Consider the following 62184-nt stretch of genomic DNA (forward strand, 5'->3'; position numbering starts at 1 on the left):
ACAATTCCACCGACAGGCCTCGTCAACCCAAATATGCCTCCCATTGTGTGGGCGACTATGAGGGAGAGCTGTGGCCCTGGACTGACTGTCAGTCAACTGTAGTAACGTGGGCAACTGAGAAGCAGGAGTTTACCATCTCCCCAGATATATGAGGCTTGGTGGCCAGTAAAGGTGCTCGAAGGCGAGTTTCGTCAGCAGCTGAGCATGAACCCCTTCCATAAATGGATGCTGTGTGGAGTCAATGGCTTGTGTAACGACCTCTCCCCCTTTTCCGCCCTCCAGGGTGGGGGAATCGGTGTAAAAAATATCACCTTTTGGTGCGAGAATAACCACATGCGCGCACACTGGAACATGATCATGACCCATAACAACGAGAACTACACGTGTTCAGCAAAATCAGGTCCAGAGTCACCTAATTCCCTTTTTCCACCTTCTAGTATGTATACCCCCCATTTCTGTTTATCTTATCCAATAGTACCCTTTGTACTCCATGTAAACCTGCTTCTGCTCAGTGTTGAAACCTGCTTTCTGTCTCAGTGTTGGGATGTGCCGTAACTTTACCAATGCTTTGGTAGTCCGCATCCCCCGTTGGGTCCCTGTTCCCGTAGACGCCCCTAACACCATGACTCTGTTTCGAGAAAGGCACGATTTCGGTGTTACAGCCGCCATAGTGCTCCTGATCTCCGCGACCGCGGTCGCAGCCACCGCCGCTGGTATAGCTTTAGACACCTCAAATGGTAAGTCTATTTTGAGCATTTTGAGGAACCTCCATACTGCTTACCACAATGGTTGAACTGATTTACTTTCCCACGAGCAGTGTAGGAGGGTTCCCCTTTCTCCGCAACCTCGCCAACATTTGTTGTTGTTTGTCTTTTGGATGGTAGCCATCCTTACTGGTGTGAGGTGATATCTCATTGTGGTTTTAATTTGCATTTCTCTGATAACTACCTATGTGGAGCATCTTTTCATGTGTCTGTTGGCCATCTGAATTCCTCCTTTGGAGAACTGTCTGTTCAGCTCCTCTGACCATTTTTTAATTGGATTGTTTGTTTTTTGTTTGTTGAGGTGCGTGAGCTCTTTATGTATTTTGGATGTCAAGCCTTTATCGGATCTGTCATTTACGAATGTATTCTCCCATACTGTAGGGTACCTTTTTGTTCTATTGGTGGTGTCCTTTGCTGTACAGAAGCTTTTCAGCTTCATATGGTCCCACTTGTTCATTTTTGCTTTTGTTTTTCTTGCCCGGGGAGATATGTTCATGAAGAAGTTGCTCATGTTTATGTCCAAAAGATTTTTGCCTATGTTTTTTTCTAAGAGTTTTATGGTTTCATGACTTACATTCAGGTCTTTGATCCATTTTGAATTTACTTTTGTGTATGGGGTTAGACAGTGATCTAGTTTCATTCTCTTACATGTTGACTTTCCTTTTGTTAAATGTATATTTAAATATATGTTTGCTATGTTTTATTTTATTTAAATAATTTTATTTCTAGCTTTGAGATATAAATGTGTAAGTTTAACATGATGACCTGATAATGCACATGTTGGGAAATAATTACCCGAATAGGGTTAGATAACTCTTCCATCACCTTACATAATTACAATATTTTGTGGTGAGAACCTTTAAGATCCATTCTCTTAGCAACTTTTATGTATGTAATGCAGTATTGTTAACTATAGTCACCATGCTGTATATTAGATCTTCAGAATTTTTTTTTGAGAGGGCATCTCTCATATTTATTGATCAAATGGTTGTTAACAACAATAAAATTCTTTATAGGAGGGTCAATGCTCAATGCACAGTCATTAATCGATCTCAAGCCTAGTTCTCTTCAGTCTCCAATCTTCTGAAGCATAACGAACAAGTTCTTACATGGTGAACGAATTCTTACATAGTGAATAAGTTCTTACATGGTGAACAGTACAAGGGCATTCATCACAGAAACTTTTGGTTTTGATCACGCATTATGAACTATAAACAATCAGGTCAAATATGAATGTTTGTTTGATTTTTATACTTGATTTATATGTGTATCCCACATTTCTCCGTTTATTATTATTTTTATTTTTAATAAACTGCTGAAGTGGTAGGTAGATGCAAGATAAAGGTAGAAAACATAGTTTAGTGTTGTAAGAGAGCAATTGTAGATGATCAGGTGTGTGCCTGTAGACTATGTGCTAATCCGAGGTAGACAAGGGCAATAAAACATCCATGGATGCAGAAGCTTTCTCTCAACACAGGGGAGGGGGGTGTGGGGTTCTAAGCTTCACCACTGTTGTTCCCCAATTTCTCACCTGATGGCCCCCCTGCGACTGTACCTGTCTTAGGTTGTTCCTCCTTTGAGGAATCTTACCCGTCTCTGGCTAACCAGTCATCTTCTGGGGCCATACAGGGAAATGTAAAGTTGGTAAGTCAGAGAGAAGCCATATTGTTTGAAAAGGTTAGCTTTTTACTTCTTTGCAGATTTATGCCCTGTGGCTTCTATGCCCAGTACTTGTCTCGAGGTATCTTTACCACCTGGAGGAATTATGATACTCGGTAAATTCAATATGAGGCACGAATTCTATTTAAGGGTTGTAATTAGGAAGGAAGAAGAAAAGCTATAGATGTAGCATACGAAGGAAACTTGGGAGGATTGATTATTTCTTTGACATATCTTCTTGTAGAGTACCTTAAGTATGTATAGGTTTTAAACTACTAACTTGCGCACACATATTAACATAATAGGAATACGGTGACATAAACAAAGCAAATCTATAATTACCAGCCATCTCCAGTGAAGCCAAGAACACCATTTAGGCACCCTAGGCATTTGTGAAAATTAGTCTATGATATGATGGATATTGTCCAACTGTACTTGAACAGTCTGAGAGAAGTCAGACAAATTAAAGCAACCCATTTCTGGGATCTGTTCACATCCCATATGTTCTTTTAACCATAGGTAGTCTATAGTCATAAGATTTTGGAGCACTACAACTTGCACCCCTCCCAACTCCTGATTGAGTTCCAACAGTATAGATCCGGTCAAATTCATTGTATCACTGTATGCACATACCAGCCTAGACATCTCCCTCCTCATTCCAATGGCAAGTCCAGGAAACGGTGAGGTGGACGCAGCCACAACTGCAGCATCGCCCGGATCCCTGTGGAGGCTTTTTGATGATCATCCCCTGGCACGAGTCCTCCAGAGAGTGCTGATGCCGGAAGCTCCTCCTCATATCGTATCTTAGTTCATTTTCTGGGTAGCCAAGCTAGGCCTTCATCTTCTGCATAGAAACAGACCCTTTGCCCACACTTTCACATGCCCTTTATACCACTGTGTAGAACTCATTGGAGGTCAGCACACAGGAACTGATTTTTTTAAAAATCTTTAATCTACACTTACATGAAGAATACTATGTTTACTATGCTCTCCCCTATATCAGGTCCCCCCTAAAAACCACATTACGGTCACTGTCCATCAGCATAGCAAAATGTAGAATCACTATTTGTCCTCTCTGTGTTGTACAGCCCTCCCTTCCCTTTCTCCCTCCCCCACTATGCATGCTAATCTTAATACCCCCCTTCTTCTTCCCTCCCTTATTCCCCCTTGCCCACCCATCCTCCCCAGTTCCTTTCCCTTTGGTGCCTGTTAGTCCATTTTTGGGTTCTGTAATTCTGCTGCTGTTTTGTTCCTTCAGTTTTTCCTTTGTTCTTATACTCCTCAGATGAGTGAAATCATTTGGTATTTCTCTTTCTCTGCCTGGCTTATTTCACTGAGCATAATACTCTCCAGCTCCATCCATGTTGCTGCAAATGGTAGGATGTTTCCTCTTCTTATGGCTGAGTAGTATTCCATTGTGTGTATGTACAACATCTTCTTTATCCATTCATCTACCGATGGACATTTAGGTTGCTTCCAATTCTTGGCTATTTTAAATAGTGCTGCGATAAACATAGGGGTGCATCTGTCTTTCTCAAACTTGATTGCTGCGTTCTTAGGGTAAATTCCTAGGAGTGAAATTCGTGGTTCAAATGGTAGGTCTGTTTTGAGCATTCTGATGAACCTCCATACTGCTTTCCACAATGGTTGAACTAATTTACATTCCCACCAGCAGTGTACGAGGGTTCCATTTTCTCCACAGCCTTGCCAACATTTGTTGTTGTTTGTCTTTTGGATGGCAGCTATCCTTACTGGTGTGAGGTGATACCTCATTGTAGTTTTAATTTGCATTTCTCTGATAATTAGTGATGTGGAGCATCTTTTCATGTGTCTCTTGGCCATGTGTATTTCTTTTTTAGAGAACTGTCTGTTCAGTTCCTCTGCCCATTTTTTAATTGGGTTATTTGTTTTTTGTTTGTTGAGGCATGTGAGCTCTTTATGTATTCTGGACATCAAGCCCTTATCGAATCTGTCATTTTCAAATATATTCTCCCATACTGTAGGGTTCCTTTTTGTTCTATTGATGGTGTCTTTCGCTGTACAGAAACTTTTCAGCTTAATGTAGTCCCACTTGCTCATTTTGCTGCTGTTTTCCTTGCCCGGGGAGATATGTTCAAGAAGAGGTCACTCATGTTTATGTCTAAGAGGTTTTTGCCTATGTTTTTTTCCAAGAGTTGAATGGTTTCATGACTTACATTCAGGTCTTTGATCCATTTTGAGTTTACCTTTGTATATGGGGTTAGACAATGGTCCAGTTTCATTCTCCTACATGTAGCTGTCCAGTTTTGCCAGCACCATCTGTTGAATGGACTGTCATTTCCCCATTGTATGTCCATGGCTCCTTTATGGAATATTAATTGACCATATATGTTTGGGTTAATGTCTGGAGTCTCTAATCTGTTCCACTGGTCTGTGGCTCTGTTCTTGTGCCAGTACCAAATTGTCTTGATTACTATGGCTTTGTAGTAGAGCTTGAAGTTGGGGAGTGAGATCCCCCCTACTTTATTCTTCTTTCTCAGGATTGCTTTGGCTATTCGGGGTCTTTGGTGTTTCCATATGAATTTTTGAATTATTTGTTCCAATTCATTGAAGAATGTTGCTGGTAATTTGATAGGGATTGCATCAAATCTATATATTGCTTTAGATAGGATGGCATTTTGATGATATTAATTCTTCCTAACCATGAGCAGGCAATGAGTTTCCATTTGTTAGTGTCCCCTTTAATTTCTCTTCAGAGTGACTTGTAGTTTTCAGAGTATAAGTCTTTCACTTCTTTGGTTAGGTTTATTCCTAGGTATTTTATTCTTTTTGATGCAATTGTGAATGGAATTGTTTTCCTGATTTCCTGATTTCTCTTTCTATTGGTTCATTGTTAGTGTATAGGAAAGCTACATATTTCTGTGTGTTAATTCTGTATCCTGCAACTTTGCTGTATTCCGATATCAGTTCTAGTAGTTTTGGAGTGGAGTCTTTAGGGTTTTTTATGTACAGTATCATATCATCTGCAAATAGTGAGAGTTTAACTTCTTCTTTACCCATCTGGATTCCTTGTATTTCTTTGTTTTGTCTGACTGCTGCCGCTAGGACCTCCAGTACTATGTTAAATAACAGTGGGGAGAGTGGGCATCCCTGTCTGGTTCCCGATCTCAGAGGAAATGCTTTCAGCTTCTCGCTGTTCAGTATAATGCTGGCTGTGGGTTTATCATATATGGCCTTTATTATGTTGAGGTACTTGTCCTCTATTCCCATTTTGATGAGAGTTTTTATCATAAATGGATGTTGAATTTTGTCAAATGCTTTTTCAGCATCTATGGAGATGATCATGTGGTTTTTGTCTTTCTTTTTGTTGATGTGCTGGATGATATTGATGGATTTTCGAATGTTGTAACATCCTTGCATCCCTGGGATGAATCCCACTTGGTCATGGTGTATGATCCTTTTGATATACTGTTGAATTCTGTTTGCTAATATTTTATTGAGTATTTTTGCATCTACATTCATCAGGGATATTTTGGTCTGTAATTTTCTTTTTTGGTGGGGTCTTTGCCTGGTTTTGGTATTAGGGTGATGTTGGCTTCATAGAATGAGTTTGGGAGTATTCCCTCTTCTTCTATTTTTTGGAACACTTTAAGGAGAATGGGTATTATGTCTTCTCTGTGTGTCTGATAAAATTCCGAGATAAATCCGTCCGGCCCCGGGGTTTTGTTCTTGGGTAGTTTTTTGATTTCCGCTTCAATTTCTTTGCTCATAATTGGTTTGTTTAACTTTTGTGTTTCTTCCTTGGTCAGTCTTGGGAGGTTGTATTTTTCTAGGAAGTTGTCCATTCCTTCTAGGTTTTGTAGCTTGTTGGCATATAGGTTTTCATAGTAGTTAATAATTTTTTGTATTTCTGTGGGGTCTGTCGTGATTTTTCCATTCTCATTTCTGATTATGTTGATTTGTGTTGATTCTCTTTTTCTCTTAATAAGTTGGGCTAGAGGCTTATCTATTTTGTTTATTTTCTCAAAGAACCAGCTCTTGGTTTCGTTGATTTTTGCTATTGTTTTATTCTTCTCAATTTTGTTTATTTCTTCTCTGATCTTTATTATGTCCCTCCTTCTGCTGACTTTAGGCCTCATTTGTTCTTCTTTTTACAGTTTTGATAGTTGTGATGTTAGATTATTCATTTGGGATTGTTCTTCCTTCTTCAGGTGTGCCTGGATCGCTATATACTTTCTTCTTAAGACTGCTTTCGCTGCATCCCACAGAAGTTGGGGCTTTGTGTTGTTTTCATTTGTTTCTATATATTCCTTGATCTCTATTTTGATTTGTTCATTGATCCATTGATTATTTAGATGCATGTTGTTAAGCCTGCATGTGTTTGTGAGCCTTTTTGTTTTCTTTGTAGAATTTATTTCTACTTTTATACCTTTGTGGTCTGAAAAATTGGTTGGTAGAATGTCAATATTTTGGATTTTACTGAGGCTCTTTTTGTGAGCTAGTATGTGGTCTATTGTGGAGAATATTCTATGTGCACTTGAGAAGAATGTATATCCTGTTGCTTTTGGATGTAGAGTTCTATAGATGTCTATTAGGTCCATGTGTTCTAGTGTGTTGTTCAATGCCTGCGTGTCCGTACTTATTTTCTGCCTGGTGGATCTATCCTTTGGGGTGAGTGGTGTGTTGAAGTCTCCTAAGATGAATGCATTGCAGTCTATTTCCCTCTTTAGTTCTGTTAGTATTTGTTTCACAAATGCTGTTGCTCTTGTGTTGGGTGCATATATGTTTAGAATGGTTATATCGTCTTGTTGGACTGAGCCCTTTATCTTTATGTAGTGTCCTTCTTTATCTCTTGTTACTTTCTTTGTTTTGAAGTCTATTTTGTCTGATATTAGTACTGCAACCCCTGCTTTCTTCTCACTGTTGTTTGCCTGAAATATGTTTTTCCATCCTTTGACTTTTAGTATGTGCTTGTCTTTGGGTTTGAGGGTGAGTTTCTTGTAAGCAGCATATAGATGGGTCTTGCTTTTTTATCCATTCTATTACTCTGTGTCTTTTGATTGGTGCATTAAGTCCATTTACATTTAGGGTGACTATTGAGAGATATGTACTTATTGCCATTGCAGGCTTTAGATTCGTGGTTACCGAACATTCAAGGTTAGCTTCTTTAGTATCTTACTCCCTGACTTAGCTCGCTTATTGAGCTGTTATATACACTGTCTGGAGATTCTTTCCTTCTCTCCCTTCTTATTCCTCCTCCTCCAGTCTTCATATGTTGTATGTTTTGTTCTGTGCTCTTTTTAGGAGTGCTCCCATCTAGAGCAGTCCCTGTAAGATGCTCTGTAGAGGTGGTTTGTGGGAAGCAAATTCCCTCAGCTTTTGCATGTCTGGGAATTGTTTAATCCCACCATCATATTTAAATGATAGTCGTGCAGGATACAGTATCCTTGGTTCAAAGCCCTTCTGTTTCATTGCATTAAATATATCATGCCATTCTCTTCTGGCCTGTAGGGTTTCTGTCGAGAAGTCTGATGTTAGCCTGATGGGTTTTCCTTTATAGGTGACCTTTTTCTCTCTAGCTGCCTTTAAAACTCTTTCCTTGTCCTTGATCCTTGCCATTTTAATTATTATGTGTCTTGGTGTTATCTCCTTGGATCCTTTCTGTTGGGGGTTCTGTGTATTTCCGTGGTCTGTTTGATTATTTCCTACCCCAGTTTGGGGAAGTTTTCAGCAATTATTTCTTTAAAGAGACTTTCTATCCCTTTTCCTCTTTCTTCTTCTTCTGGTACCCCTATAATACGAATATTATTCCTTTTGGATTGGTCACATAGTTCTCTTAGTGTTGTTTCATTCCTGGAGATCCTTTTATCTCTCTCTATGTCAGCTTCTATACATTCCTGTTCTCTGGTTTCTGTTCCTTCAATGGACTCTGCTTATAAATCCTTCCAGGGATTGTTTCACTTCTGTGATCTCCCTCCGGACTTCATCCCATTGCTCTTGCATTTTTCTCTGCATCTCTGTCAGCATGTTCATGATTTTTATTTTGAATTCTTTTTCAGGAGGACTGGTTAGGTTTGTCTCCTTCTCAGGTGTTGTCTCTGTGATCTTTGCCTGTAGTTTTGCCTTTTCATGGTGATAGAGATAGTTTGCAGAGCTGGTATGAGTGATAGCTGGAAGATCTTTCCTTCTTGTTGTTTTGTGGCCTTCCTCTCCCCCTTCGTGAGGCGCTGGGTTCTCGCAGGTGTGGATGTGTTCTGGATGTTGTCCTGTGTCCTCTGGTCTCTATTTTAGGAAGTTGTCTTTGTTATATTTTCATAATTCTATTGGTTTTGGGAGGAGAGTTCCTCTGCTCTACTCATGCTGCCATCTTGGCTCCACCCTCCCAGAATTTATTTTATAATTGAAAATTTGTACTTTTTGACCAACATCTCTCCATTTCCTAATTTACTATATTTTAGGTGTGTGTTCCGTTTTAGGATTAATTTCTTCTCTAATTTTACATTAAAGTGAAAAAACAGAAGAACATAATGAAATCTGCCATACAATCTTGGGGATGTTGTATTTCTAAAACTTATAACTCAGTATAATATAATTCCATACATGGAAATATACATAAAACACACGACTGAAAGTATAGTTTAAAAAGAAAACCATGAATGATATTTCATGGTTTAACAAATTTTGCGACTTTTTAATAGGCAAAAGAGTGTCTCCGAAAAATAGGGCAACTAAGTGAAGAGCTCAGGTGTTATTCTTGATTGCCCCAGATAATACTAATTACAATTAATTGATATACCTAAGTCGACGAAATAAACATAGTTAACTAGAAATGAGAAACAATTAAGAAAAGATTAGACAAATAAAGAATAGAAATAAAACCTACCAGAGCAACAAATGAGTTAAGTAACACAAAAACACAGAGTACGATCAGGTCCTCAGTGCCAACTACTACAGGCAGATGCAACAGGGCTGAATGCTCATGAAACAGAGGAAGAAAATCCCCAAAGCCAAATGAGAAATGGTTTTAAATTAGGAAGAAGTAGAAAGAGTGAATAAAGGCAATTCAGTGAGTGGAAAGGATAGGAGAGACTGAAATAGTGTCCAGTCCCCCTTGACAGGATTATTGAGTTTCTATGTAAGAGAGTTGTGGGTATTTGATTCTAATATGTTTTTCAAGAAATTATCCTTTTTACATTGCTAGTACAAAAACTTCAATTGTTCTCTCAATATCAATATTTCAATATGTGCATAAGAAACTGAAATTTTCTTTTGATGAATGCTTAGCTTTACAATGACTCTCAAATTCAATTGGTCTTACCCTTTCCTAAGTACCTGAACTAGGAGTTTAAAATAACTTGGGTATGTCATCACAGACAGGGCTGGAGAGAGATGGTGGTAGGAGGCAAGAACGATTCAAATTCAATTTGATACAGACTCAACAAGAACAGTTCTGTAACACTGCAATATTAATGAATATTGAAAGGAAAGGAGCAACACACAGCAGCAATTCACTGGAGAATTCCGCTTTATTAGGGAAAGGTGCTGGATTATATAGGAAGGGACATGAGCTGATTGAGGTGTCACTTCTATGGGGCTGGTGGCTATTGGCTAGGTGCTGGGATTGGGAGGGGGGCGAGAGGTGATTGGGCTTCAGGTGGCACCGGCAGGAACCGAGGACCCCGAAGAGAAGCTGGAAGTTCGCTATCTAACTGGTGGGGGCCCTTCATTCCCCCCTTTCTCCTCTATGGGGTTGTGGACGTTGCTGTCTCTCTGACTGCTTCCTGCTGAATGGCGGCGGAGAAGGGAGTGAGGGCTTGAGGATTGGGAGGAAAGGGTTGATAGGACTACCCACAGTAAGGATGACTAGATGTGGACTTCTTCAGGTTGGAAATCAATGAAGGTTCCCTGTAACCATAGGTCGAGGACCTGTTGATTCCAATGGTGCCAAGAGGATATGGGTGCCAGGAGTCAGGCGTCTGTGGCCATTGTTTCCAGGAACAGTTTCTAGCGGAGAGAGGGGTCCATCTCAGCGTGTGGTGAGGAGGTCACCTGAGGGTGAGGGGTCTTCTGTGGCCAGAAGCTGGCAGTTTCTGTGTAAAAGCTGGTTGAAAGCTTGATTAGAGATTTTTCCGACTTGGGATTTGATGAACTTTTTTATACAGGGTAAGAAGAGACAGGCGAGAAGAATGATTATTATGGGGCCTGAAATGGGTCAGAGCCAGGTGAGGAGGGGGTTTGTTAGTATTGAAGAGAATGGGTTGGAATTGGAAGCAGAGTGGAGGCTGGAGGCAAGGTTGGTGAGCTTGGTGATGTCAGTTTCTACAATGCCGGATTTGTTGATGTAATAGCAGCACTCTTCCCGGAGGAAGATGCAGGTGCCGCCCTTCTCGGCTGTAAGTATATCTAAGGCCCGCCAGTTTTGAAGGGTGACCTTAGCTAGCGAAGTGACCTGTCTTTGGAGAGAGGCTAAGGAATCGGCAGTGGATGTCAGGGCTCCCTCAAGTTTGGCGTTGAGATCTCTAACTGCCCATAGAGAGTGACCGAAGGCTCCTCCCGAAAACCTTGCCCCAATGGCTGAGGTGGTCAGAGATACTGGCCATGATGGGAAGGAAAGCAGCCCTTTTTGTGCGCGAGGACAAAGGAGGTTGGAGCTCAAGAAATTCTGCCATGCTGTAAAGTGTAAACTGTGGGATTAGGGTGATGAGAATGCAGGGTGTATCGGAGTTGGGAGGCAGTGAGTTGAAAAGACTGCCATTACACCAAAAGAAGTGTCCTGGTTGCTTAAAAGTCTTAGAGCCGGAGGTGGGGGTGTAGACAGAGAGAGAGTGAAGTGTGCTGGAGGGGGGGTGGAGTTGGGCCTACACAGTGGTGGATGGTGAGATTATCTGCCGTATTCTGGTTCCCATAGGGGTATGTCTGCCAGGGGGCAGAGGGGTTGTCTTTCTGCATGAAAGGAGTAGTTGGAAATACTAAGGGGCACGGCGGCCAGCAGTGGGCGCTGTAGTGATGCGCAGAAGAAACAATTGGCGGTGTTGAGGGTGTGGTTGAGAAAGATGTTGGTGACCTGAATGAGCTGTAATGAAGAGTAGGAGAAATTGGAAGAGTGGTGGGGATAAGAAGATGAAGAGGCGCCGTCAAGAGTTTGGATAATGACTTTTTCGGAATGTCTGATATCTGATGCAACTTGAGAGATCTGGGAGTGAGAGGGAACATACTCTCGAGAGATATGAAGGGTACCGTGGGGGGTCAAGGACCCCCCCCATAGTAAACTGAGGCTGTGACTCTGGCAGCCCATTGAGAGTCCCAGGGACCTGGGATTGATAAGGAGAATGAGCTGTTGGGATATTTCATGAAATGGTTGGAGGAGTAATACTGTGGGTACCGGGAGTTACCCATGTAGTGAATCACACAAGACCAGTAGGGACATCTCCCATAGGTGTCTGGCCATCGCCTGCAATAGGCTTGTTTTTGCTCATAGAGGAAGCAGAGGTAGGGAGAATAAAGGTAGCTGCTTGTGAACACTTTGGTGGAGGGAGGAAAGTGGAGGTATAAAGGCTCAGAGCAGCTTTTCAGAGGGCAGTCCGATGTGGCGATGAGGGCAGTAACTTTTGTTTGATGCTGTAAGTTTGTCTGACTTTGAATCGCCATACAAAGGAGGCTGGGGTGGCGGGGAAGACAATAGGAATGAGGGAAAAATGCGAGATAGCAGTAAAGGAGGAAAAAGTCATGATTCGGGTATGGATGGCAAAGGGGGTGAACGGGATTTTGGAGGAAAGAGGACTGTAAGGTCAGGAGTCTGGAGGGAGGGAGAGTCTGTAAACTTTTGTCGGGATTCTGGAGGAAAGAGGACAGTAAGGTCAGGAGTCTGGAGAGAGGGAGCGTCTGTAAACTTTTGTAGGTTAAGAGATCTTTTAGGTGATGTGGGTACAGAATGGTAAGGGGCGCCCTGAATGTTAGTTTATGAGCTTCTTTCTGCAAGAGCTGTCCAGCGGCTAATGCCCTTAGGCAGGGGGCCCATCCCCGAATTGTGGGGTCTAATTGCTTGGAGAGATAACTACTGGGGCAAAGGATGGGCCATAATGTTGGCCTAGGACTCCTAGAGCTTGACTGGACCTCTCATGAATGTATAATGAGAAGGGCTTCGACAAATCAGGAAGATGGAGAGCTGGCGCTTCCACAAGGGCTCCACGGAGCTTAATGAAGGAGTGTTGGGGTGAGGAGGATAATGGTTCTTCAGGGGGGCCCTTGATGAGGTCGTATAGGGGTCCTGCCAACAGGGAGAAGTTAGGGATCCATACTCTAAAATACCCAGCCATGCCTAGAAAGGAAAGGATTTCTGTCTTGGTTTTGGGAACGGGCAGGTCAGAGAGGAGTCATTTTCTGTCTAAGGTAATGGACTTTCTTTGTTGAGACAGATGGAATCCAAGGTAAGTGACAGAAGGGGAAGAGATTTGAGCTTTGATGGGGGATACTCAGTAACTTCTGGAAGCTAGAAGGTTAAGTAGGGAAGCAGTGTCAAGTTGAGACTGTTCTCACGAGGGACTGCAGAGTAGAAGATCGTCCACGTATTGTAATAAGGTGGACTCAGAGTGATTATGATTAAACTGTTTGAGGTCCTGAGCTAGGACCTGTCCAAAAATATGGGGACTATCTCGGAAGCCTTGTGGCAAAACTGTCCAAGTGAGTTGTTTAGAATGTCTTGTGTATGGGTCCGTCCAGGTGAAGGCAAAAAAATCTTGGGAGGAGGGGTCCAGAGGGATAGAAAAAATGCATCCTTGAGATTTAGGACTGAGAAATGGGATGCCGAGGCAGGGATCTGCGATTAAAGGGTGTATGGATTTGAAACTAAGGGATGGATAGGGACAACAGCCATGTTGATGAGGCGAAGGTTTTCGACAAGGCAGAAAGATCTGTTGGGTTTTTTTAACAGCTAATATGGGGGTATTAAATGGGGAGTGAGTGGGTCTGAGGTAATTTTTGTTTAAGAGATCTTGAATGATGGGTTGGAGGCTTATGAGGGCTTAAGTGGTTAGGGGGTATTGGGCCTGACAGATATACTGAGAGGGGTCATGTAATTTGATAGAGGCAGGAGGACATAGGGCCACGGAGGGGCTTGTAATGTCCCAAACTTTGGGATTTACAGGGTGTATGAGGACGGAACTGGAGCTTTCATTGGGTAGAGGGGGGTCGTCGGCTATGAGGGCCATCAGAAAGGGAGTACTGGGGGCTGTGGGAGTGGATATAGTTATGGAAACGTGGAGGAAAGGATGTCCCGTCCTAGTAAAGGGATGGGACACTAGGGCATAACCAGGAAAGAGTGGGAGAAAGGTATGGGATTGTCTTGGATTGTGCATAAAAGCAGGGGGGGGTGTTTAACGGGAAAATCTGTTTATTTCCTACCCCGACTATAGGAGTAACGGCAGGTGTGGTAGGGCTCCGGTATTCCCACAAGACTGAGGAGGTGGCTCCTGTATCTAGGAGGAAGGAGATGGGGTAACCATTTACTGTTAAAGTAACCCTGGGCTCCTGTTTGGTGATGGAAATGGTCGGGCGAGAAGCCCCTGGGTCCTGTCAATCTTCTTCTGCCAGCCCCACTACGGCAGGCTTAGGATGGGGGTTGTTCGTCCAGCCTCCCCTTTGGGTGGCTGGGCAATCAGACCCCCAGTGGCCCTTTTTGTGACATCTGGGGCATGGGGTGGTAGGAGATCTGGGGGAGGGGCATGCCCTTGACCAATGTCGTTCTTGTCCGCACTTGAAACAAGCTCCTGGGGGGCGCTTGTTTGTAGAAGGGCGCCAGGTTGTGGTTTTATCAGCTGGGCCAACATTTGGAAATTGGCTTGATTAGCCTTTTGTTTACGGCGTTCTTTCTCCTCCTCCTGGTTATGGATGACTTTAAAGGCCACTGGTAGGATCTCAGTAGCGGGTTCCTGTTCTACCTTTTTGAGTTTAGCTTTAATGTCAGGTAGCTTTGAGCTAGGAAGTATGTCATAAGGACATGTCTTCCGTCAGGCGTTTCTGGGTCAAGGCTGGTATACTGTAATAGGGCTTGAGTGAGTCTGTCTAAGCTACGTCCCAGAGGGGGGTGATAATTTTGGGAGGCCCTCGGGACCGAGTTTGAGGAGGACTGAAGGGTTCTGGCTCAGTCTGTGGGGGAGTGACGTGGTCCAGCTGCGCCTAGTCGAGCAGGTCTTGAAGTGCGGAAGGAGGGCAAAGAAAATAAAGATAGAAAGAACTGGGTGGGCTGATGCTCCCACGTGTCACCAGCCAGCAGCCCAGCTGCTTGCCTCTGCCGCTCTAGGTGGGCTTGAACTCACAACTCTGAGGTTAAGAGTCCTATGCTCTACCAACTGAGCTACAGCAGGGCTCCTGTTAGTTGCTAATGGAATGCGTAAACAGAATGTTCTTTGTTTTCCATTCCTGCCACATCAGCAAGTGGGGGAAGGGCATAGCTAGAAGCAGGGGCGGTGTTTCTACACATCTTCAAGGTCTCTCTATTTTCAGAGTGAGGAGTCTTGGCTCGTCTTCAAGGACAAGATATGTTTTTGTGGACAGATAACTTCCAAGGACTGCACCTGTTGTTCTCAAGCTTGTGCTTTCCTATGCTGCATTCAGACATGGGGGAAGGTGCTTTCTTATTCTGCTTACAAACATGTGAGAAGACAAAGGCGGTCCCCAACAGGGGAGAAACAGGTGATGAGGGCAAAGACGGAGGAGGCCCCCGGGACCTAGTTAAAGGGGGGCTGAAAGGGTCAGGCTTAATCCATGGGGGACAAAGGCGGAGGAGGTGAGATGGGGGAGGAGATGGTGGGGGAGGAAGGGAGAAAGGCTATTGTAGGAGAAGGGGAAGGGAGTGAACGGGAGGCTTCTGTGGGGGCGGCAGCTTGCAGGCTAGGAGAACTTGTGGGGGAGGCGGGGGGAGATGGAAAGCTTCGATATAGGGAATCTCCTTCCATTTTTTCAGGTGCTGGCATTAGTTAAAGAGATTGCAAGTGATGTTAGGATCAAGAGTTCCCCCTGCGGGCCATTGGTTGTTATTGTCTAGGGGGTACGTCGGCCTATCTTGGGAGCAGTATTTACGGAGAAGTTTTGGTTTTATATCAGGCGTCAGGGAGAGGGTGGCTAGATACTTGAGCAGGCATTCAAGAGGTGAACTTTCAGGGAGGGATGAGGAGGCTCCCATGGCTAAAGGACAGAGAAGAAGACAAACAGAGGAAGATGAATGGAGATCCTCGGACTGGAAGCAGACCGCAAGGAGACAAAGGTCGTCCCCGATGATCATGATCCTTGGTGGTCTGCGGAAACTCGTATACGAGTCAGAATTTCTTAGGAAGTGTGGGTCATCACCCAGACTTCTCTAAGAAGGCAGAGTGCTGGAGTCACGAGGTACCTAGTACTAGGAATTTTCGGCAGACAGAACGGATTTTGGCGGACGGAACAGAAGGAGGAGGGGGGAAAAAAGGGAGCGTTCTCATCCGCCAAGGAGTCACCTCATTTATGGCTATTGGAGGGGGGCCTGAGGGTCTGCTGCAGCCGTGAAGGCCTGAGGCGGGGATTTATGGCTGTTGGAGGAGGGGCCTGAGGTGGGGAGAGTTCCCTCCTCGTCCCCGAACGTCAGGGCCTTGCCGGACTATCACAGTCAATGGCACTGTGATAACTTGGGGAAGAGCGGCCCGCTCCAGGGGGAAAACTTAGCTAAAGGCCAGAGAGGAGTGGTGAGTGAGGCAGCACCGGAAAAAGAGGACGAGGGCAAGCTGTTACTGGTGTCAGGGGGAAGACGCGGCCCAGTTGGGGTGTCCCGTCTCCCGGGTTTTGGCACCAATGAAAGGAAAGGAGCCACACACAGCAGCAATTCACCGGAGAATTTCGCTTTATTAGGGAAAGGTGGTGGGTTATATAGGAAGGGGCATGAGCTGATAGAGGTGTCACTTCTACGGGGTTGGTGGCTATTGGCTAGGTGCTGGGATTGGGAGGGGGGCAAGAGGTGATTGGGCTTCAGGGGGCGCCGGCGGGAACCGAGGAACCGAGGACCCGCCCAGGAAGAGAAGCCGGAAGTTCACCATCTTACTGGTGGGAGCCCTTCAAATAGTAATACAATAATGTCTCCATTGTAATGGAGATATAATTACGTTAATAAGTAATGCATATTAGCCAGTTAATTAACGATGAACTTTTAAAAATATTCCTCTAATAAGCAAGTTTCTAAGCTCTCTGAGTTTCCTCATCTGTAAAGGTAATTATGGAACCTCTCAGAACTGTTGGGAGGATTAATTGGGAGAATGCACTATAGCCTGGATATAGTAAACACTCTTTTCCAGGTAAACAATTTTGTAATTGCTATTATTGACATTTTCTAATACCCATACTTTTGTTTTATGCAACGCTCAAAAAAGAGAAAAGAACAGGGAGCTAGTATTAATTACTTCTTCCGTACCAGACACTATAGTATTTATACTCCGCAGAGCGCCGCACGGACTTTGGCAGGGGCCCTTCTGCAGGCCACGGGCCTCGGAGGGTTTCAGGCCGCGGCTCGAGATGGCTCCTGTCCTCTCCTGGCCACCTCAGCCGCGCGACCTCATCGCCCTGCTCGGTCTTTTCCCCACCGTCCTTGGCGCCCGACTGCGGGCGGAGAGAGGCGGGCGCCGAGCGCCAGCCTCCACCCAAAACCCACGTGGCTTGACCGCACGCGCCGCCCGTAGCCGCCTAGGGCGCTAGGAAGCCTTGCGGCGATGGTGTCGCAAAAACGTCGCGCAGACGTCCGTCCTTGGCGGCTCCAGGCCACCTGTATAAGCGGAGTGTGCCGGGGTTTGAAAACTGGCATGGAGGCGGCCGAGGTCCTCCGTGCTTGCGGGAAGTCCATGGAGAGGCGGCCCGCCGGCGTCCCCGGCTGCTAGCTCTACGCCGCCTGCGTCCCCGCTGCGTGACCGCAGGGTCATGCTGGCTTCGCGCGTAGCGCGCGGCGCACGGGGGGCCCTGTGCGGCGCCGCCTGGGCGCCGGGGGCGCGGCCAGGCAAGGGGCGCGCCCGCGGGGCCCTGCCGAGGTCGGTGCCGGGCCTCCTGGGCTGCCTGGCGGAGCGCTGGTGGCTGCGCCCGGCCGCGCTCGGCCTGCAGCTGCCTGGGGCCGGCCCGCGGGGCCACTGCTCGGGCGCGGGGAAGGCGGCCCCAGGGCCCGCGACCAGAGCAGACAGAGCCGCCAAGGCCCGAGGCGGCCGGTGGGGTCCGGCGAGCGCCGCCAGCCTGGTACGTACCGAGGAGGAGGAGGGGCAGCCCTGGGCCGGGGTCGCACGCCCTGCCGGGGCTCCGTCCTGGACGCGAATAACGTGCGCTGGCTGGCCCAGGTCGGAAGCTTCCGCTTCAGAATTTCTCAGCCGTTCTCTGAAGAGAAGTCACGGGCAAGTCATTCGGTCGGGATGAAGTTGAGGGGTGCCAGTCGAGCCCACCTTAAGTGTCGGTGGTCGTTAGGATTCCCTTCTCCCCCACCTCTTTTTTTATTCGCACCCTTAGCGGCACCGGCTTCTGTGGATGTTGCATTGGTAAAAATACCCTTCACATGTCTTATTAAAAGCCTATTTTTAATTCCCTCAAGTGAATCCCCAGTGTTTAGGACAAGTGAGTGGAACTCGTCAGAAAGGTACATAAGCCCTTCTGATTGCTTGTACAGGTTTGGCTCACTATTGGTTGACCTTCGGTGACCTTACATATTTTAAGATGAACGTTGATTAAATAAATTAAGTCGTAGTTAAACGATCCTTTAATGTCTATTTATAGAAAAAGGTTAAAACTCCGTTCTTGAGGTAAGGGAAGGAAATATTGTCTACTTACCTGTTGAAATACTTCCCCGAGCACAAAACACCAGAGTATGAGGGTGGGAGGGCTTTTGATGTCATGTTAGGAACACTTACGCAATTATTACATCTTCAATTGTTATGTCTTCAGTGTGCCCTTGTCCTGCTTTCATCAGTTGTACAGCATGGGTTGAGGTGGCCACATCTGGCAGGCATCTCAGCTCCACTAATAGCCAAAGCATATGGAGGTTTGAATGCGGGGTGCTTTGAAGTTGCCACATCCGGGCTGCAGCCCATCCCAGAACGCGGTAGTTGGTCGAGTATGCCACAGGTTATCTGGTTGGGTAATTTGAGATTAGCTCTCTTAATTTTAATTTAGAAACTTTTACAAATTTAATAGTTAGAAGTTAATGAGGTACTTTATTTTAATTGAAATATTTTATGTGGAGCTAAAAAGAACCCCCTTTCACTGTTGCAGTAACATTCAGTCCTGCTTATTAATTTACCAAATGAAGAGATCTGGCTTTTGGCAACTTTGTCTTTAATTTTGCCCAGTGGTTCTCTCTGAGATTAATTTTGGGGCTCTCTATTCTGACCTTTTGCTTTGCCCGTTTTTTTTTCTTTTCCCTCTCAGTTTCTCTAACATTGAGTTAGTGTTTGACTTATTCTGTAGGGCAGTATGGTCAACAGACTTTTTTCCTCTGGACTCTGAAACACTCTGACCTTTCAACTTGAATTTGGAATTATGTTCCAGGAATGTTTCCATTTAATTATGTAATGTTTAATTTGAACAAAAGGTGCTTGAGTAAAGGTTTGTATTGCTTCTTGTTTGGTGATTGTTCCCTGGAGAATGTGAAGTTTTTCTGTAGCTTTCAATGATAGCATTCTGCCACCTGACACCAACAGCAGGCCCATTATCCCTCCCAGCTGGTTGAACATTTCTTGGCTGTGCTCTATTTATAAGCACAGATTTCGTACCTTTAGAGAAATACCTTTTCTTACAGGATGGACCGTGCAGTTTAAAAAGATTTCTTTGAACTGGAAATTCACTTTTTAGAAAAATCAAAATTAAGGTTCAGGCAATTGGTTACTGATTAAGAGGGTAGGGTTAGTCTTGTGAGGTGATAATCCTTGGTGTAGAATTGGCAGCCTTGACTCAGGGAAGAAAAGAATCCAGGCTTCAGGGAAGGACATTTCTGCATGTTCTTTCTGTACCCCGTTGTGCAGGGTTATCTTAGCTCTGTTAGGCTGAGGCTTTTTAAAGTTGAAATTCTCTCTCATGAAACAGATTTCGTTTAGCAAGAAGGAGTGCCTTCAGAGCAGCTGCCAGGAAGTCTTGGTTAGTGCTAGAATAAAACAGCTTGACTTCAAATGAAGTTCCAAGGAATCATAAAGCTCCCACATGGGAGCTGTGAAAGCCTTTGGAATCTAGTTGAAAATCTTAACATTTCCATGGCTACTTTGAACAGATTTACAAAATTTCTCCTTATTTCCCAAGGTTGTCAATCTTTTTTCCTAACTCTATTTTTTCCCCAGCAGTCTTCCAATTCAGTGATGAAGTTATAGAATTAAGTATTTTTTCCCTCTTCATTCATATTTTCGTACACTGTTTATAACATTTAATATTCTTTTGATGGGTGTGTATAGAGAAGTGAGGGAGGTTATTTGCAATAAATGTTTTAAGCCAAAATGCCTATTGTTGATAATTTGGCTTCTTTCTGACACTTTCTAAACTGTCTACTTGAAGTGTAAGATATTCCTGAAGTTTTACTTTTAAAAGCAGAGTGTGGAAAGTTGAATTTTAATGGTGAAGTCGCCTATTAAAGGCTTGAGCTCTGTGGGAGATAACACGTTTGTTCTTTCTCTCTTAAGGAGGGAAATCTCTCTGTGTAGCAGACACTTTAGTTATGTTTGGGTACATGATTTATCTTCATCTTCTCTATTGTTGACACTTTCAGAGCTTTGTCTGTAAAAAAACAATGGATTTAGAAATTCGATTTAAAGTACAGAATGTAAAGTTTATGTAGCTTTGGACCCTTATAATGATGGAAGTGTATTTTTCTAATGCATATAGTTATTTAAAGTATGAATTTATAGTATTTAATTTAAATACCGTCTTTGTGTTTCAGTATGAAAACCCATGGACAATCCCAAATTTGTTGTCAATGACAAGAATTGGCTTGGCCCCAGTTTTGGGCTATTTGATTATTGAAGAGGATTTTAATACTGCACTAGGAGTTTTTGCCTTAGCTGGGCTAACTGATTTGGTAAGTTGTAAATGCACTCCCCTGTTTGCTTGCCTTCCATATCCCAGAGGCTCTACTACACTGAAATAGCATAGCCTTTGACTGCTTTTCTTTGGAAGGAAATCTTCAAATTTGACCTGATACTTTGTATAGGACTTGTCTTTAGCATCTACTTGGGACTCTGTTATTATTTATATGAGCTAAGGAAGGAAGTGAAGGTTGTTGGGAGGCATAAGAGGGGGAGCTTTTTACTCTTGGTTTTTAACCTTTTTTCAAGAGAAAAACCCTTAGAATTTCCGAAGGAGTCATGTATTTGCTTTGGAAATAGAAATGACGGAGAGAATCTCTGAGACTATTTTTCTATACTCTGATCTGCAACAGCAGTTGGTTTTATTAGTGGAGAGGGAAACAATGGGCCAGTTGTTGTGACCAGGAACAGAGGCTGGAGCTGTGCAGGTTTATGCTGTTGGGAGGCCATAGGCACCCCACAGTTTTGGCACCTGATTCCTACTCCACACATCTCTGACCACCCAGCGGAAGACCTTGTCCTGGGCCAGGCATTAGGCATCATTGCTTCTCCCACTCCATTAGCAGGTAGACAAATGAGAAAAAAGCTCCTTGGCACCATTGTGTCAATTTTGGGGGAGGGAAAGACTTTTTCAGGTTATTTCAAATTAGAATATGGAAAATAGTTCTATAACAGAAGAGTACATTTTGTGTTAAGTAAGCTTTTGTGGACTGACCAGCTATCATGAATGACATCATTTGTATTTATTACCCACCTTGTTTCATAAGGGATTTGAAATGGCTTATAGACCTACATATCCTACAAAAACACAGTTGAGTAAAATAGTGAAAATATAGAGGAAAATTTTAAATCAGGGTGAAGTTAGCATGTAGAAATAGATACAATATATTCCTGTGCAAGGCTGGTTTGAGATCCATGTGAGCACCCATACAGGCAATAATGATTTTGGTGTTTCTTCAAACTGACTTACATTTGAAAAGCATTATTTGATGTTTATTTAGTGAGAATAAAGAAGCTGATATTCTATTAATAAAAGCTGCATCTTTCTTTGTATCATCAGCTATTCCTTTTGAGGTTCATAGAAATAAAATACCACCTGCCCTGTGTCATTGGTGAGCATTAGAGAATTAACTGAAGAGTTTGCAGGATAAACAAAGGAGGGTATTTGCATTGTTATATGGTATTTCTAAATATACATCAAAAATAATCTCTCAAAATGGTTCCTGCCTCTTTTTCCAGAGTTCAGCTCCTATTTGTTACCACTTTTCCATATTCTCACCATCTCTTCTTTTGTCAATACTTTTATCTCTGAAGCCTGAAGGCCTTTATTCATTATGAAAATCTGTCAAAGGCCTTTATACCGGTAATGGAGTTTTTTTAACACAACACAAGATCTTTTTTAGTTATTGGATTTGCTCTTTTTCTGTTTGTGTTTTTTTTAGCTGCCACATGAGATTACAACATTCTCTGAATGGAAAAGGCCTCGCTTATAGTTTTGTAATATGTAAGGCAATGTCTATGGAAAGCTGAGTTTCCCGGCACCATATTTCTCATTTACAGAGGTTTTGATGCCTCTGGATTAGCTACTGGGTGGATAGCTGGACTCCTGAAGGGTTTAAGCAGAAGAATGACAAGGCCTGATTTATATTGTTTGACGGAAGTAGGGGATAGGAAGGCAAGAGCAGAAGCAGAGAAGCTGGTTAGAAGGCTTACAGTTAGTTACCTAGGGGAGTGGTGATGGTAGTTGGACAGGGGCGGGAATTTGGAGTTGAGGTAAGCAAATGGGTTTGGGATATGTTTTGAACTTAGCATTGTTATGCTGATGTATTGCATATATGTGGTGAGAGAAAGAGGAGTTGAATGCTGTTACTGTTTTTTTTTTTCTTTTTCAACATCCAGATGCATGGAGGTAACATCTTTTGTGATGGGCAACTTTCAAGGTCAGACAGGGTTTATGGAAAAATACCAAGAGTTGTTAAGCCTGTACACTTAGAGGTATCAACTAGGAAGTTGAATATAGTAGTTTGGAGTTGGAGGAAATCATGGTTAGAGACAGATTTGTGAGTTATCAGCATATAGATGGTCATGTCTGGGTGAAATTATCTAGGCTGTAGTAAGAGAAGAGAAGTAAGCAGTAAGTGGAGCAATGGAGAAGGAGCCCTTAAAGAACACTGAGAAGGAATAGCTGGTGAGAAAAGAAGAAAATTAGGCAATAAGATGTCCCAGAAGTTAAGTGAGGACAGTACTTCATTTGGGTTGAGGTAAAGTAAGCTAAAAAATGTAGAATTGGTGACCTTTATAAGTACCATCTCTGGAGCAGTGGGGAAAGTCAGAGTTGTTGGCGAGCATATGTGAGGTGGTAATGACTGTAGACATAGAGGAAGCTTTGTTTTGTAGAGGAATAAGGAAATAGGGTCAAGAAGGATAGTTTTTAAAGCTATATACTAGGGAAATTTTTGTTGTTAATTAATTGATTAAGTAAGTGAAGAAAGGAGGTTGATGATGCAGGAGAGAGAGGGAAGGCAAGGTAAATCACAGACAGTGAGAGGGTCTGGGATCAGGGAGCAGGGAAGGCAGAGAGTACGATTCTGGACGTAGGAATATGAGGGAGTGCCAACAGTGTTTCTCTGTTTCAAGGGAAATAAGATCATGAGGTAGCACGAGAGGCTTTGGGAGGGATGGACTAGGTTTGCGGTGAGGGCCGACAGTGTAAGAAGAGACGGTCAGCACAGGCAGGGGGAGGATTGCCAGGCAGTGTTGAGTGCCCACGGTAGATTTGTGGTCATGAATTTGAGTTGAGACCTGTCAGCCCATTTGTGTGTTTTCCTTGAGCAGTGTTCAGCTGTTGGGGTACATGGATAGTTGTGTGTAGTCAAGTTGAGGGAGATGTTTGCAGAGGGATGAGGATGTTGGTGACCTTGGAATCCAAGGTGGGTAGAGGGACAGTGAGGAAGAGGGAGTGACGACAGTGAAAGAGTGGGACATAGTAAGTTCCCTGGGATAAAAAACTGGACTGAAACCAATCTTCCAAGGCCTCAACTCCCAGTTCTATGCACTTTCTGTTAGATATTGTTACCTCTAGTGTACTTGAGAAGAAAATAGCTTCTTTCAGTTGTGATAGTAATAGGTAGTGACTGCTTTTTCTGAGGGTTTATGAAGTACTAAGTGCTGAACAAGTATTAATCACAGTATGTGCTGAAGACCTTTTGAGGTAGGTAATGCTGTCTCTGTTTTATAAATGAGGAAACCGAGGCTTAGGCCAGCTAACTTGCCCAAGGTCACACAGTTAGCAAGTGCTGAGTCAGGACTTAAAGCAGTTATATTCTGTTGCCAAAGAGCATATTCTTAACCATTGTCCTATATTGCTATTGTCTCCTCAAACTCATTGGAATACTTGGATTATGGAGGATTTATTTATCCTGTAAAATGTACCATGTTAAATTATGTCTAAATTAATTTGATCTTTTTCCTTGGAGATAGGACTAGAAAGTAGGACTAGACAATTCAAACATTTGCTGAAGCTTGAAGTTAAGTAAAATGAGTAAAAGCCAGGTAGGGATTGGAAAACCAGAACAAATCAGCCTAGTGGAATGGGGATTAGATGGTACTTGGTTTCAGTCTGTTTTGTGGCTTCAGGGTGATCAGATATTTCCATTTCTCAATTAAGGCTAAAGATTTGCATTTTTGTAGTTAAGACTTTGAGTTTTTAAATGTTGGCTACTAATTCATATTTTTAAAAGCTCTGGGCAGGACAAACTAACACAGCCTGCAGGCCCCGTTTGGCCCACTGGCAACCAGGTCTGACCTCTGCTTTAAAACACAATTTGTTTCCAAGAATAGTGAATAAATAATTTTCATATCAAAATTTTTCAGTAAGCCTGGTACAGGCTTTGAATTTTTTAGTTAAATATGAGTCATATAAATACAGTCAGACATGGAATTTTTTAGTTAAATATGAATCATGTAAATACAATCAGACATGGAATTAACATGGCACTAAACAAAATCAACATAATTTAAAAATAAATAATAGGTAAAACTTAGATCACTTTATAGAAAAGTAGATAGGAGTGACTTGGAGAGTCTCACAGATGAAAGGTAGTCCTTGCACATAAAAGCAGCTATTTGGCTGTAGTGAAATAGCCTAAGTTAGAAGGCTCAGAAGAGGGGTCTCCTAGTCCATGCTCTGTCAGTCATGCCTTTCATGAGTTTTATTTGGGTTTTTTCCATCTGAGAATTTGTGTCGGGGTTCATCCTGCAAAGGGGCATTTTGAAAACATTGAGAAATAATGGAAGGCTGTAGAAACTGAAATTATTTTCAGACCAGTTGGTGATTTGAAAGCTAAACATACACTAGTGAGAGAATGAGAAAATTTGGGGATAAGAAACAAGTGGTTTTATTGACATTTTATGAAAGTATAGTTATTATTCTGGTATCTCTTTAACCTTCAAGATAACCTACTCTGTACCTATTATGACATTTATTTAAAAAAAACTTCTATTTTCAGTTGGATGGATTTATTGCTCGAAACTGGGCCAATCAAAAATCAGCTTTGGGAAGTGCTCTTGATCCACTTGCTGATAAAATACTTATCAGTATCTTATATGTTAGCTTGACCTATGCAGATCTTATTCCAGGTAAGAACGCCGTCATGCGTACTTTTAAATAGCATAGGGAAGAATGACATTAGTCAGCTTAGGATTTCTCTTGATAGAGAAACAAATAATTTTTATTTTAAGTATATATTTTTCAGATTTAGACTGTTTCCCTGATTTTAAACTATTGAACTGTGTTGCTTATCAAGCTCTTTGGTTTACTTTAGTGTTTACATCCCTGTTATAGTGATAGAATCTGTTGTTTTCTTGGTAAGATTGTTTAAAGTTAAAAATGAAGCACATAATGTTTCACAGTATAATTCATATTAGTCTAGAATCTTTTGAAACTTATTTATTCTTGGTGCCTAGCCTTTTGAAAGCAGTTTAAAGTGTTCCTAAGTCTATTATTTAGTATAATTTAATCATAACAAGTGAGAGCTGAAATGAAATCCTGAAGATGTCTATAAATTTTTATGTAACGATTACTTAGACACTATTATGCAACTTGAAAGCATACATATATTGTGTACATTATCTGAATACTCTTTCTAACAATGTTGTGATCTTTGGCTTTGTAATTTGCATGTGCTTTTTTGGTTGTTCATTTTCTAGTTCAGCTGTATTTCTCAGTTTTTCTCCCTCAGTTTAAACTGTTTATTTCCAAGAGTTAGAAACAGAATCTGAGAACAAAGCCGCTGCTGCGTGGCCCTTCAGTGACATGCTGTGACTGATGCTGGACTGGTGTTCCAGTCCAGTGTGGTCCTGAACTAGGGTTCTTTTTCTCCTTTACCATTGGCTTTGAAGTCTCCATACTAATTAAAAGATGAATTGGATTAATGTTCATATTTTTGTGCCTCTGTGAAAGTCAGAGTTGTGTGTATGTGGTTGGGGAGTGTTGAAGGGACAGGGGTACTCTCATTCTAATGAATATAATTTTCAGGAAAAAAAGAACCTAAGGAGCATTCTGTTGAAATTATTCAAAATTCAGATGTTGTTGTATGCATGCACATGCATGCTTTTATGCTTCCAGTTTTTCAGACTTATTTTGTATTTTGTTGTATTGCTTTACAAAGGCTGGGCAAGTATTTCCCTGTTAAACATAGAAATTGATTCCAGATTTTGATATTATGGGTAATGTTGCAGTGAGCTTTACCGAAATAATTGGTGTAGGTTGCTTTTTAAGCTGAGACTTGCCTTCACTATCATTCTGGGAATTTCCATTTTCTGTCTTTTGTGTTAGGTGTCTTTTTCCAGGCTTCCATCACTTCTTGTTATGATCCTCCTTTTGGTGGAGTGCAGCCTCTGTTGGTTTCCTGTGCAAGGATGCAGCATGGTGGCCGAATTTTTAAATGTCTATAATGTCTATTTTGAAGACCACTAAAATTTTATCTAAAAAACATCTAAAATGTCTTTATTCTACCCTCCATAGGTGATGGAGATTTGAACAGGGCATACTTTTCAACTGTAGGTTATTTTCACTGAGAATTTTGTAGTGTTCTGAAGACTTCCAGATTCCACCTTATTGAAAAGTTTCATGACATTCTGGTACCTTTTCCTTTATATATGGTTATGTTTTATATTGAAAAGCTTTGATGATTTTTTTTTTTACATTATTCCTAGTTGCTGTTGTTTTTTTTTTTAAATCTCTCTTAAAAATGAACTTTCTAATTGCTTCTCTGGATACCCAGTTATACCAGCACTTTTTATTGAAAAGTCTGTGTTTGCCAGCGTCACTGTGGTCTCCCTCTCTCCTGCTCGTTCATTCTCCCTTCTTTCTTCCCTTCCTCCCCTCCCCTATCTCTCTCTCTTTTTCTCAGTTGTCTAGTTTTTCCCCATTTATTTGTCTGTTTGCACCAGTACCATCCTTAATTATGATTGCTCTGCTGAAAGTCTTGTTATCTAGTAAAGCAAGTCCCTCCTCCTTTGATATTCTTACCCCTTTCTATTTGTATGTGAATTTTAGAGTGAGCCTTACAAATTCCCCAGAAAAACCGGTTGCAATTTTAATTGGGATTGCATTGAGTTTATAGGTCTGTTTGAAAGAATTGATATTTTTATAATATCGAGCCATGCAGTCCACAAATACATGTATATATACTTTATGTACATTTACAATGTCAGAACATTACAGTTCTCTCCAGAGAGGTAATAAACAATTTTTAATTAGGTTTTATTCCTAGGTACTGAGTTTTTGATGCTTTTATTTATTTATTTTTTTACTTTTCTCTAAGAGTTTTATGGTTTCCTGACTTACATTCAGGTCTTTGATACATTTCGAATTTACTTTTGTGTATGGAGTTAGGCAGTAAGTAATCCAGTTTCATTCTGTTACATGTAGCTGTCCAGTTTTGCCAACACCAGCTGTTGAAGGGCTGTCATTTCCCCATTGTATATCCATGGCTCCTTTATCATATGTTAATTGACCATATATGTTTGGGTTAGTATTTGGACTCCCTATTCTGTTCCACTGGTCTGTGGGTCTGTTCTTGTACCAGTACCAAATTGTCTTGATTACTGTGGCTTTGTAGTAGAGCTTGAAGTTGGGAAGTGAGATCCCCACTGCTTTATTCTTCCTTTTCAGGATTGCTTGGGCTGTTCAGGGTCTTTTGTGGTTCCATATGAATTTTAGAACTATTTGTTCCAGTTTGTTGAAGAATGCTGTTGGTATTTTGATAGGGATTGCATTGAATCTGTAGATTGCTTTAGGCAGGATGGCCATTTTGACTATTAATTCTTCCTAGCCAAGAGCATGGGATGAATTTCCATTTATTAGTGTCCTCTTTAATTTCTCTTAAGAGTGTCTTGTAGTTTTCAGGGTATAGGTCTTTCACTTTCTTGGTTAGGTTATTCCTAGGTATTTAATTCTTTTTGATGCATTGTGAATGGAATTGTTTTCCTGATTTCTCTTTCTGCTAGTTCTCATTAGTGTATAGGAATGCAACAGATTTCTGTGTATTAATTTTGTATCTTGCAACTTTGCTGAATTCAGATATTAGTTCTAGTAGTTTTGGAGTGGCTTCTTTATGTACAATATCATGTCATCTGCAAACAGTGACAGTTTGACTTCTTCCTTACCAATCTGGGTGCCTTTTATTTCTTTGTTTTGTCTGATTGCCATGGCTAGGACCTCCAGTACTATGTTGAATAAAAGTGGGGAGAGTGGGCATCCTTGTCTTTTTCTTGATCTTAGAGGAATTGATGCTTTTATAAATGGTAGCTTTTTTATATTTCATTTTATAATAACTGCTTATTGCTGATAGGATAAAAATCAGTTCTAATGTTGATTTTTGTGTCTTGCAAAACTTGCTAAACTCTTGTTCTAATAATTGTAAATTCTCTTGGATTTTCTACACTCTCAATTATGTATAGTCTGTAACTAATGAAAGTGTATTTCTTCTTTTCCAGTCCTTCTTTTTTTATTTGACTTACTATACTAGATAGTACAATGCTGAATAGGAGTGTTGTCTGTGTCTTATTTCCAATTTCAAAAGGAAAACTAACATTTTACTACTAAATATGATGTTTCTTATAGGTAGATATCCTCTTTTCAGGTTGTGGAAGTTCACTTTTATTGTGAATTTGCTATGAGTTTTTATTATAGTTGGATATTGAATTTCATCAAATTCTTTGTCCTCTTGTTGTATGAGAGTGGTTTTCCCCTGTTAGGCTGTTAATGTGTGGTGAATTACACTATTGATTTCCTGATGTTAAACCAACCTGAAATTCCTGATATAAATCCAACCTGGTCATGATATATAATGGAGATACTACTGTTTGCTAATATTTGGTTGAAGATTTCTTATCTACATTCATGACATTGGCCTGAAATTCTTTTTTCTGAATGTCCTTCTTAGGTTTTTGTATCAAGTTTATATTCATCTCCTAAAATAAGTTAGGGAGTCTACTTATCTATTTTTTTCCTTGGAGATGTTTGTGTGAGATTGTATTTATTCCTTGTTAAATAAAGGTTAAATATTCTTTTAAATAATTCTTTCTTTAAATTGGAGCCATTGAGGCCTGAGTTTTCTTTGGGAAAGAGTTTTCAAATAGGTGATTCATTTTTTGATGGATAATTCATGTTTCCTGGTTCATCTTTTATCTGTTTGGTAAGGTGTGATGTTTTCTAAGACCTTGTCCATTTCAGCTATATTTTTAAAAGTTTACCATAAACTATTTATAGTACCCACATTGACTTTTTAATGTCTATAGGATATGTCATGATGTGTTCCCCTTTTCATCCTGATTATTAGTTATGCATCCCTTTTTCAGAATACTTTGACTCCATTTATTCTTGACTTGACTTAGGTTATTGTTGTCAAACTTTAATTTTATGTTTCTTATACCCACATGATATTGTTTATAAAGTCAGTGGTCATTTTGGTGTGTCTTCATACTTACTTTTTTGGTTTATATTGTTGGATGTATTTCAAACCTTCCATCTAGAATCACTTCTCTTTTGTCTAAAGTATATCTTTAGAAACTTTTAATAAAGGTCTACTGGTGGCACATTCTTTGTTTCTCTGAAAATATTTTTATTTTTGCCTTTTTATTTGTGTGTGCTTGAGAACATTTAAGTTCTGTTCTCTTTGCAGATTTCAGTTACAGAATACAATGTTATCAACTTTAGTCACCATGTTATACATTAGATCCTCAGACGATTTATCTTCAAACAGGATGATCTATCCTTTTTACCAACCTCTCTCTGTTTCCCCTACCCTCCAGCCTCTGGCAAACACTTTTTTTTTTTTTTGGTATCATTAATGTACAGTTACTTGAGCAACATTATGGTTACTAGACTTCCCTTATTATCAAGTTCCCCCCACATACCCTATTACAGTCACTGCCCATCAACATAGTAAGATGCTATAGAATCATTACTTGTCTTCTCTGTATATACTGTCTGGCAAACACTTTTTTACTATTTCTAACCCTAACCCTAACCCTAACCCTAACCATTTTTTTTTACTATTTCTGTGAGTTCAGCATTTTTTTAAGAATTCCACATGTAAGTGATATTAGGCAGTATTTGTCTTTTCTTTCTGATTTTGCCTTTATTCTTGAAGGATATTTTTGTTGAGTATAGAATTCTGGGTTGTTATTTATTCTCTTCTAGCACATTTAATGCATCATTCAAGTGTCTTCTCATTTCCTTTGTTGGTAAGAAAATAACTCTAACTCTATTTTTTTCCAAAGATAATCTTTTTACTCTGGCTGCTTTAAAAATTTCTTCTTTGTCTTTGGTTTTCCAGTTTGACAATAATATTTCTTAGTATGAGTTTCTTTTGTATTTACCTTGCTTGGGATTTGTTGGGCATTTTATGGTGTCTTTAATCAGTTCTGGAAAATTGTGAACCATAATCTTCAGATGCTACTGTTGTCTGTTTTTCTCCTCTTTGGGATTACAGTATCCCAGTGTTAGACTTTCCCACTGTATCTTTTGTGTCTCAGCCTCTTTTCTGTATGTTAACCTCATTTTGTCTTTCTGAGCTCCATTCTAGGTGGTTACAAATGAGCTTACTCTTTCAGAATACTAATTCTCTCTTCAGCTATGCAAAATTCATTTAATTCTTATTTGCTTTTGTATTTTTTTAAAGTTACAAATCATCTAAAGTTTTCAGTTTACTGCTGAAATTTTCAATCATTTTTATATCTCTTTGATTATAGTAAGCTCAGTTTTATAAACTCTTACAATTCTAAAATCTTGTGTATTTTGAGGGTCTCTTTCATTTGCCTGTTGTTTCTATTGATTCTTCTTTTTGTGGTATCTTGTGTCTTTGGTATTTTGACCCTCTAGAAATTGTATTCATATTTGAAAAATAATTTGGAGTAATATTTTGATGTGAACAATGATGGCATCACTTCTAGAGATTTTTTTGTTCAATTTTGCCCTGCACCTAGGAATGTTAACAGTCTGGGACCACCTAGACCTGAACTCTCAGTGCCTTTAGGTCTTTTCTGTAGCTGAGAGCTCTCCATCTGCTGCTTGGGGATTGCAGAAGCCTTGCCACCTGTGTTTAGGAGGAGGCTGGATGTCATCTCAGTATTCAGTATGTTGACCTTCATTTAATCACCCTGCACCCTAGTGACCTCTATGTTCAGAGATTAACTTGTAGAACAAGGATTGGCTCTTTCTCTGTAAAGGGCTATATCATAAATATTTCAAGCTTTGTGGGCCATGTGGTCTTTGTCACAACTACATAGCTCTGCTATGGCATATGAAAACAGCCATGGAAAATACATAAATGAGTAGGTGTGGCAGTATTCCAATAAAACTTTGTTTATGGGCACTGGAAGTGAAATAATTTTTATGTATCATGCAGTAGTACTCTTGAGATTTTTCTTCCCCTCAACCAATTAACAATGTGAAGATCACTTTTAGCTGTAAGGAGCAAGAGTCCTGGGGTAAAGACCTAGTGGAATGGGTTAGGGGAGCATTCTGGGGAGGTATCTAACTGCTCTTTCTGTGGGCTTCACGGGTTTCTCCAGTCGGAGGTGGCCTGCTGCTTATTTGCTTTTGTAATAAGTGAGTGTCCCTTTCTGAAGGACTTAAATTTCAGATCTCCTCATTCTGCTAAGGTAGTTATTGCTAATAAACTTAGTGAAAACTTTGAAATTTGTCTCCTCTTCCTGTTCTCTTTGTGTCTTTATATCCTTTCATTCCTTTACTGTCATTTCAAAAAGGTTTTGGGGAGAGAGATGCACATATGCTGTCTTGCATCTTATTTTTATGCTGCATTTTTGTAAAAGTTCCATCCACCTTGATTTGAGTAGCCTTGTTTCTTCAAGAGTAAGAATTTGCTTTCTCCTCAGCTAGGAAATAATTCTTCTTTTCTTCTTGCTCTTTCTAAGGGAGGGAAGAAAAGGATGAAAACAAATTTTTTTATTTGTGACAGCATAACAGTGTAGAAGATGAATCTAAGTTAATCTCTCCTTATGTGCATTTGTTCTGCCACATTTACCACCTAGGAGTTCCTTTCCATGTGGTTATGTTATTTTTGGTTTACGATATAGCAGATTCTTATTGTGGTTTAAATAAATTCTGTGATTAAATTTATTTTTGACACAATAACCTATGATACTGATAATGATAATGACTGTTTTTAATATGTAAAAGTGATTTGCATATTAAATGGGATTTAATTTTGAAAGTGATTTTACAGATTAACATGTAAAATTTGATTTTATTAATTTCCCATTAATCTAATAAAATTTGCCAATGAGGAACCTTCTTGTTGTCAAACTTTAACTATATTTCAGACAGAGTGAGCAAGAAAGGAGAAAAACCTCAAAGCAATCCTTGACACACTGTACACCCTCCTGCTCCTGCCAATACACTATCATACTCTCTCAGGCAAAATGAAAGCTGCTTTAGCCCTGGAGGAAAAGGAAGGGGAGGCCAGGAGAGGAAGCAGGAATAGTTAGAAAGAAGATGTGAAAGCCAGAGAAATGGATAAGATTGCCCAAAGAACCAAAATCAGAGCCTGTATGTATACTGTCAGTTGGCAGAGGCCTTAGAGATTAATTGGTACGGCAGGGTTCTGCCTGGCTGTGCATGCAAACCCCTCAGGGAGCTTGCATCTGTGTTTTTACAAAGTTTTCTCAAGGTGATTCTGATTGTGAGTCACACTGCTGGGTTGGAGCCTAATGGACTGGCCTTAGCATAGGCTGTGAATTCCATAGACCTAGGTTCCATTGCTTGCTGTACTACTTAGTGTCTGATGACCTTAGCCTAATAAATATAATATGCCTGAGGTTTGTTTTCCATGTTTTGTGGAATGCGGGTATTGATCCCTATTTCATGGAATTGATATGTAGATTAAACGATAATATGTATGAAATGCTTAAAACACTGCCAGATGCCCAGTGTATGGTAGTTTTGGTAGTAAATAGTACCAAAACCTGTCTTTGCAGAGTATTGAATTGCCTCATCTCCTCTTCTGCAGAAATCCCTCATTTAGAATTAAGTCTTAATCTTTTTTTCTCAGTGGTGATGAAAAACAATATTTGTTTTCTTAAAGTCATATTTAGGAGGTTTACTGTTTGTAATTTGCATGAGTTTGCTGCATTTTAAAATCTAATTATTGTTAGATTTTTGCCAGCCTATGATTGCTATAGAAAAGTTTGTTTTATAGGCACAAAAAGGCTTCTAACAGTCATAGCTGGCTTGTTTTGTTCCCTGGCTCATACAGCTGTGTCTTCTGTGTGCTCCATATGCCATGACTTGACTGGATAAGCATTTTCTCTGGAATAGAGGACTAGGCCCAGGGATCAACATTTATATCTGTGGCCAACAGAGATTAAAATTTTAAATCAGGAATTAATTGGTGAGATTTTGTTCAAGTTGCAGAAGCAATAGAATGTCTAAACTGGAAAGGACTATAATAAATACAGCCTCAAAAGTAATTCATAAAAGAACTATTTGGAAGTATTATGGAAGGGATAGTTATGATCCTTTTATTTTAGTATGCAACAGTCAAGTGTTAGCCTCAGGATTTTTTTTTAATATATATTTTCTTCTGAAAGCAATATATGTTCATGGTAAAATTTCTGATAGCACAGAAGGATGTAAAGTAAAGCAAGGCCTCTGCTGTTTTGTCTCATTCAATAAGGGAATAGGAGCTCCTTGGGCATCTATTTACAGTACTTTGCTGGCTCTGGCTCTTGGGTCCATGTTGTAGAGTCTCAGGACTATTAACAAGTTGAATTCATGTTTGATTAGAATTCATTGAATGAATGGGGCAGAAGTAGTAGCAATAGCTTGGGTGGGAACTCACCAGACAAGAATGAAAATATTTTGTTTCTCTACAAGTAGTACATATGTAGCAAATTTTACTTCATAAAATATTCTAGAATACAGAAGGAAACAAGGTTCCTGAGACACCAGAATGGTTAACATCCTCTGATATCCATTCTAATCTCTTTGCCATCTCAGGTCGTGTAATTATAGCGACCATGGTGATCATTTTTGCAAGCTTACAAAGCTGAGAAGCAACAGGAGATGGGGGTGGGAGGGCTGTGTAGACCTGATACTGATAACTTCAGCTTAAAAATACATGCAAGAAAAAAAAAAGCAAAAGGATCAACATTCTGAAAGGCAGACATAGACTTTAAAAGCTGTAGTGTGCCCTTCATTTTGTTCTGAGGGTGGGGTAAGGAAAAGTATAAAAATCAGTGGTTCACTCTCTGGACCCCAAACCACCAATTTAAGTATTATAAAATTTTTACTTGTGTGAAGCACCAGTTTATGGTAAGGTTGAAGGAGGCTTCATTGTATGCATAATATTTTAGTAATTTTCAGAATCCCAATGCAAATTATTTTATATTTGATTTTCAGTTCCACTTACTTACATGATAATTTCAAGAGATGTGATGTTGATTGCTGCTGTTTTTTATGTCAGATATCGAACTCTTCCAACACCGGTGAGTTTGTTTAAAAAAATAATCCTTTAGTATAACTTAAGGCCAAAAAGCACTATTCTGTTGTATCTTGAGTTTCACTTGATGGGAATAATTTATGGCAATTTTTTATTTGATCCAAGAAATTCTTGAAACACATGTACCTGTCATCTTGTTATTGGAATCATCCACTGTGGTACTTGTTCAGTGAGCACATGAATAATCAATTTTAAAACAGCATATTTTTCAGTCTATCTTTTCAGTTAGTAGCACATAAAACCCAAACCAGCTATCGCAGCTAGCCCTGTCCCGAGCGGCAAACTCTGTTAGGAGTTTTGCATCATTATGCCCCCCTAATTTGGCCTCTATGATGGGTTGTCTAGAACTGGTATTTAAAATCACAGATGTCTGAATGTGGAATGGTTTGTTTGCATATTTGTTCATTGGTTATATAAATATTTGAGCATGTAAGCAGAGCATAATCACTTCATCTTTTAGTTCCCAAATCAGTGAAAATAACAGTATTTTATTCATTTGCCTTTTTAGTCTATTAAAAAAAAGTGATTATAGGAGATTGATTGAGTTTATTTAGTAAAAAGATGTAGTCAAGCAGACAATATGATGGTTACAGTGTTAGAATTTGAGAGGAATTGAGAAATCTATCAATTTAAAAAATCTGTTTTCAGTGACGTACGTATGATTTATAAAGAATGTAGATATTGCTCATTTAGGATAATAAAAGAAGATGCAGATAAATGGCTCATCTAGTATAAAGCTAGGCATGCGGTAAATACTCAGTAACTGTTAGCTACATATATTAACAGAATGTTTGTTTTCAACTTGAAAAATTGAACAAAGTTTATCTTTTTGTCCTTTGCCAGCGAACACTTTCTAAGTATTTCAACCCTTGTTATGCCACTGCTAGGTTAAAACCAACCTTCATCAGCAAGGTAAGAGACACATGTCCTTGTAAGTTATTCCCTTGTGAATTTTTATTATAATGAATGTAAACCTTAGTCTGGAACAACTGAAAATGAGACGCATTGAAGTGCATTGACTGTAGGGGATAGAGAGTGGGGTCATTCACTCAAATGTTATGTCCCTCAAGCTTTTTGGATCTCTAATATATGTGTAGTGTTTTGTGTTGGTAGTCCGAGAATTTAAGTCTCCAAATAAGGTATAAGGGCCACTGTCTAGGGAATGTGGAGGGAGTAAAAATGTAATTGCATCTTGATTGAGATACAAAGAGATTGTGAAGATTCCTTCCTTGTTTCATGACCCCCTCTCTGTGTGAAAACACCATATAATCAGGTCTTTCATTTTCAAGATCAATAATTATGTGGAAAAAGGTAGGAGAAAGTTTTACTCACTAATAAATGACTAATACTCTTAATTGTCCATTACCTCCTGAGCCCTCATTGGGACAATAACCAGTTTTGGCTCCCAGCAAAGAAACAATGAATGCCTCTCAAGGCACATTGTTCTTGTAGTAGCCTTGATAAGTCCGCTGTAATCATTCTTGTGCTGCATCCCTTGTAACAGAGGTTTAACAGGTAAGAGACTCCACACCCAACATCTTGGGACAGAGGGTGATTATTTTATACCAGAGAACTCCCTGGGGTGGACTTTACCTACATTTCTGGGTGTTTTTTAGATTCAAGTGACTTAGATTTGTATCAAGTACAACATTTGAGTGTGGCACTACTTAGAAAGTGGCTTAAAGAGTACAGAATAAACCCTCATTCTTACAAAAAGCTTTCCAGACAATTTTTATTATTTATTTTTAAGAACAAAATGGAATCCTTGTCTTTTAGTTACAGAATGGATGATAGAACAGAGATGCTTCTCTGTGCACATTACCCACTGATTCATGCTTCACACACTCTGCCCCAGAACACCTCTAATGATGAATAGAGAGACTCTCTAGTGTTTCTGGTTCTGTTTTCTTCCTTTCCTCCTCCATGCTGTCTTATAGGGTGGGGGAGCCTACTCATTTCCTACAGAACCTCCCCCTTGGAGGTGACTGCATTTCAGTTTTCTAATCTCATAGAGTTTGACAGATGGGCAGATGAGAGGAGCATTGAATGCAGTGCTGGGAAGCCTGGGCTCTAGTTTGGTTCGGTAACCTGCTATGACTGTGGGCAAGTCACTTAACTCATTGCCTTTTCACTTGTGAAGAAGTAGTTTAATTATTTCCGTATTCACAGGGCTGTTTTATAATGGGCAACTGAAAAAAGGCAGAGAAAGAACTTTGCAACGTTGTTGAATTGCTGTAAATTCAGGGCAGTGGTACTTCCTGACAGACACCCTTATCCTCATCCGAAAAGGCAGCTGTGCAGACAGAAGGGCCAGTTAGTGAAGGCCACCCTCTGGTGTGAACCCCAGGTCCTTGGGCGGGGATATTACAGCAGCAGGCGTGCTGAGGGCCTCTGGTACTGTGCTGGGCGGGGCCTTCACCTCACGAGCTGCGAACAGGATCTGATTGGCACTGTTCATTTATGACTTTTTTTTTTAGGTAAACACAGCAGTCCAGTTAATCTTGGTGGCAGCTTCTTTGGCAGCTCCTGTTTTCAATTATGCTGACAGCATTTATCTTCAAATGCTATGGTAAGCTGAATTTAGAATTACTCTCTGAGAATGTCAACAAAATGTCTCATTGTGATAGTCCTTCAGTTAACTTCGTTATTACCATATTTGTTTAGCACCCTCTGGGTAAAGCTGTGGGTTGTATCTTATGGCTGATACCATTCTTCAGAAGCTTGCTGTCAAGTATGGGATGCAGTTATAGGAGCTTTCATTAAAATTAAAAGGGGAACAAATTAAAAGGGATGTGAGATAATAGATACGGAAATGTGTTGGGGTTTTGGAAGAGGAAAAGGTACTTCCAGGTAGGAAGAAGAGGGAAAGCTTCAGGGAGTAAGTGGCGTGTGCACTGAGGTCCAAGTGGATTTTATACAGGGAGGGGCCATTCAAATGAAGGAGAGACCCTGAGCAGTCAGAGATGTAAGGGCATCGTTGGGGAAGGTGTGTCCAGCCTAGTGAAAGAGGCATAGTGGGAGGGAAACTTAGAAAAAGGAGTTTGAATTTTATTTTACTATGTTTATTTATAGCCTTGAAATGTATAGCCTTGAAAATGTGTCATTTTCAGACTTTCAGGGTCCAAGTGTGCCATGCTGATACTGAAGCACTGTGTTTTAGTACACTTTCAATTTAACTAAAACTTTCTTGATTGATTCAGTACAAGCCGGAAAATGGTTAACCAAAGTTAGTTAACTTAAGAAGCTTTAAAAATTATAACACAGGCTAAACAATTTTCTAAAATACATGTTCATTTATTACGATTCATCTTTCATCTTCTGCTATAGGATCAATGCCTTTTCTTTGAATATTGATCCATCAGTGGGGAACTTTCTTTCTTGAATAAACTATATCTACACTACAACCTCTCTGATTTTCATTTTCTGCTTCTTTAAAGTGATGTAAGAGCTTAAGACTTTTATGAAGCAATATGACTAGAAATTCTGTAGATCTTTACCATTTTTTTCTAGTCTTTTTAACAACATATTGCCCATTTACTTTGATAGTAATTTTTAGGAGCTCACCTTGTTATCAAGACTTCCCAAAGCATCCAGTTTAGGTCTCAGATATAGCACTTCCTACACATATGTTTCAGTGGTTTATGTATGAGTTTAGAATATCAAACTGGCATAGACAGCTTTGGGATCAAACAAAAACAGTCTTGGTGAGCCTACATCTCACCTGGTGGAAGCAGATTACATGGGTCCACTGGAAGGAACCTGTTTACCACAGCATTCAGTATATGGCTAAGCTGGTAATTCACTTAAGGAAAGAACCCATAAAGAAAGATGAAATTTATTTAAAGTGACTCATAGTAGAATTCTCAAAATCTGTAGGAAATAAAGTCTAATATTGCTAAGAAGCATGGAGCAGTGGAAAGAACACATGGGCTCTAGAGTTGTAACCAAGCCAGGCTCAAACAGTTCTGTGGCCCTGAGCAAAGTTCTCTGGGGCTCTGTTCCCTCCTCTGTAATATGAGGTTGTGAAAACAAGAACATAAGACACCTAGAATAATGTCTGGGTAAAAATGACAGTTGCTAGTGTATCATTATTTTGGGGGCTCCTTAACTAATTTAATTGTTTGACATTACTAATTCAAATGCAAAGTCTTAAAGAAAAGCAGTGTGCTTAGATTTTGTAGTTGAAAAAAATTACACCACACTGCCTTTTCTGTGTTTTAAATGACTCTTTAAATGTATTTTGATTCTCATGGTTGCTGTTTTTTAGACTCACAACTAAATTTTCTCTCCTTCCATAAAAGGTGTTTTACAGCTTTCACCACAGCTGCATCAGCTTACAGTTATTATCATTATGGTCGAAAAACTATTCAGGTAATAAAAGGCAGATGAAAGTCTCCATCATCATTAGCAAGTGAACAATGTGCATCATCGGCAGCAGGGCCAGTGGAAATCTACATGAGTTTCCCTATTTCGAAGTTCTGCTTGAAAAAGGACTTGTTAGAACAAATCATGCCATCAAAATTTAAGTAATGTACATTGAAAATAAGCTTGATCGTGGGCATATGCAGAATTTCCAATGTATTTTTTAAATACAAATAAAACCATAATTTAGAGTTTTTTTATCTTAGGTTTCTTAATTTATAAGGTATCAGTTATTCCAATCATTGTCTTTTTTAAAAAGTTTTTAAAAAGATAGTCCAGAGCATGGAAACTGAAGAGTTGCCACTTCTTAATAGAATTTACATTGCTTACAAAGCACTAGGGAATTTCCTGCATTCCTAGGGAACATCGTATACAACTTGGCTACACAGTTTTATGTTTGACTCTTGGATCTCTGTATACATTAATAGTTCATGTGGTTAATATTTGATCATTTTTAGGATAAAGACAATAAAGGTGGCTTAGTTGTGGATGAAGTAAACCGGTAAAGATATTTAAAGTGCAGTAAGTTTTGAAGATAGTAACTTAGATCAAAGTAGAAGGTATTGAAGTTTATGGTCAGTAGTCTTCCAACCTCTCAGGTGCCTAATAGTTTAGGATAACACATAACAAAGATGGAATGTGAGAACATGTCCGCTAGCCTGCACCATCCAGGAGGCAGTGAGTAACATCATGCCTTTTCTGGGTTTCTAACATAGTAGTGTTTGTATAATACTGGAACATGTACTCATATGTTATGTAAATTATATGAAACTGTATATTTTTCAAAGGTTTTTTAAACTTGGGGGAATCTTCTTTTATTAAGATATTAAAGGAATAAAAGAGCTGGAAAACAAAGTGTACCTTCAGTCGGGTTGGTCTGTGGAGCATGCTATGGCCCTGGGCTATTATATAAGTTTTCTGATTCATACAGTCCATGCAGATCATGCCACTTATATTGTAAAAATAATTGGTTTGGGACCATCTGACTTAAAATCCCTTTTTCTCACTACATTGTTTATGAGAGTGGGAGGTGCAGGGGGAGAGATGATGAAGACAAAGGCTACTGCTGGTTGCTTTCTCTTAACAGTGGAGGCCTATTTGCCACCCATTGTCCTGGTTTTTGACCCAAATGTAATATGGAATTGTGCAGTGAAATTATCCAAACACAGCCTGTTGAGCTGTGTTAAATTAACATGGGAAGTTACAAGCAATACTCATGCCTCTTAGCGGGCAGGGTTCTTTAGATCAGTGTGCCTCTTTGATGACTTCTAGTCCTGGCCTTCTTGTTCCCAGATTAGCTGCAGAGCTGTCCTTGGCTGGGAACACACTGAGGCCTGCAGCCAGGGCCACTGCCCCTGAGTCAGATGGAGAGTGGTGTGAGGGGAGAGAGGGTAGTGTATGGCTGGCCATTCTCCCTTTTTGGAACCTCCTGTGTAGTCTCATAGCCTGGGAGGCAGTAAGGCTGGAGGTGGAAGTCCCACTGTTGACCACCCAAGAGACACAATGAGCATGTCAGCACTAGCAGCGTGAGCACACAAAGGCAGTGGTTTAAGGAAGGGAGAACTTGAAATAAGTAGTTATGGGAAAAATATGAATTTTGCACTTATTATGCTTATTATTGGTGCTCTTTGGAGTTACTTATGGACTGGACCCATAGTCTGTTTATTACTAAGTTCTTTATCTGGCTCTGGTTAATATACTTTTTCTACATCAACCCTTAGAAAAATGGTGCAAGTCCGCTCAGGGTTTGAATACTGAACTATTAAAAAATATGAAAACTAATGAAGGGAGGAGCCAAGATGGCGGCATGATTAGGGCAGTGGAAATCTCCTCCCAAAAACATACATATATTTGAAAATACAAGAAATACAACTATTCCTAAAAGAGAGACCAGAGGATACAGTACAACAGCCAGGCTACATCTACATCTGCGAGAACTCAGCATCTCACGAAGGAGGTAAGACACAAGCCACAGCCAGGCGGGACCTGAGTGCTACCCCCACCCCAGCTCACCGGTGGGAGGAAAGGAGTCGGAGCAGGGAGGGAGTGGAAGCCCAGGACTGCTAAATACCCAGCCCTAGTCATCCGCACCAGGAGCACAGACACATAGTGCGTGGTGTGCTGGATACTAGGGAAATGGAAGCGTCCCAGCACACTCAGCCCAACAGGCTGGGAATCCTGAGGAACTTCAGGCGCCCCAGACCCCTGGGTGGCAATGTGGCCCTGAAGTCCCTCATGGCAATAAGCAGTCTGCCATTTGTTCCCCTGGCTGGCGTGGCCTCGCCACAGTGGCTGAGGAGCCAGAGAGCAGTCATGCCCACAGGAACTGCCCAGAGTCTCCTCCCAGTGCGCAGCTACCCGGGCCAGATCCAGAGGCCGCCACTGGTGTGCAGCTGCCCAGCGCAGTCAGAGGAAGCTGGGGCAAGGTACAAAGGGGTGCTGTTCTCACAGGAGAGCACACCTACACCCAGTGCACCTGCCACTCTCTGCAGGGCTCTGGGCTGCCTCGCCCACAGCGACTCAAGGGATTAACCTGGATTCTGCTCCCAGTGTGCGGGTAACCGACACAGGCAGCGGAGAAAGACAAAGTGACCAGCAAGCAGGAAGGGACTTTGTTCTCCCAGCTGATAAGTGCACCACCTGCCTGTGACTATCTCTATCACCACGAAAAGGCAGAAGAATTGGGTCCAGTCCAGAATTACCCAGACAACCCCCGAGAGAGTGCCTGGAGAGATAGATATAACCAATTTCCCTGAAAAAGAATAAAAAATAAAGGTCATAACCATGCTGATGGACCTGCAGAGAAATATATAAGAGCTAAGGGATCAAGTCAGGAGGGAGAATGCAGAAATAAAACAATCTCTGGAAGGACTTAAAAGCAGACTGGATGAGGTGCAAGAGGCTGTTAATGGAATAGAAATCAGAACAGGAATACAGAGAAGCTAAGGCAGAGAGAGAGAAAACGGTCTCCAGGAATGTAAGAATATTAAGAGAACTGTGTGACCTGACGGTGCCTGCTGTCAAAGTCGAACAGTCTCAAAGGGGAGGCGTGGAGCTGAATATATGTACAACTCACTCTGAGAGGATGCCCAGTCAAACTGGAACATAACCTATAGCCATTATTCTCCTCTTTTTATACACACTCAGGAAGGGCAGGTTAACCAGGGATCAAGAAACATGTGCTTGAGTATTGATATACTTTTTTACAAAACAAGCATACTCTGTCTTCAGGATAGATTCTGTCTCAGCACACTCAGACTCAACATCTAGGACTTGTTACTATTCTTAGTGAACTCCCTTATCCCTGACCGTTCTTTCACCCCAGTCTCTCACCTGTCCTCTCTCAGTTCCCTTTGGGTTTCAACCGTCTCCAACAGTGACCAATCCAAACAGAACAATATTTGCATTATAGGGGTACCAGAAGAAGAAGAGAGAGAAAACAGGATAGAATGTGTCTTTGAAGAAATAATTCCTGAAAACATACCCAAACTGGGGAGGAAATAGTCTCTCAGACCATGAAAGCCCACAGATCTACCAACACAAGAGACCCAAAGAGGACAACACCAAGACATATAATAATTAAAATGGCAAAGATCAAAGACAAGGACAGTATATTAAAGGCAGCCAGAGAGAGAAAAAAGGTCACCTACAAAGGAAAACCCATCAGGCTATCATCACACTTCTAAACAGAAACCTTACAGGCCAGAAGAGAATGGCATGATATATTTAATGCAATGAAACAGAAAGGCCTTGAACCAAGGATACTGTATCCAGCACGATTCATTTAAATATGAAGGAGGGATTAAACAATTCCCAGACAAGCAAAAGTTGAGGGAATTTGCCTCCCACAAACCACCTCTACAGGATATTTTAAAGGGACTGCTCTAGATGGAAGCACTCCTAAGGCTAAATAGATGTCACCAGAGAAAATAAAATCACAGCAGAGAAAGCGACCAACCAAATACTAACTAAAGGCAAAAAATAAAATCAACTATGCACAAAAGCAGTCAAAGGAAACACAGAAGAGTACAGAATAAAACACAACATAAAAAGAATGGAGGAGGAGGAGGAATAAGAAGAGAGAGAAATAAAGAATCATCAGACTGTGTTTATAATAGCTTAATAAGCGAGTTAAGTTAGACAGTTACATAGTAAAGAAGCTACCCTTGAACCTTTGGTAACCACTAATCTAAAGCCAGCAATGGCAATAAGTACATATCTTTCAATAATCGCCCTAAATGTAAATGGACTGAATGCACCAATCAAAAGACATAGAGTCACTAAATGGATAAAAAAGCAAGACCCATCTATATGCTGCTTACAAGAGACTCACCTCAAATCCAAAGACATACACAGACTAAAAGTGAAGGGATGAAAAAAGATATTTCATGCAAACAATAGGGAGAAAAAAGCAGGTGTGGCAGTACTTGTATCAGACAAAGTATTTGTATCAAAACAAATAACGAGATAAAGAAGGACATTACATAATGATAAAGGGTCAGTCTAAACAAGAGGACATAACCATTATAAACATTTATGTACCCAATACAGGAGCACCAACATATGTGAAACAAATACTAACAGAATTAAAGGAGGAAATAGAATGCAATGCATCATTCTAGCAGACTTCAACACACCACTCACTCCAAAGAACAGATCCACCAGACAGAAAATAAGTAAGGACACAGAGGTACTGAAAAACACACTAGAACAGATGGATCTAACACACATCTACAGAACTCTACACCCAAAAGCAGCAGGATACACATTTTTCTCAAATGCACATGGAACATTTTCCAGAATAGATCACATACTAGGCCACAAAAAGAGCCTCAGTAATTTAAAAAAGATTGAAATTCTACTAACCAACTTCTCAGACCACAAAGGTACAAAACTAGAAATAAATTGCACAAAGAAAACAAAAAGGTTCACAATCACGTGGAGGTTTAATAACATGCTCCTAAATAATCAGTGGATTAATGACAAAATTAAAATAGAGATCAAGCAATATATGGAGACAAATGACAACAGCAGCACAAAGCCCCAACTTCTGTGGGTGCAGTGAAGGCAGTTCTAAGAGGAAAGTATATAGCAATCCAGGCCTATTTAAAGAAGGAAGAACAATCACAAATGAATAGTCTAAAGTCACAATTTTTGAAACTGGAAACAGAAGAACAAATGAGGCCCAAAGTCAGCAGAAGGAGCGACATAATAAAGATCAGAGAAGAAATAAATAAAATTGAGAAGAATAAAACAATAGAAAAAATCAATGAAACCAAGAGCTGGTTCTTTGAGAAAATAAACAAAATAGATAAGCCTCTAGCCAGACTTATTAAGAGAAAAAGAGAATCTACACAAATCAACAGAATCAGAAATGAGAGGAAAAATTATGACAGACCCCACAGAAATATAAAGAATTATTTGAGAATACTATGAGAATCTATATGCTAACAAGCTGGAAAACCTAGAAGAAATGGACAACTTCCTAGAAAAACACAACCTTCCAAGACTGACGAAGGAAGGAACAGAAAATCTAAACAGACCAATTACCAGCAATGAAATTGAATCGGTAATCAAAAAACCACACAAGAACAAAACCCCCAGGCCAGAAGGATTCACCACTGAATTTTATCAGACATATAGACAAGACATAATACCCTTTCTCCTTAAAGTATTCCAAAAAATAGAAGAGGAAGGAATACTTCTAAACTCATTTCTATGAAGTCAGAATCACTCTAATACCAAAACCAGGCAAAGACCCCACCAAAAAAGAAAATTACAGACCGATATCCCTGATGAACACAGATGTGAAAATACTCAACAAAATATTAGCAAACCGAAATAAAAAATATGTCAAGAGGATCATACACCGTGATCAAGTGGGATTCATTTCAGGGATGCAAGGATGGTACAACATTTGAAAATCCATCAACATCATCCACCACATCCACAAAAAGGACAAAAACCACGTGATCATCTCCAGAGACACTGAAAAAGCATTCAACAAAATTCAACATCCATTCATAATAAAAACTCTCAACAAAATGGGTATAGAGGGCAAGTACCTCAACATAATAAAGGCCACATATGACAAACCCACAGCCAACATCATACTTAACAGCAAGAAGCTGAAAGCCTTTCCTCTAAGATTGGGAACAAGACAGAGATGCCCACTCTCCCCACTGTTATTCAGCATAGCACTGGAGGTCCTAGCCATGGCAGTCAGACAAAACAAAGAAATACAAGGCATCCAGATTGGTATACAAGAAGTCAAACTGTGACTATTTGCAGATGACATGATATTGTACATAAAAAACCCTAAAAACTCCACTCCAAAACTACCAGAACTAATATCTGAATTCAGCAAAGTTGCAGGATACAAAATTAGTACACAGAAATCTGTAGCTTCCCTATACACTAACAATGAACTAGCAGAAAGAGAAAACAGGAAAACAATTCCATTCACAATTGCATCAAAAAGAATAAAATACCTAGGACTAAACCTAACCAAGGAAGTGAAAGACCTATATCCTGAAAACTACAAGACACTCTTAAGAGAAATTAAAGAGGACACTAACAAATGGAAACTCATTCCATGCTTTTGGCTAGGAAGAATTAATATTGTCAAAATGGCCATCCTGCCTAAAGCTATCTACAGATTCAATGCAATACCTATCAAAATACCAACAACAGTCTTCAACAAACTGTAGCAAATAGTTTTAAAATTCATATGGAACCACAAAAGACCCCAAATAGCCAAAGCAATCCTGAGAAGGAAGAATAAAGCAGGGGGAATCTCACTTCCCACCTTCAAGCTCTACTGCAAAGCCACAGTAATCAAGATAATTTGGTACTGACACAAGAACAGACCCACAGACCAGTGGAACAGGCTAGAGAGTCCAGATATTAACCCAAACATATATGGTCAATTAATGTATGATAAATAAGCCATGGACATACAGTGGGGAAATGACAGCCTCTTCAACAGCTGGTGTTGGCAAAACTGGACAGCTACATGTAAGAGAATGAAACTGGATCATTGTCTAACCCCATACACAAAAGTAAATTCGAAATGGATCAAAGACCTGAATGTAAGTCATGAAACCATAAAACTCTTAGAAAAAAACATAGCAAAAATCTCTTAGATGTAAACATGAGCAACTTCTTCATGAACATATCTTCCCAGGCAAGGGAAACGAAAGCAAAAATGAACAAATGGGGCTGTATCAAGCTGAAAAGCTTCTGTACAGCAAAGGACACCATCAATACAACAAAAAGGTACCCTACAGTATGGGAGAATATATTCATAAATGACAGATCTGATAAAGGGTTGACATCCAAAATATATAAAGAGCTCACGCACCTCAACAAAGAAAAAGCAAATAATCCAATAAAAAAATGGTCAGAGGAGCTGGACAGTTCTCCAAAGAAGAAATTCAGATGGCCAACAGACACATGAAAAGATGCTCCACATCACTAGTCATCAGAGAGAAATGCAAATTAAAAACACAATGAGATATCACCTTACTTGTGGTAAGGATCACCACCATCCAAAAGACAAACAACAACAAATGTTGGCGAGGTTGTGGTGAAAGGGGAACGCTCCTACACTGCTGGTGGGAATGTAAATTAGTTCAACCATTGTGGAAAGCAGTATGGAGGTTCCTCAGAAAAACTCAAAATAGAAATACCATTTGACCCAGGAATTCCACTCCTAGGAATTTACCCTAAGAATGCAGCAGCCCAGTTTGCAAAAGACATATGCACCCCTTTGTTTATCACAGCACTGTTTGTAATAGCCAAGAAATGGAAGCAACCTAAGTGTCCATCAGTAGATGAACGTATGAAGAAGATGTGGTATGTATACACAATGGAATATTTTTCAGCCATAAGAAGAAAACAAATCCTGCCATTTGCAACAACATGGATGGAGCTAGAGGGTATTATGCTCAGTAAAATAAGTCAGGTGGAGAAAGACAAGTATCAAATGATTTCATTCATCTGTGGAGTGTAAGAATAAAGAAAAAACTGAAGGAGCAACACAGCAGCAGACTCACAGAACCCAAGAATGGACTAACAGTTACTATAGGGAAAGGGACTGAGGAGGATGGGGTGGATAAGGGGGTGGGAAGAAAGGGGGCTTTATGATTAGCATGTTTAATGTGGGGGGGTCACGGGAAGGGCTGTACAACACAGAGGAGACAAGTAATGATTCTACAGCATCTTACTATGCTGATGGACAGTGACTGTAATGGGGTATGTGGTGGGTACTTGGTGATGGGTGGAGTCTAGTAAACATAATGTTCCTCATGTAATTTGTAGATTAATGATATCCAAACAAAACAAAACAAAAAACATGTAAACTGCTAGTTTACAAAACATAGTGGAATTGTATTAGGCATGTTTGAGTGTATATTCATGCGTGCAGACTAACGGCATGACATTCATGACATGACATGATTCATTTTATGCTTCTATATAACACTCTATTTTGATAGCAAGGCAAAAAAGGCTTTGGGATAATTTCATTTCATGCTAAAGACTTGAAGCTGATTACCCACATTTTTGGCTTTTGCTTTGCCATTTTTCATCAGGAGCTTATAGATATTTTTAAATCACTTAGTCCAGTTTTCTTGGTCACATATGTAGTATCACTAGGGATCTACCTAGTGATACTACATAGAATATAAACTTGAAACACCTAGGAATATATAATACAGTTTAGTTATTCAGGTCAAACTTGGATACACTGTTTCTGCAGCATGTTTTTTTGTACTGCAGCACACTTTGGAAACAAAAGATACATGGGAATCAAACTTTATTACTTTTTACAGTAGAAATAAATGGTGTTGTGGGTTGGGTTGAATTGTGTCTCCCAAGAAAGATAAGTTCAAGTGTTAACCCCTGGCACCTGTGAATGTGACCTAATTCAGAAACAGGGTCTTTGCCGATGTTGTAAAGTTAGGATGAGGTGATACTAGATTTGTGGGGGGACTTAATCTAAAGCCTATTGTCCTTATAAGAAGAGGGAGATTTGTTCTGGATATGTATCTGAAGGAGGTAGAATCATTATCTCAAAGAGAGATCTGCACCTCCATGTTCACTGCAGCATTATTTACAATAGCCAAGACATGGAAACAAACTGTCAGTGGATGGATGGATAAAATGTAGTGTCTGTATATACAATGGAATATTATTCTACCATAAAAAAGGGAAATCCTGCTATTTGCAACAACATGGGACTTGAGGGCATTATACCAAGTAAAATAAGTCAGAGAAAGACAAGTTCTGTATGATTTCACTTATATAGAGTCTAAAAAGAACACTCAAAGAGAAGTAGATTGTGGTTCCCAGGGGTGGGCATGGGGCCAAATGGGTGAAGGTCATCAAATGGTGCAAATTTGTACAAGATAAGTAAGTTCCAGGGATCTGATGATCCCCACAAGACAGCATGATGACTACAGTTAACAATACTGTGTTGTATACTTTAAAGTTGCTAAGAAAGTACATCTTAAAAGTTCTCACCACACGCACACTGACTGTGAGGTGATGGATATGTTAACAGCTTACATAAATTTCCCAGTACATATGTGTATCCAATTAGCATGTTCATCTTAAATCTACATGTTTTATGTTAATTATATTTCAGTAGAGCTGGGGGGAAAATTTTTTTGAAGAAAGGGAAATTTGGACACACAAAAAATGCTGTGAGACCATGGTCGCATAAATTGGAGTTATGTTAACCGGAAGCCGAGGAACACCAAGGATTGGCAGCCACCACCAGAAGCTAAGGTGTGTGTGAGACCATTCTGAGTCTTCTGCAAGAACCGAACCTATTGATACCTTGATTGTGAATTTCTGGCCTGAACTGTGAGAGAATGTATGTATGTTGTTTTAAGCCACCCAGCTTCCAGTACTTTGTTACAGTAGCCACAGGAAACTGCATGCTAATGGAGAACATTACAATTTAGAAATACAGTCAACATTACAACTTTGTAAGATCATTTTTTCGCTTTGGGGTTGTATGAACGTGAAAAAGGGTGTTGTAAGACATATCCCATAGGCAATATGAATCATGAAGACACTGATGGAGCAGGGAACAGAGAAATGCTTTGGTCTCTACCTACAGCCTTGAGGTTTTCTTTTGCTCATTTCTTCTAAAAAAAAAGTTATTGAAAGTGAGAACGTTTTTAAGGCTTCCTTAAAAACAGGAGTTCATAGTTCCTTTGTCTACTTAGTCTTAAGTGAAGTGCAGTAAACATTGACTTTAAAAAGGACAGGCTTTTCCTGTCTTATAAATGTTCCCAGAAGAGTAGTTTTATGTATAAAGCTGGAAGCACTTTTTTTTTCCATATCCTGGTATGCAACTAATAAACCTGCAAGACCTCGGGAAACAACCAGTCATCCTCCGGCAACCCCAGTTCTCCCGAGAAGAATCCCGGCGAGTTAACACCGGCCTTAGCCAGAACTTGACCGCAAGGGAACTTAACCCTGAAAGGAGGATGTCTTCCAACATGGCAAAAGAGGCTGGATTATAGGATTTGTTTTAGCTCTTCCTAATTCCAAAACAATTCTACTGGACACGGAGGGGCACTGACTGCTGAAAAACCCAAATAAAAACACAAGAATGCTCAGTGGCAGTGAAGTGGCCTGGCTTGAACCCTGACGTTTCTGGGAACAGGGAAGTAGGAGGAAGGGAAGGCAGTGGTTCCTTGAACTGAGACGCGACAGGGCAAGTTCCCAGAGTGCCTGAAGAATCCTGATTTCATGGGAACTGGAGACCTTTAGAGCAAACAGGGCCATTTTGGATCCTCTGTATCATCTCCTTACGCAGGTGGCCAGTTTCTCAGCTCGAGTTCGGTTGGAGAGGGGCGCTGGGCTAATTGAAGGTCTGGAGTTTCAGCGGGTAGTCAAAGGTTGGGTTTTTGTAGGCTACCAGGTGCGTGTCGGAGCGCCGGCGCGGCGTCCGGCGTCGCCAGCAGAGGCACGCGGAAAGCAGCAGGGTGCTGACGAGCAGCAGGCCGCTGGCAGCGCACAGCCCCGCGAAGATGAGCACGAAGCTGGGCTTGGTGGTGAAGGCGGCACATGGCGCGCGGCGGCCCGGGGCCCGCGGCTGGCTCAGGCCCTTCCTGTTGGCCGCCAGCACGCACACGCGGTAGGTGGTGCCTGGCGAGAGCCCGTACAGGGGGTGCTGCCGCGCCGTGGCGTAGATGTCCCCCACTACCGACTGGTTCCCGGGCCTGCCCTCGGGGGAGTAGTGGATCTGGTAACCACGCACCACCGAGTTGGGGGCACACCAGCGCACAAGCGCGAACGTGTCGGTGGTCTCTGACACCGCCTGCAGCTTGGGAGGGTCCGGGACGGCGTCCTCCCCGCTGAGGCCGGGGCACAGGCACCGCGCGCGCCTCTGTAGCTCGGCGCACGGGGTCTGGAGGTGCTTACAGGGGTGGTAATCACAGGGCGTGGCCTGTGGAGGCATCGCCACCTCCTCCCCGTCCTCTGCCTCGCTGTAGTCGTCCAACAGCACGACTGGAATCGCACCCTCGGAAGGACTCGGGTGGGGAGCTTGCAGGGAGGCCTGTGTCCTCAGGCCAGGCTGGGGCGTGCTCACTGGGTTCGGGGAGGGAGGGAGGAGGCCAAGGGGTTCGTTGGTCGGTGGGGTGGAGGCGGCCCAGACAGGCTCCCGGATGAGGGTAGGTTGGTGCTCCGTCCCGGCTGTGCTTGCAGCCATGCGTGGGATGCCGGAGTCACTGGAATCTGCCAGAGAGGTGGCGGTAGCAGGGGTAGTCCCTCCACTGACACCGCAGTGGGGCCACGCAGTTCGTGCTTCTGTGGGGAAATCCACTGGGAGGGAGGGGGTCAGGGCGACACTCTGTCGGCCTCTCCCAGGTTGATTGGATGGACCAGCGGAAGGTGGGCTGGAATCAAGGAGTGGGGTGCTTTGGTCTGAAGGGCACATACTGGGCAGCTGGGAGAGTGAAAGACTGGCTGGGAAGGTGCCTGCGGATCCAGCTGCTGCTGTACACACCGTGTCTGCTGCCCTAGAGGGGAGGCCAGCCAGTTAGAAGGTGTTAGGCAGCAAGGCTGCTTCTGTGCTGGGCTTTGAGTTCTCGGGGCTGACAGTCCCTCTCCCCGAGCCCTTTCAACACATCTGCCAGGTACCACATGGCACACTCTGCTTGCATCATCTCACTGACCCCAGGGCGATCTGTGGAGGAGGATCCTGTCATCACTCCCATTGCCAGAGAAGAAAACTGGAAGCTCAGAAAGAGGAACTAATCTTCCAAGATACCATGGCTGGCAAGGAGCACAGCCTAAACCCCACTGTGAAAGGTAGCCCAGATCCTCTGAGTATTGACTGCCATTTTCTTCTCACCCATCTGCTTCCTGGCTGTGAGGGCTAGTAATAATACTCAGACTAGATTGGGTTTTTTGAGTGATTGCATGTGCTAAGCACTATTGTTAGCACCTCACTGTATCAACTAATTTAATTTGCACTACCTTATAAGGTAGGCGTTATTATCCCCAATTTAGCAATGAGGAGGTAGAGGCACAGAGAGGTTAAGTAACACAGTCCAAGTCAACAGTAGTATGTGGTGTGAAGAGCCTGCACTCTCACCCTCCTCATTAATACCACAGTGAGATCCTGCATGCAAGGGGCCTGGGTGCTAGTCTTTGTAGGCAATGGGAAGGGGAGGGGGTGCAGACTGAGCCCACTTCACAGCTGGCATCAGGTAGGAGGTGAGAAGTGAATCACACAGAGTGGGGGGGTCTCCCACAGAGAGCTGCAAGGAGAGGTTAGCTGGTGAAGCTGGTCTGAGTGTGCTCAAGAGGAGTCCACAGCCCCCAGCTTCTGGGGGCCAGCCTGGGTGCCAAACAGCTCTTTCAGCCAACAGCCAATAGGAAGTCTTTGCGGGACTTCTTTTTCTCCTCTCCCGCAAGAGCTCTGCAAGCCCACTGGCCTTGGACTGAATGATGCAGGCGGCCAGGCTCCACCCAGGAGGCTCAGTAGGGCCCAGGGATTAAGAGCACAGTTTGGAGGAGACAGATCCTGTCTCCTCCACCCAGTGGCTGCATGAACCTGGGCAAGCACCTCCCTCTTTGGGTCCTAATCTGCTTGTCTGTAAAATGGGGCAGTGATAACACCTTGGCTGAGAGCTAGCTGCATGCTTAGCTCGTTTCTTTTTCCTGCTGGGCACACAGCTAGACCACATTTCCCAGCCTTCTTTGCAGTAGGTGAGGCCTGCTGGCTGACATCTGGCCAATGGGATGTGAGTGGAAGTGATGAGCACCAGCTCCTGTCTGACCCATGGAAACCTCCGTCTGCTCCTCCGTGCTCACTGCCCCTCCAGAACGGTGGCAGAACCTCCACCCCTGAGTGTGATCACATGGGGGGACAGCCATCTTGCCCCACACTCCCAACCTGCCCAGCATGGTTACATGAGTAAGACGTAAGCTGCAAGAACTTCAGCTCACCCCTCTGCCATCTGCTTCGTAAGTGTTACCTGCTTAGGACAGTCTTCTCTGCATCCATGAGGAGCCAGGACAACTCACAGCTGCAAGTGAGAGGGTTGCCAAAGAGGCTGATAGACAGCACCTGGGAGGAATGCCGGCTCCAAGGAGAGAAGGAACTCAAGTTGCAGCTGAAATACAAAAAAAACCCAATTAAGTCAGGCTTTTACATTCTGGTCAAAATGATTCCCAGAGTGCCATGGTGGTGTCATGAGAAGACCGTTCTACTAGGGGTTAGGTAATATTTGGGCAAAACTTTGGTGTCTGTAAATTGGAGGTACCAACCCAACCCAGTCAATATTGACCCCCAGATATATCAAAATGGAGACAATGCTCCCATGCCCACTGGTTATATCAGAAAGAGTGTGATGATGAAAGTGTTTATAAATTGAATCTGTACAAAAGTATGATATTATTATTACAGACAAGCCACAAGAAATGGCAGAAATTCTTAATGAGAACACCCTAGAACACATCCTACTGCAGCTAGACCATAGCGATTGTAGGATGCTCAACACCAGTCCTGTGGAAGATGCCTCACAGAAGGGTATTGGTTAGCTCCTGCTGAGTAGGGAGTTTCCCCAAAGCTTAGTGGCTGTCTTGCCAAAGGGTTTCAGCCCTGGGCAAGTTTGCTATGGATTCAGTGTGACCAAAGCAAATGACAGCAAAACATTCTTGGGGTGAAAGGGTTACACCAAACTTTATTTCCAGGTGGCAGGTCAGTCACTAAAATCCTGTTCACTCAGAGCGAGTCTGCATGCAGCAAGCCGGTCTCTGCCTCTGGGCCTCTCTGCACAGCCATCCTCTGGGCCCCTCTCCTCACAGCGTCCTCTGGGCCCCTCTGTCTGCACAGCCATCCTGAACAGCCATCCTCTGGGTCTCTCTGCACAGTTGTCCTGCACAGCTGTCCTCTGGGCCTCTCTGCACAGTCATCCCACACAGCCGTCCTCTGGGCGTCTGTCCTTGGTGCTGCTGCCACTCCAGCCTCTGCTCTGCTCTGCTCTCCTGCAGCCTTGCAGCCCTGCCACCATGTCGTGCCCAGAGCACTGGGCAGAGCTCTTTTTATAGAGTCAACGCCATGTATTGCCCACAGGTGTGCAGTGAGCTAGTCAACCACAGCCAGGTGAGATTCCTGGCCACAGGAACTCTCATTTTATCCACAGTGGCTTAAAACAATAAATATTTATTTTTGTTCATGATCCTGTGGGTTAGCTCAGTGGTTCTTGTGGTCTAGGGCAGTTCAGCTTGGGCTGGAAGTTCTAGGATGGCCTTATAAATATGGAGCCTCAATTGGACTTGCTGAGGGCCTCTCTCCACGATCCCCTAATCACCCGGGAGGCTGGCCTGGGCTAGCACACATGGTAGGAGAGGGGGCCTGTGGATAAAGTGAAGGTTCCTGTGTACAGGATTCTCACCTGGCCCTGGTTGGCTAGCTCACTACACACATGTGGGCAATGCATCATTACTGACTCTATATAAAGAGCTCCACCCAGTGCTCTGGGCAACACGGTGGCCCGGCTGCAAGGCTACAGGGAGCAGAGCAGAGGCTGGAGTGGTGGCAGCCCCGAGGCAGAGACTGAGATGGCTGCGTGGGTAGAGAGACCCAGAGGCAGAGACTGACTTGCTGCATGCAGACTTGCTCTGAGTGGATGGGATTCTAGTGACTGACCTGCCACCATGGAAAGAAAGTTGGGTATAACCCTTTCACCCCAAGAATGTTCTACTGTCATTTCTTTGGTCACATTGAATCCATAGTGAACTTGCCGGGGGGTGAAACCCATTGGCAAGACAGGTCCACATCAGCTAGGGAGGGAAAGCTCCAGTCCTTGACTGCTTTCAAGTCTTTACTTATATCACTTTTGCTAAGTCACATGGCAAACCCAGCTTCAAGGGGTGGAAAAATAGACTCCACCTCTGGATGGGAGGAGCTGCAACATCACATTGCAAAGGGGTGTGTCTATGGGGATGGGTGAGATTAACGGGCCATTTTGCAAATAGCCGAGCACATCCAGCAATGCCAGGAATTCTCCAAGTACCCTCTTGCCTCTCTGCACTTTCTTCCCTGAAGTCTCACAGAGCTTTTGACCTGAATTGTCTCCACTCCCCACCTCCTGGCCTCCTTTACACATACTCAGTTATAGTTCATCTTGAGCAACAGCAGCTATGCTTTAATTTCAGGTCTCTTCTGACCAAAGTCTGGCTTTCCTGCATCTGCCTGGGAACCACCTGCCTTTTGCTGCTGCTCTGGGCGAGACACAGATGTCCTGGGTGAGGAAGGACCCACCACCCAGATCTGCTCTAACCCTCCTGGACAATGGGAACCTGACAGTTGTCCCCTCTGGAACACCAGATATATGTGTGTGTCATTAATATTGAAATGTTAGCCATATCCACAAATGTAACTATATAGATGCACATGCTTGTTTTCAGCAGAGTTCACAGCTAGAGTGGAAGTCTTAGAATGAGAGTTTACTTAGCACTTCATCATAAAAAGAAATATACTTCTTTTTTGCCTGAGGGGGGAGAGGGAAAAGGATTACCCTATAAAAATTGAGTAGGTAGCATTGCTGAGTGCTTTATATACATTATATTACTGACACCATTAAGACAATTCAGTGAGGTAGATATCTTGCTCATTTTACAGAGAAGAAAAATTAGTCCTTATCTGGTGGCTCTTTCTGCCACCCAATGCAACTTGCATGTGATAAAGTTGAATTACCACCCTGAGGAATGGGGGAGTCTGGCCCCCATCCTGAATCTTGTCTGCATTTGGGTGTTCTCTGCATCCTAAATGACAGAGCCCAGTGGGACAGAAGTTTCCAGTTGCTCTCCAAAAAAATCTCTTTTCTTTGCTGAAGTATTGCCAAGGGCCTCTCTCTCCTGCCTTTAGTGTTGTCAGAGGGGACCCTAGAGGGCTTTGTGTGTGATCGGTTGGTAGAGCAGCCAGGAAGGTGCCTACCCCTTCCCCAGTGGGGAGCTGGCTGAGCCTCGGCAGCATTACCCAGTATTTAGCACAGACAGCCTCCCGGGGGAGCTTGTGGATGAGCCAAGGAGAGCCAGGAGCAGGCCATGCTGAGGAGGGGAAAAGACGGCCCAGCAGGGAAAAGGGCATTTATGAACCTCTTCTTCTGGGCTATTGTTCTAGGCACAGATGAAAGCATTTCCTCTCACAAAAATCCACTGAGGGAGGATTTGATCATTATCTGCATTTAACAGTGGAAACTGTGAGGAAACTGAGCCACAGAGGCATTAAATAACTTGCCCCAACTTCTCTGCTAGCAAGTGGTGGAGCCAGATTTGAGCCCAAGCAGTTTGGCTCCACATCTGAAACTTTACCCACAATGCTGTATCCGTCTGAAGCTCAAAAGGGAGTCTGAGCCAGAGATGACATCATTCCCTTCAACATCATCACCATCACCAACATCACCACATGATATCATGACAACCACCATTACCCCATTACTGTCATCACCATCCCGGCACTGCAACCACCGTCCTCCTCACGATGCTGTAGAGCACACACTGCGTGCCAGTCACTGAGCTGAGTGCTCTGTGTGTTGTCTCTCCCTGTCCCTCGTGACAAGGCCTAAAGTGAAGTGCTCTGGTCGTGGCTGGAACCAGCAGAGAAAAGAGAGCAGTGGCTACATTGAGTGATGGTGAAGCAGAGATGCCTAGGGCCCAATGTGGGCCCCCAGGAAAGGAGGCATCCTGGGATTACCTTCAAAGGGACGCTGTCCTTCCTGCTGAAGTCAGGACAGTTGCTCTTGGGAAGGGGGTGGGTATAGTGACACTTTGGATATTCACTGGGCCAGAGGGCCCCAGTCTTGATCCCAACTGCAAGTAGGACCCTTCTATCCTCTCACCTTTCCTTCCTAGACCTGCTCAGACCCTGGCAGGGGCTTCCTTGCATGCCTGGGGAAGCAGGTGGATTCAGAGACAGAGAATAACCTGATGCCTCATCGCCTTTTCCCACTGCAAGTTTCTCAGCCTGGACTTAAAGGAAACTTTACATGCACGAGAGTTTGGAGTGCTAATATTAGTCTGGACAGGACCGAGTTGCATGGTTATTAGACTGATGGGCTATTGAGGATTTGCCCAAGATATCACCCAAAGGATAAGGAAGAACAAAGCTCCAGAGAGGATTTGAAAGAGCAGGTGAAGGAGAATTAAAATCTGATTTGTTCCATAAAATAGCCACACCTATTCCATATAGAGTAATGGGCAGATATTGGTTATGTGATGCAGGTGTGTCTCAGAAACACTTACTTCTGGAATAGAAGGACCTGTAGGTGAGGAGTGTCTTGGAAGATGTGTGTGTGGACAGAGGTAAGTGCTGGTGAGTCTTGACAATCCAGCTGCTGCAGGTTGGGAGTCATCTGGAAAATGTCCTCATCCAGGCTCGTCAGCCTGGGCATCCTCCTCAGGTGGAGAGATGTGAGCTTCGGCAGGTCTCTGATCCACCCTGCCTGAACTGGAACACAGAGGAGACTTCCCAGAAAGGGCCCAAAGCCAGGAGGCGGGCATGGCGTCAGGGTACAGTAAGAGTGACAGGGTGAGACATGAAGGCCATTGCTGAGCACGGGCAGTTAGAGCTTTGGGAATCTCAGAAGCACAGGCCATTTTAGCTGGAGGAGCCCTCAGAGAGGCCCAGTCTTTCCTTGTAGCCTGAGGCAGCTAAGGCAAAAGGGGAACGGCTGGCCCAAGGCCCCGCAGCTGGGAAGGGACCAAGCCAGGACTTGAACCCGGGACACTGTCTCACAGCCTGCTCCTTCCCCCACTTCTTGTTGACCTCCACAGAAAGAGCCCAGACTTCACTGGGATGGCTCCCAGGAGTAGGGAAAGTTTTGAGAACAGTAAGGAAAGAGAAGAGGAGGAGAAAGGCTGGAGGAGGCCCCGTAACCTCATTTTGTGGCTGCCCTTACAATAAACGGAGGCCCTCTTCCCTTCCATTTCCTGTTCTCCGTCTGTTTTTCTCTTTGTCTGTGGTGGAACAGTTACTTTTGATGAACCCATGAAGTGTTTGTTTTTTTAAAGCCAACCTTGTGAAACAGGGTCAGGGAGAGTAAGCCAGGCACGGGAGAATCGGTATTCGCATCTCTCTCCCGCATCTTGTTTGAATGATTCGACATGCACACAAATTTTAGCCCACTGAATAGAAAAATCAAGTAATTCGTCCTCAGAACGTCTGTTGCTTCATGTTAACTACATATTTGGTACTAAGTTCATCCACGAATCAGCCCCAAACTGGGCATCCTCTCCCCCATTCTACAAGCATTTACCAGCTCTGTTGGGCGGCAGTAGAATAGAGTGGCTAAAGGTCTGGGCTCTGGGCCCATAATGCCTGGGTTCAGATTCGGAGGTGCCGCTGAATGAGCTGGGAGGCCGCCAGCCAGTCATTCACCTTTCTGTGCCTCGGTGCCATCATATGTAAAATGGAAATAGGTGATAGTTCCTACCTCTTGGGCCTCAGGGCGTTAAGTAGCCAGGAAGGCACACCGCCTGTGTGGCGCTTGCTCTGGGCGTCTGGGTGGGCTAATTTTGGAGCCGCGCTGTGGGCTAGGCACCCGGGCGTAACGCGTGGAGGAAGTTCACGGCCCCGCCCCGGGAGCATCTGCCCAGCCCGCCTCTGCGAGGCCGGGGCGCCGCGGACTCACCTCGCGTGAGGAACGTGCCGCTGAGGTCCAGAACCTCCAGCGTGGCCAGGGGCGCGCCGCCCGCTCCCGCGAAGGCCCCGTCGGCGATGCCCGAGTAGGCGCCGCTGCCCAGCGCTGTACAGGAGAGGTTGAGGAGGCGCAGCGCGGGGAAGCAGGAGAAGGCCCCGGGCTGCAGCGCTTGCAGCGGGTTCCCGGCGAGCGCCAGCGCACGGAGGCTGTGCAGCGCGGGCCCCGCGCACGACGGCAGGGCGGCCAGCCGGTTGTAGCTGAGATCCAGCGTGTGCAGCGCCGCCGGCCCGCCGGGGCCCCAGCGCAGTGCGGCGATGCGGTTGTGGTGCAGCGTCAGCACCTGCAGCTGCGGCAGGCGGCCGAGCTCGGGCGCGCTCAGGGCGCGCAGCAGGTTGTGGCTGCCGTCCAGGCTGCGCAGCGTGCGTGGCAGGCAGCCGGGTAGGCGCTCCAGGCTGAGGTTCGCCAGGGTCAAGGCCGTGGCCCCCGCGACCGGGAGCCCCTCGCAGGGCGAGGCGGTGGCGTTGCTGGCCGCGGTCCACCAGGCGCCCTGCTGGGTGAGCCGGAAAAGAGGGAGCCTCTCCTGGGGAGGCCCTGCCAGGTTCGCGCGCAGTGCCAGCGGCCCGAGCAGCAGCAGCAGGGCCGCCCACATCGCGCGTAGCTGGGGGGAGAACAGCGGGACGGCCCGTTAAATCCAGCGGAAACCTCATACGAAGGGTCAGATGTGTCCCCCACCTCCGGGATCTGAGGGGGGAAGCACAGGCCTCAGATGTTCCCTGAAGGGCAGGGGATATTCCCCAGCATCATCCTTTGGGCAGCGACTTTGTCCCTGTTTGCTTGTCCCCATGTCTCCCCCACGCACACCACATCACCTCCTGCCCTTCCTTCTACTAACGATGCCTGTCCCCACAACTTGTGGTTTGGCATCTACAAGTGACCTCTTGTGGAAGGCCTCCCTTCCTCAACTGTCCCCAATTTCCCTTTGCTTGTCCCCATCCCATGAGCTTTAGAAGGAGAGGGAATGGCCCCTTTATTGCTGTAAACTCTCCCCAGAGGCACAGACTTCTTCTTAAACAGCTAAGATCAAGCCAGTGAACGCCCTCACTTGGGAGGAAACTCTGCTGGAACAAACGTGGCCCTTGAGGAAGGTTTTGTCAGAAGAAAACTCAGTTGCCTCAGTTTTTCTCCTTAGAGCTGCCCAGTCACAGGTGGGTCCAGTTTACACGTGCCCTGGTTTGCAAGTCATATTTTAGAATAAGTTCTGAGACCTCTTTCTTGAGTGGGCACTCAGGGTTGCCTTCAAGGAAGAAAAGAGCCCCCACACAGCTGTGAGGCAGGGAAACTGGAGTCCAGCATCTCTTAGCCCACGTGGGTCCCAAAAAAGCCTGGGCTCTGAGGTGGCCCAGCCCAGGCAGGCTGCTGGATGTGGAGTTTCTGGAGCACCCAGGTCACACAGGCTGCTGGGAGATCAGGTAGGGATTGATCCAGTGGCCATGGACCAGTTTGGGAGCTATAAACTTATTTCCAGCCAGCCTCTGGCCTTGGGGTCACTGTTTCACACCCTTCCATTTCTGCAGGTGTGTATCCCTATTTTGGCTGTCTCTGTGTCTCTGAGCAACCACCCAGGCTCTGGGGAAAGGCCTTCCTGTTGCTAGTTGGGGATCAAGGCAGTGAGAAAGAGTGTAGAAACTGAGGCCAGAAGTCCCTGTGTCCAGCAGTGTGTCATACTCACCCCAAAGCTGTCCTTTTGGAGTGTGGCCCTGGGGATGCCCCTTTGCAGGCTTCAATCTTGTCTTAGATTACAGGAGCCTGTGACTTAGACAGCGGCTGAACTCTGAATTCCAGAGGGAGGCTTGCTTCCCAGACACCCCTGTCCCCAGCCCCACCCACCGAGAGGGTCTGAGGTACCCCAGCCCCTGCAGCCCCTCCTTTCCCACTGAGACACTGTGGTCTTTAGCCAACACCCTCACTGTCTGTCTCCCTCCTCCCACTCTGGGCGTGGACTTCCCTCTTTCTCTGCCTGGCACCTCCTCTCAGCCCTCCCCCATCTCCACCTTCTAACACCCCTTTTTTGGCCTGAGAAGTGGAGGGAGTCAGCTCTCCCTGCCAAGGAGAGTGCTGATGGTTAACAGGCACAGTGAGGCAGGCAGCTCTGTCACCTCCCAGGAACCTGATCCTCCTGCCAGGTGGTTCCCATTTCCTGGGCTGGTTGGAGGCTGAATAGTGTGGCAGTGTGAGGAGGATGCCCCCTGCTTTCAAGGAGGAAGGTGCCCAATCCACATGAAGGCTTGCAAAGATTTACAGGAATTTGTGGCCAATGACGGGGTCTTTAGAGAAGTTTGGGAGCAAAGGCAGGCTCGAACCAGATCCGGGAGTCCCCCAGAACGGCTGATTTGGTTTCTCTGGGACTCAGTTCAGTGAGAATGGGGATGTTTGTCACTCACAAGGGATGGGACTAAATAAAGAGGACAGAAATGTAGAAAGAACATTCCCACCAATGGCTGGCATGATTGATCCCGGTTGCCAAGAGCCCCAGGTCTCCCTGAAGACACAGTGATGCTGAATTACTTTGTTTAGAGCAGACAGTGTCTTTCTCTCCCATTTTGTCTGAGGGTCTTTAATCTGTGCACCCCCCTCGCCCCTAGTGTGCTCCAGCCACACTGGAAGCCTGGCTGGGGGTTAATCACTCTCAGTGTTGCCCACGCAGACCCTGAGACCAGGACTTGACTGATCTTTCCTCCTGTCAGTCCTTATCTGAACAGCCCTGAGGAACTCCAGAACTGGCATGTTGGGTTAATTGGACAATTGCAGGTCCCTGGGGGTCTCTTTTGAGGCCCTCTCTACTCAAAGACTCAAAGACTCAAAAATACTCTTTCAGCCTAAGTGCCGGCCTTGCTGCTCAGCAGCATTCCTCCCTCCAGCCCCAGTGGGGGTGGAAAGGCCTGTCCTGTGCAGCCCTATCTGGGCAGTGTGCTCACCACCCAGGCCTCAGAAGTAGAAACCTGGTCCCTGGATGACACAGGAGGCCAAGTGCAGGGAGATGTCAAGGTAAAGGTGGGAAGGTGAGAGGCCATGTGGGTGGCTTCAGGCGAGGGCCTTAGCGCTGCCCTTGCTTGACTCATCGGGCATGGGGAGCACCTAGCAGGTCAGCTAAAGCATCAGTGTCTGTGAGTTAAGTCAGCCAAGTCCATCCTAGAGGTGGACCCCCTGAGGCCAGCAGGGTCTTGGGGAGGACGGCAGGGCTGCCCAGGGGAGACAGGTGAAAGCCACTGAAACACACCCATTTGAACTGAGACCCTGAGGAGGAAGGGAGCTGGGACCCCTATAAAATTGGCCCCCAGGCTGTGATGTTGGGGTACTGCTCTGTACACAGTTGGGGCAAGGGGTCTGTAGAGGCCCTGAGGTCACCACCCTGCACATGCCTGGAGCTCCAGGCTCTCTGAGCCAAACTCTTGTCCCAGAGCTTGCTAGCTAGCTCAGCAGTGATGGTGGGGGCCCGGCCCAGATGGTCTGGTCCAATGTCTGAGCTCAGCCCTCCAGGCACTCTGTTGCTATGGTCATACCCCTTCCGAGTAGACACAGTCTTGGCACCTGCTCATTTGGACTTTCAAGCTGTGGAGCCTGGTGGCAGACCCTGCGTGGCAGTCTTCTTACTGGGCTTTCCCAGGTGGCAGGTTGGTCTTGCCCTAGTGGGTATACTCTGCGTGTCACTACCACCTCCCTTTTTAAAGCTGAGTGCTTACTGTAGTTTGAGCCTAATGCCATATGCTTTATCTCATTGAATCCTCATCAGGTACATATTATCCACCCTACAGATAAGGAAGCTGAGGCTCACAAGGGCTGACTGGGCTTGAACACACAACTTGTTTGTGTGTCTGGAGTAACCACTGGTGTATGTCGCCTTTCGCCTTCCATAGACTCAGCATTTGACACTGTGATCCCTGTAAGCATAAGGGAGGCTTTTCCAAACATTTACATACACCCAAATCACACGAGAAGCCAGGGCAGTGGGGAAATTCCCTTTCATAGTTGAGTGGCTCATTCTCAGAAGCCACAGAGCCGACTTCCTGGGCCCCTGGGGCCTGGAACCGAGGCAGATGCC

The 62184-nt window shown here is 43.3% G+C and overlaps 2 protein-coding genes across 4 annotated transcripts; one reads left to right on the forward strand and one right to left on the reverse strand.

Moving 5' to 3' along the window:
- The first annotated feature begins 17192 nt into the window (after window positions 1-17192).
- On the forward strand, window positions 17193-39104 carry CRLS1 (cardiolipin synthase 1). 3 transcript variants are annotated; one of them, XM_037017494.2, is made up of 7 exons: window positions 17193-17639; window positions 20314-20451; window positions 24967-25096; window positions 34389-34474; window positions 35332-35400; window positions 36966-37057; window positions 38790-39104. In XM_037017494.2, the coding sequence occupies exons 1-7, from the start codon at window positions 17334-17336 to the stop codon at window positions 38875-38877; spliced, it is 909 nt and encodes a 302-aa protein (XP_036873389.2). In that variant the 5' UTR covers window positions 17193-17333; the 3' UTR covers window positions 38878-39104. The 3 variants fall into 3 exon arrangements, with proteins under 3 accessions (XP_036873389.2, XP_073093018.1, XP_073093017.1); XM_073236917.1 differs by lacking the exon at window positions 17193-17639 and adding an exon at window positions 18358-18504; XM_073236916.1 differs by lacking the exon at window positions 17193-17639 and adding an exon at window positions 18373-18515.
- An 8607-nt stretch (window positions 39105-47711) lies between these two features.
- Window positions 47712-60027, reverse strand: LRRN4 (leucine rich repeat neuronal 4). The gene is made up of 5 exons (XM_017667233.3): window positions 59815-60027; window positions 58077-58743; window positions 56689-56893; window positions 52416-52553; window positions 47712-50951 (listed from the first exon to the last, which is right to left on the reverse strand). Exons 2-5 carry the CDS (start codon window positions 58732-58734, stop codon window positions 49790-49792), a joined length of 2163 nt encoding a protein of 720 aa, XP_017522722.3. The 5' UTR covers window positions 58735-58743; window positions 59815-60027; the 3' UTR covers window positions 47712-49789.
- Window positions 60028-62184: the final 2157 nt, after the last annotated feature.

Source organism: Manis javanica, chromosome 5 (assembly GCF_040802235.1).
Source record: "Manis javanica isolate MJ-LG chromosome 5, MJ_LKY, whole genome shotgun sequence".
Lineage (NCBI taxonomy): Eukaryota > Metazoa > Chordata > Mammalia > Pholidota > Manidae > Manis > Manis javanica.

Bases quoted from the DNA above. Each gene is read 5' to 3' on its own strand.
- CRLS1 (XM_037017494.2), top strand. From the start codon at position 17,334: ATGCTGGCTTCGCGCGTAGCGCGCGGCGCACGGGGGGCCCTGTGCGGC. The intron at 17,640-20,313 runs GTACGTACCGAG...TTTGTGTTTCAG, and splicing joins CGGCGAGCGCCGCCAGCCTG to TATGAAAACCCATGGACAAT. The intron at 35,401-36,965 runs GTAAGAGACACA...TTTTTTTTTTAG, and splicing joins AACCAACCTTCATCAGCAAG to GTAAACACAGCAGTCCAGTT.
- LRRN4 (XM_017667233.3), bottom strand. From the start codon at position 58,734: ATGTGGGCGGCCCTGCTGCTGCTGCTCGGGCCGCTGGCACTGCGCGCG. The intron at 52,554-56,688 runs GTAAGTGTTTCT...TTTGTATTTCAG, and splicing joins CAGGTCCTTCTATTCCAGAA to CTGCAACTTGAGTTCCTTCT. The intron at 50,952-52,415 runs GTAACACTTACG...CCTCCCCTCTAG, and splicing joins GAGAAGACTGTCCTAAGCAG to GGCAGCAGACACGGTGTGTA.